Genomic DNA, 72,089 nt, shown 5'->3' on the forward strand with positions numbered 1-72,089 from the left:
CGTGAGGTAAACTGCGTACCTCGATCTGAGATGATAGACTCGGGCACACCATGAAGACGAACAATCTTCCGGATATTGATCTTAGCTAACCTCTCGGAAGAGTAGGAGACTGCCACAGGAATGAAATGCGTTGACTTGGTCAGCCTATCAACAATAACTCACACTGCATCGAACTTCCTCTGAGTCCGTGGGAGTCCAACAACAAAGGTCATAGTGATCCGCTCCCCACTTCCACTCAGGAATCTCAATCCTCTGGAACAAACCACCAGGCCTCTAATGCTCATATTTGACCTGCTAACAATTCAAACACCGAGCTACATATGCAACGATGTCCTTCTTCATTCTTCGCCACCAATAATGCTGCCGCAAATCCTGATACATCTTAGCGGCGCCCGGATGAATAGAGTACCTGGAACTATGGGCCTCCTCTAAAATCAACTCTCAGAGCCCATCCACATTAGGCACACAAACTCTACCCTGCAATCTCAAAACTCTATCATCACCTAAGGTAACCTGCTTGGAACCTCCGTGCTACACCATGTCTCTAAGGACACACAAATGGGGATCATCATATTGCCGATCGCAGATACGCTCCAATAAAGAAGAACGAGTGCTCGTGCAAGCTAACACACGACTTGGCTTAGAAGTATCCAACCTCACAAACTGATTGGCCAAAGCAAGCGGTCTGTCACCGACCAGAATATAAGCAAGACTGCCCATATTGGCTGACTTCCTACTCAAAGCATCGACCACCACATTGGCCTTTCCTATATGATATAAGATGGTGATATCATAATCTTTTAGCAACTCTAACCACCTCCTCTGTCTCACATTCAACTCTTTTTGTTTGAGAAAATACTGAAGACTCTTGTGATCCGTGAATACCTCATATGCCACGCCATACAAATAATGCCTCCAAATCTTCAACGCATGAACAATGGCTGCCAACTCCAAATCATGAGCCGAATAATTCTTCTTATGAATCTTTAACTGCCGCGAAGCATAGGCAATGACCTTGCCATCCTGCATCAACACTGCACCAACTCCAATACGAGAAGCATCACAATAAACTATATAAGGCCCTGAACATGTGGGCAAAACCAACACAGGTGCTGTAGTCAGAGCTGTCTTGAGCTTCTGAAAGCTCGCCTCACTCATCCGGCCACCTGAACGGGGGACGCTTTTGGGTAAACCTGGTCATCGGGGCTGCGATAGATGAAAACCCCTCCACGAACCGACAATAGTAGCCTGCCAATCCCAAGAAACTCCGAATCTTTGTAGCTGATGCTGGTCTAGGCCTGTTCTTGACTACCTTAATCTTCTTCGGATCAACCTAAATACCCTCTGCTAATACAACATGACCCAGAAATGTAACTGAACTCAACCAGAATTCACACTTCGAGAACTTAGCATATTACTGACTATCCCTCAAGGTCTGAAGAACCACTCTAAGATGCTGCTCGTGCTCCTCCCGGCTGCAGGAATATATCAAAATCTCATCAATGAAGACTATCGCGAACGAATCCAAATAAGGCACTACCGGAAATTTGATCTACGGCAACGTTTTTCTCGGCAACGGTTCCGTAACCATTACAATATATTGTCTATAGCAACGGTTTTAACTGTTGCATAAAGATCTTCCACCTGTTGTAAAACTTTTGCAAATAAACTGTTGCACTAGTGTATTAAGCGTTGCTATAGATGAATCTATTACATAGGTTGTTATAACCGCTGCAATAGGTTTATCTAGGGCAACGATTACATAAATTTTTTTGTTATTGCAACGTTTTCAATCCCCTCCTTATTTTCCCTCTTTTAATTTTTCTCAAAACAGAGCCTCTTTTTAATTGTTTCATTTTTTAATTTTCTATTTTGTTAAGTATACTAAATCACTTTTATGTGGAGTAATATTTATCTGGAGAACATATCTAGCCCTCTAAAAAAAATCAAACCTCTCCCAGAAGCCCTCCTTCGAGAAAAGTCATATCGTCGACCTAGATCTCTTCGAGCCAAGGGAGATCTCAGATCCTTATTTAATCGAGCAAAGTAGAACTTCGACCATATTGTTTTTAAGCTTCTTCAGCCAAGACCTCATATCCCATCTTCTGCTCATATTTGTCTTCCATCCTCGGTTTAAAACGAGAACCAATAATTATCCTTTTACGCTGAAATTATTATAGAAATCCGATTCTAAAATCCCCAAATTCATCTTAAAACAACTCTTCAGAAACATTAGTCTGAATTCTTCATTGATTCAGAGAGGTTTTATCAAATCTAGGGTTTGCATATTTCTCAAGGTTGTCAGCCGGTCAAATTATTTTGGTAATATATTTTCTCAATTCTATATACTTCTTGTTTTCCTGTTTGGTTTTTATATGTGATAATGCAATGAATGGGTATGAATTCTTTCAGGTTCAATGAGTAAAATTAGGACTTTATGTTCTATTAAATTATTTCTACTATCTTAATTTTACTTATAGTTTTTGCTGTATATGCTCACTCTCTACTCTGTTTTGAACTTAGACCAGTGAGTGGTTTTCTCAAGAACTTTTTTCTTGAGCCTCTGAAATAGATTTAAATGAGTTCCTTAAGATTTTTTTAGTATTCCTCGGCTTTATTTGCTTTTGGATGGTAGTTTCTCATGTTTATACATTTACAAAGATATCTATACTTGATAATACAAGAATAAAGTGAAGAAACTGAACTAAGAGAACAATTATAGAGTTCTAAAGTGATTTTAGCTTCAGAATTAAGTTGTGGTTACATGTCGGCGATGCTTTTACTATTATTAAAACATCCACAAAAGGACTTTGGTCATTGTGTTCTTAAGGGTTAACTTTCTTTGACAGTTTGAAATATGTTTACTAACATGGATATTCTGTATTTAGAGTTTGTTGTTACCCAAACTTACTGGTAAATATTATGAGCGCTTAATGAAAATAAATTAACTTATTATGGAAGCTAGTTTAATTGTGATAGTGATTTTACTGTCCCGAGTCTTCTTTTCCCTTGAGCCTTAAGCTGAGACATCCTTCCTAAATTTTTTTAAAGAAATTCTAATAAGTTGTATCAAAACTTGTGTGAGCAGAAGAAAAAAAAATAGAATGAATAATTTCTCTACTTATTTTATGAGGGATGGTTCGCAGCCAGAAAGGATGAGTTTTTAAATACTTTGATTCTTTATTATGTTCAGTTCTTTTGTAGAGGTTGCGCTAATAATACTTTTCTTGCTTTACGCCTGTAGGGAAAAATAGAAATCTGAATTAGAAGTGCTTGAAGTAAGATTAGATCACTTTTTATTTATTTGAAGTTTGAAGGAGGGATTTTTATGGTATAAATTTGCTGAATTTATACGAGTAACAGCACTAAGGATCCACGCCAACAACCTTTCTATTTCAAGATTAGGCACGACAAAGTTATCAAAGGTAGTTAATTCTAACTCATGTGTATGTATCTCGATATACGTTTTTCTTTTTCTAGTTTATACATTAGAATATAGTGTTTGTTGTAAATAATTACTTGAGATTATTTTTCCATTGCTAAATTCATATGAAAAACTTAGTACTCTTATTTTTCTAACCTGGCATATTCATGTGAAGGTTATGTTTCAAAAGTTGGTTGTTGAATCAAATAAGAAAAGCTTGCAATTCTGGTGTTCAAAGAGGTCCTTATAGATATGTTGGCAATGATGGAGAGGTCCTAAATTTAAGATAACTAGCTTGCTACTGTACTAAAAAGGACTTAATTGCAGGAGCACATGTATGTTTAGTATGAAGGAATTTTTTTTTACGGAAGTGGGTTTCTTATTTATTTTTTGTGTCCGATTAGTAAGCATAAAATATTGTCCCATGAGCATTTATATATTATCTAGGCAAACACTATGGGGATGGAAATTGCAGGGTCGAAGTAGGGTTGGGTGTGGGCTGTGGTGTGGCGATGTGTATCCATAGTTGGCAAAAAAGATTATAAGATATAAATTGATGAAATTATAGTTCCTCAGTCCCTTGACTAACTTAAGAGCTGAAACGTAGATATTGAGGTTTTCTTAAGAGTTAGATTAATTTTTAGGATTCATCTTGTTTAAACTTTCTGAATATAAACTTTTGGCAATTGAAAAATTGGCTTTGCCATGGTGATTCTTTCTCAGTAGTCTTTCGAATATTGCATTCGGCTGCCCAGCCTAGAAAAAAATATTTGTTGATTATTTTTATTGATTCTTTCTGAGTCAATAAGCTAATTCCTATGAAGTTTTATTGTTTGACAATGAACTGGACATATTTGAGTTAGCTGCTTAACAATGAAGAATCATAGTTGCCAATATAAGTGCTTTCCTTACCCTCTCTTAACAATGTGATCCTTGTTTTATGTGGTTCATGGTGATCAGATTATCAGAATTGTTTGTTTATATTTCATCAAGATTGAACTTTTAAACTGGTTAGGTTTTGAAAGTAGAAAAAGTATTGTGTGATTTGATGAAATGAATGGAAGGCGTGGGCGGTTATTTCAGTTTTCAACATTCAGTAGCTTCTATTTGTATTATTATGAGTTGTTGAAGATGCTTTAAAGTGATGTTCGCTTGTGCATGTTAGTTGGAAGTTGTCTTACTGCCTGCTGGTGCTTTGTGTATTTGACTTGAGTAAAATATGAAGTTACTGTCTTATGAAGTTTGGTGAATTTCTATGACTGGTATTTCTCAATGATGAAGTTGCAGCCTTTTTCTTATGATATTTTTCCTCTGTAGTTACTATTGTCACAAGCAACTTATACTACTTAAATCAAACTTAGTTGGAAATTACTGGATAGTAGTCCCTAATTGTATTCGTATCTTCTGGCTTCATACTGTATTGTTAAATTGATTAAATCAAATTCTAAGTTAAGCTAGTTTATATTGCTTTCCTTTCCATATGAGTTCTTTTTTTTATTAGTTGCTATGTAATCAAATCTGATATATTTTGGGGTTTTGATTATTTTATAGGTGAAATTAATGAAGAAGAGGTAGACGAAAACAATGGATACCTCACTTAAGAGTATTGGTTTATTGTTGCAAGGCCTTTAGATGTTCTAGGAAACTTTTATTTTAGAAGTTTTTATAAACATAGGTATGCTTACTCTTAAATTTGTCAAACATTATTGTATACTTTGCTTTATGTATGGATAATATTAGTTGGATAAATTGAATGATTTTGCAGTTTAATAGTTTCTTTTATGATTTATATAAAATTGAATATATCATATTTTATTATATAGGTAACATAATTATTGTAATAGGCCACCATATCGTTGCAACAACTAGACAAACCGTCAAAATAATTCATAATAACCGTTGTAATAGCTTTTGAGAATTGTTGCAATAACCTCTAATAACCGTTGCAATAGCTTTTGAGAATTGTTGCAATAACCTCTAATAACCATTGCTATAGATAATAATATCGTTGGTATAGCATAAAAAGGCATTGCAGTAGCCCAATTTCCGTTATACAAAATGATATTGCAACACGTTTCAACCGTTCCATTTGGCACGATAACCGCTGCAATAGATAGGGCTATGGGCACAGTTCCAAACCGTTGCAATAGATGACCTATTGTAACGGTTTTTTAACCGTTGCAAAACACCGTTGCAGTAGATCTATTGGCACGTGACTTGATGTGACGGACGTTAAACCCTTGTAATATGTCTATGGCAACGGTTTTGCTGTCTATGGCAACGGTTTTAGAGCCGTTGCCGTAGGCCTATTTTCTAGTAGTGAGGCCTGAACACTTGGTTCATCAAATCCATGAAAGCTGCTGGGGCATTTGTCAGCCCGAATGACATAACCAAGAACTCATAATGCCCATACCGAGTGCGAAAAGCTATCTTAGGGACATCGGATTGTCACGGTCCGGATTTCCCACCCTCGGGAGTCGTGATGGCGCCTACTAATGAGAGCTAGGCAAGCCAATCCTTAACTGCTTACATCGTTAACAATTACTTCTTTTAACAATTATTGGCGATAGCAGGAAAACAACAGAATAAAATAAATATGCGGAAGACTTAAATTTAAAGAAAACTGAACAATAATGCGAGAATCAACATATGCCTCTACCCAAGAACTGGTGTCACATTACTCACGAACTTCTAAGAGTTCTAAATACAACCGTTTGAAAGAAAATATAAATTGTTTGTCTCGAATATATGAGATAACAGACGGAAATAAAAGATAGAGGAAACGTCGGGCCTGCGAACGCCTGCAAGGCTACCTCAGTGTCTCACTGGACTGAAGGCTGGCTCCCGCGCTACTGCTGCTGTCCAAAACCTGGATCTTTGCAAAAGAGCACAGAGCGTAGTATCAGCACAACCGGCCCCATGTGCTGGTAAGTGTCTGTCCTAACCCTGGCGAGGTAGTGACGAGGCTAGGTCCAGACTCTAGATAAACCTGTATAGTTATATAATATATGGCGGAAAAGTAAACAAGTAATAAGTAGTTAAAGCTGGGGAAGGGGAACATGCTTCGAGGGATAGCAGTTAAAAGAAATAACAGGGAATAATAAGGAAGCTAGCACTATAACTTCTATCATAAATGAAGAAAATAAAAGCAACTTTCACTTTCAGTTTCCTCTTGTTGCAGGCGTGCAACCCGATCCCATTTCTCATATCTCGTGGTAGGCGTACCACCCGCTCCCATTTCATTCTATCTCGTGGTAGGCATACCACCCGCTCCCATTTCGTTATATCTTGTGGTAGGCGTACCACCCGCTCCCATTTCATAATATCTTGTGGTAGGCATACCACCCGCTCCCATTTCATCAATCTTGTGGTAAGCGTACCACCCGCTCCCATTTCATTCTACCTCGTGGTAGGCATACCACCCGCTCCCATTTCATTATATCTTGTGGTAGGCGTACCACCCGCTCCCATTTCATTCTATCTCGTGGTAGGCGTACCACCCGCTCCCATTCCATCAATCTTGTGGTAGGCGTACCACCCGCTCCCATTTCATAATATCTTGTAGTAGTCGTACCACCCGCTCCCATTTCATAATATCTTATGGTAGGCGTACCACCCGCTCCCATTTCAGTTCATCACACAATCACAAGAAATCCCTACAGGGGAACATAAGTGTGAGCACGTGATTTTTGCCCTACATGAATTACTCCCATAAATTCAAAACGAAATAATTTCTTTCAGTGTTTGCAATTTTGAGGATTTTTGTGGCATTTTCTGATAATTATTTGCATTTTTGTTGGTGCATTTTAGTCTAAAATATGTTGCATTGGCATTTAGGTTTAATTTTATATTTTAGGATTAATTAGAAAATTAATTGTTGCATAAAATGGAAAATCACAAAAAAATAGTCATGTTGCAGCTTTTAATTTTAATTTTGGGTAGTTTTCCTTTAATTTACTAATTTTGGTAATTATTTAGGATTAGTTAGTATTTTTATAATGTTAATTTGGTTTTATAATTTAATTTAGGATTTTAGTTTCAAAGTTGAAAAAAAGAGAAAAAAAGAAAAGAAGGGAAAGTTTTGGGAAAAATGAAAAGAAATGAAAATATAAAAAATGGAAAGCCAATTTGGGTTGATTGCTTAGCAGATTACCCAAGCCCAAACAGATTTTTCCCAAACCCGGTCCAAGCCCCCACTATAACCCAAACGACGTCGTTTAGAGTCTACTATTTTAATTTAATATCAGCCCTTCGTTCGTCAAATCTGATGGCTCAGATTACTCCTCCCATCCTCAATTTATATGTTCGAACTCTTCAGTTTAACTAGACCAAAGCCCTTGTCTCTCACCCTCCCCAAATTCTAAGAGGTCGAACCCTAACGCCGCCTCTGAACGAACCTCCATTATCACAGGTGAAATGGCTCCCATCACCACCAAAATTTGGCCATGCAACCATCACCCCTCCTTGCATCCTAATCCATCACCGTTTTCCCAAAGTCCTCGCCAAATCGGACCTGTTTCAAATCGGAAATCAAAGGAGAAGAAAATCTCTCAAGTCCTCGAGTTCTGATGAGCGATTAGGTTTGAAACGAGTATTGCTCGTTTGTTGTCAAAAAGAACATACGGATAATACTAGTTTCGAGTCAAGTTGGAATCGTTTGAAGTTATCAAGCGTTGGGGCCATCGAGGTATTCATTCTTTGTTCTTGCTCTTTTGTCTCCATCGTCTGCTTCATGTTTGAACCAACTTCCCTCCGTTTCTTCTCTTCCTATTCTTGTTGATGTTTTGGCCCTGAGCTTAATCCCTCTTTAGTTTGAGTTTAATTTGAAGTTCAATTAGCATATCAATATCTTGGTATAATAGTCGTTTAATTACTAAATAACTGCTTTCCGAGCTTCTCTAAGTGAACTGAAATGCAAGGGGTTGGTCTGTTGGAAGATTTCTATTAGGGTTAGAGTTTGAAAACTCAAAAGTGGGCTATTAGCACAGGCTCGGGGTGTGGGCTGGGTTTTGAATTAATTAAACCTTGGGTCAACTGTGACCCATATTGGGTCTGGTTTCCAGGGGCAATAACAGGGTGTTGAGGGGTAATTTGGGGTAATTAGGTTGGGGAATCTCTTTGTAACTGAAATGGAAGCTTCTAAGAAGCTGGAGAGGGGACTACTTTGCAAGAACTAAATTTAAACTAGGGGTGTTTAAGCTAAAATAGAAATTAAAAAAGGACTGAATGGCAAAAACGTATCTCCTTGGGTCTGCTCTATTTGCTTGCCTATAAAGGCATCTCTTCCTTGCCATTCAAGGCAGAATTAGAGGGTCCTAGAAAACTAAAATGGTTGTTTCTCTTCGAAAACTTCTGAAATAATCTGAAATTTCCTTCGGTTCTTTGGGAAAATTATTGAAAATTTTGCTTGGTTCTGTCCCTCTGATCCTCATATTCTAGCTCAAAACCACTGAAATTTCACAGTTTTTATATTCTAGTTTGAAAATGGACTGAATGTTTTGGTTTGAGTTTCTGCTGGTTGATTTACTATTCCATTGCTGGGTTGGATCTGATTTCTGCTGATTGCTTTTCACTGCTAGTTTACTGCTGCTGTTCGTCTATTCTTGATCACAAACCGAGTTTCTGGTTCTGTCTTGTTATATTCAGGTACATGTCTTTGAATCCCTGTTGATATGAGACTCGAATTGAGAGATGAAATGGAAACGACATTTTCAAAGCATAGCATCAAACTATTCACTTGTAGTTTAGTCTTATTTTCTTCCCTTCTCCCTGAATCCCTCTGTTTTTACTTGTTTTGAGTGTATCATATTCTTCTAGTTGTGTGTTGCACTCTTCTAAGGGTTGAGTTGGGTTTGTACTTAGCAGGGGATTCAATTTTCTCGCAAAGTTCTATAGCTGAATGATGATTTGGATAATCTGAGATCCCATTATCCTCCTTGATCATGAATTGTCGTGAGAATTGGGTTGACAACCTGACTAATCAAATCAAATTGCTAGGTTTGCATGCAATCTTGTCAAATAGTGTGATGAGGATTACATTGGAGTTGTCTTCCTATTATATGATTCATATGATGTGTCGTGGCATGATTGTTGTGTTTAAGCAACCTTAGGATTCACAGGCTAACTAATTGAACAGGTTTCAAGTTATGGTTAGTTTTTCTTTACAAGTTATTTTTGGGCATGCTTTAGTAGTATTCGAAGTTTTTTGGGTGTATCAGATATTGGGTAGCAATGCAATTGGTCAGTTTGTGTTGATTTTTAAAGGCTGCCTCGCGTCAGTGTGGACTCGATGCTGAATCTAGAATCATCAGCTTAATCCCTTACGGGTGTTGAGTCCATTGAACCTTGGATACAATGGTTATTGGCAAGAGAATGTGGCCTATTATTGCTATTTGGGCTTGTTTGCTTGAGCCCATTAGTCCTTTCGTTTGGCTGCTGGACTGTTTTGATAGCAGAGTTAACCCCCAAGATGCGTGAAAGATAAAAATTGGAACTATAGTCCAGTTGATTTGTATTTGATGGTTTTAAAATCAGAATTAAAGCTTGACTTCACGCACTGTGTTGGTGCCAGTAGATTTGCGTTATCTGATCTGGGTGTAGACCAGTTGGACCATAAGAGCTGGGCCTAAGACCAGCCCAACTGAAGAGCAGCCGAATTCAAATTTAATTTCACACCCCCGCGAGGTGCTCGTTGTTTTACTGACTCGGGCTCATTTGGCCCAGACCTGAGGGCGTCTATTAACAACTTATTCCTTTTATTACTTGGGCCTGTTGTTGGTTGAATTCGCTACAATGTTATATCTTTTTTAAATTGTGATGAACATTGGATTGGATCCTATTTAGATCTTAATGTTTGTAAGCATCTGGCATCTTATTAATCGAACTGGGCGCAACCTGACTATTGTGGTTATTCGTGCAATCAAATTGAGGAAATCAATAGCGTAACGTTGCATTACCTACAAAATTTATGGCCCTCACGAGTCAATCTAGAAAACTTTGTTTAGAATCGAGGCGCGCCATTTAGTGAATTTTCCATGGCCCTCGCAAATTCAAAACACGTAATTGCTTTAGGCGCGTCATTTAATAAATATTACCTTCCTGAACTCGGGTGTGCATTTCATGTGACCCAAATCAAATCTTAAAAAATGTTGAATAAAATATGTTTAGGATTGCGAGCGCATTTCATGTGGCGCGATCCAAAGACATGTTTTAAACAACGTGCAATCTCCTTTGAATTAATTAAAAGTGGTTAAGGGTTTAAAATTTGCACATAGGTTCATAATTGATTAAAATCAGATTTTTTAATTAGGCCGATTATAACATTTGAGCGACCGTGCTAGAACCACGGAACTCGGGAATGCCTAATACCTTCTCCCGGGTTAACAGAATTCCTTACTCGGATTTCTAGTTCGCGGACTGTTAAACAGAGTCATATTTTCCTCGATTCGGGATTCAACCGGTGACTTGGGACACCATAAACCTCCCAAGTGGCGACTATGAATCTTTTAACAATAAATCCCGTTTCGATTGTCCTTTAATTGGAAAAGCTCCCTTATATACATTCCTTATGGGTGTAGGTGAAAAGGGAGGTATGATAATAAGTAATATAATAACTTCCCGGCAAAGGGAACAAGGATATCGAAATAGTCATCCCGGCAAGGGAGAATCAGCTATAACCAATATCACTTTGCTAGTACTCAATTCAATTAATGGAAATACTTAATCATAGAGGATCATTAAATAAAGTATACAAGGTGTCATTCAAAAACACAACAACTTTCAAGTTAAGACTCACAGTCATGCTTGACACCAACGTATAGATACTCATCACCATGCCTATGCGTCGTACTCAACAAGAAGCAAGTAGCAAATATGACTCAACTCCTAATCCCTCAAGCTAGGGTTAAACCAAACACTTACCTCGATGCCTTGAACACCACTCAAGTCTCAATTATAGCTTTACCTCTTGATTCCACCACCAATCCGCTCGAATCTAGTCATAAGTTACATAATCACATTAATAAATGATAAATGAATCAACCCCAATGCATGAAAATGAGTTTTCCAAAGTTTTACCCAAAAGTCAAAATTCACCCCCGGGCCCACGTGGTCGCAACCCGAGGTTTGGACCAAAACCCGATTACCAATTCCCCCACAAATTCAAATATATGGTTTGTTTTGAAATCAGACCTCAAATTGAGGTCCAAATCCCTAATTTTAGAAAAACCTAGGTTCTACCCACATCACCCAATTTTCCCATGAATATCTTTCATTTGAAGTTGAAATCAAGTTAAAAGATGTTAAGAAGTGAAGAAAATAAGTTAAAAATCACTTACCAATCGTTTCGGAGAAGAAAAGTTGTTTGGAAAATCGCCTCTTATGTTTTGGGGTTTTGAAAAGTGTAACATAACTGAAATTCACGTGTATTTATACCCCTCTGAAGTTCCCACCGCGGACCGCGGCCGCGCAGGCTCCCTGAAGACCTGCAGATCATTGCCCCGTGCGGACCGCACCAAGCCGACCGCGGCCGCACATCACCCACCGCGGACCACTCAAGGCGACCGTGGCTGCGCTGGCCCCTCCGCGGCCGCACGTGATTACTTGCGGACCGCGCAAAAGGTTTCAGAGACCTGTCAAAATTCCTGAACCTGCAATATCTGATCTTCTAAAGCCTAAGGCATCCCGGAACCTACTAGAAACTCACCCGAGCCCTCGAAACTCTAAACCAAGCATGCACACTACCTCAAAAACACCCTACGAACATATTCGTGTGATCACATCACCAATATAACATCATGAACATCGAATTGAGCCTCAAGACTTATGAAATTTCTCAGATTTCCTTTTAAACATCAATTTTCCCAATTTGGGTCCTGATCACGTCAAACGACGTCCGTTTGTGACCAAACTTTATAGGAGTGATTCAAAACATATATAAGACTCGTACCGGGCTCCAGAACTAAAATACATGCCCAATACCATTGCTTTCTAATCAGATTTCATTTTCATTTTCTTTAAACGTTTTCAGAGAACAATTTCACTTAAAAATTCATAACTCGGGCGGGGACCTCGGAATTCGATTCCGGGCATACGCCCGAGTCCCATATTTTCCTACGGACCCTGCGGGATCGTCAAATCACGGGTCGGGTCCGTTTACCTAAAATATTGACCGAAGTCAAATTTATTCATTTCAAGGTCAAAACTTAGCAATTTTCACAAGATTTCACATTTAAGCTTTCCGGCTACGCGCCCGAACTGCGTACACAAATCGAGGCGACTCTAAATAAGGTTTTCAGGGCCTCGGAGACACAGATTTTAATTAGAAACAGGTGATGACCCTTTTGGGTCGTCACATTCTCCACCTCTAACACAATCGTTTGTCCTCGAACGGACAGAAGAAGGAAGTACCTGAGTCGGGGAAAAGATGAGGATACCGGTCTCGCATATCGGACTCGGACTGCCAGGTCGATGCTTAGGGGGCTGACCTCTCCACTGAACACAAACCGAAGGAAAACTCTTCGACCTCAGCTGGCGAACCTATCGGTCTAGAATAGCCATCGGCTCCTCCTCATACGACAAATCCTTGTCCAACTGGACAGTGCTGAAATCTAACACGTGGGATGGATCGCCGTGATATTTCCGAAGCATGGACACATGAAACACTGGATGCACGGTTGATAAGCTAGGCGGCAATGCAAGTCTATAGGTCACCTCTCTCACTCGATCAAGGATCTCAAATGGACTAATGAACCTAGGGCTAAGCTCTCCCTTCTTCCCAAATCTCATCACGCCCTTCATAGGCGACACTCGAAGCAACACCCGCTCACTAACCGTGAATGCCAAATCTCGAACCTTACGGTCGACATAACTCTTTTTCCTGGACTGAGTTGTACGAAGCATATCCTGAATGATCCTGACCTTGTCCAAGGCCTCCTGAACCAAATCTGTACCCAACAATCGAGCCTCTCCCGGCTCAAACCATCCAACCAGAGATCGGCACCGCCTACCATATAAAGCCTCATAAGGAGCCATCTGGATACTCGACTGGTGGCTGTTGTTATAGGCAAACTCTACTAAAGGCAAGAACTAATCCCACGAACCTCCAAAGTAAATAACACAAGCTCAGAGCATATCCTCCAATATCTGAACAGTCCGCTCGGACTGTCCATCCGTCTAAGGATGAAATGTTGTACTTAACTCAACCTGGGTGCCTAATCCTCGCTGAACTGCTCTCCAGAAACGCGAGGTGAGCTGCGTACCTCGGTCCAAAATGATAGATATCGGCACACCATGAAGATGAACAATCTCCCGGATATAGATCTCAGCTAACCTCTCGGACGAATATGAGACTGCCACAGGAATGAAATGTGCTAACGTGGTCAGCCTATCAACAATGACCCAAACTGCATCGAACTTCTTCCGGGTCAACGGAAGTCCAGTAACGAAGTCCATAGTGATTCTCTCCCACTTCCACTCGGGAAGCTCAATCCTCTGAAATAAACCACCAGGCCTCTGATGCTCATACTTAACCTGGTGACAATTCAAACACCGAGCCACATAGGCAACGATATCCTTCTTCATTCTACGCTACCAATAATGCTACCACAAATCCTGATACATCTTCGCGGAGCCCGGATGAATAGAGTACCCGGAACTATGGGCCTCCTCTAAAATCAACTCTCGAAGCCCATCTACATTAGGCACACAAACTCGACCCTGCAATCTCAGAACTCCATCATCACCCAAGGTAACCTGCTTGGCACCCCCACACTACACCATGTCTCTAAGGACACACAAATGGGGATCATCAAACTACCAATCACGGATACGCTCCAATAACGGAGAACGAGCAACCGTGCAAGCTAATACTCAACTAGGCTCAGAAATATCCAACCTCACAAATTGATTGGCCAAATCCTGAACATCCAAAGCAAGCGGCCTCTCACCGATTGGAATATAAGCAAGACTGCCCATACTGGCTGACTTTCTACTCAAAGCATCGGTCACCACGTCGGCCTTTCCCAGGTGATATAGGATAGTAATGTCATAAACTTTCAACAACTCCAACCACCTCCTCTGCCTCAAATTCAACTCCTTTTGCTTGAACAAATACTGAAGACTCTTATGATCCGTGAACACCTCACATGCCACGCCATACAGGTAATGCCTCCAAATCTTCAATGCATGAACAATGGCTGCCAACTCCAAATCATGCACTGGATAGTTCTTTTCATGAACCTTCAACTGCCTCGAAGCATTGGCAATGACCTTGCCATCCTGAATCAACACTGAACCAAGTCCAATGCGAGATGCATTACAATAAACGGTGTAAGACCCTAAATCTGTGGGCAAAACTAACACCGGCGCCGTAGTCAGGGCTGTCTTGAGCCTCTGAAAGCTCGCCTCACACTCGTACGACCATCTGAACTGGGCACCTTTCTGGGTCAACCTGGTCATCGGGGCTGCAACAGATAAGAACCCCTCTACGAACCGATGATAGTAGCCTACCAATCCCAAGAAACTCCGAATTTCTGTAGCTGATGCTGGTCTAGGCCAGTTCTTGACTGCCTCAATCTTTTTTTTGGATCAACTTGAATACCCTCTACTGATACAACGTGACCCAGGAATGCCACTGAACTCAACTAGAACTCACACTTCGAGAACTTAGCATGTAACTGACTATCCTTCAGAGTCTGAAGAACCACTCTGAGGTGTTGCTCGTGTTTCTCCTGGCTGCAGGAATATATCAGGATATCATCAATAAATACTATCACAAACAAGTCCAAATAAGGCCTGAACACTCGGTTCATCAACTCCATAAACGTTGCTGGGGCATTAGTCAACCCGAATGACATAACCAAGAACTCATAACACCCGTACCGAGTGCGGAAAGCTATTTTTGGGACATCGGATGCCCTAATTCTCAATTGGTGATAGCCAGATCTCAAGTCAATCTTTGAAAATACCTTGGAACCCTGAAGCTGATCGAATAAATCATCAATCCTCGGCAATGGATACTTATTCTTAATTGTGACCTTGTTCAATTGCCAGTAATCAATGCACATTCTCATCGAACCATCCTTTTTCTTTACAAACAAAACCAGTGCACCCCAAGGCGAAATGCTGAGTCTAATGAAACCCTTCTCAAGCAAATCCTACAACTGTTCCTTTAACTCTTTCAACTCCGGTGGGGGCATACGATATGGCAGAATAGAAATGGGCTGAGTGCCCGGAGCCAGATCAATGTAGAAATCAATGCCCTGGTCAGGTGGCATCCCCGGCAGGTCTGAAGGGAAAACCTCAGGAAACTCATGAACCACAGGCACAGAATCAATATAGGGAACCTCAGCACCGGAGACACGAACATAAGCCAAATATGTCAAACACCCCTTCTCGACCATACGTCGAGCCTTCACATATGAAATAATACTTCGGGTAGAATGACCAGGAGTCCCTCTCCACTCTAAACGGGGCAAACACGGTAAGGCTAAGGTTACAGTCTTGGCATGGCAATCCAAGATAGCATGGTATGGGGATAACCAATCCATTCCTAATATAACATCGAAGTCGACCATGTCTAAAAGCAACAAATCAACACGGGTCTCAAGACCCCCAAACACTACAATACAAGAACGATGAACTCGGTCGACCATAATAGAATCACCCACCGCTGTAGACACATAAACAAGAATACTCAATGAATCACTAGGTATGACCAGGTACGGGGCAAAATAAGATGACATGTACGAATACGTAGACCCTGGATCAAATAGCACTGAAGCATCTCTATCATAAACTAGTATAGTACCTGTAATGCCTACATCTGAAGACTCAGCCTCGGGCCTGGCTGGAAGTGCGTAACATCGGGGCTGGGCCCCACCACCCTGAACTGCCTCTCTGGGACGGCCTGTTGCTGGTTGGCCTCCACCTCTGGCGGCTTGAGATCCACCTTTAGGACCTCAACCTCCACCTCTAACACCTCTGCCCCCGCCTCTAGCTGACTGGGCAAGCTGTGGGACATCTGGTGCCTGTACCATAGCACGAGAACCCTGATGCGAAGAACTGCTCGAAGCTCGAGGGCAATACCTAGCAATGTGCCTCGTGTTGCCACAAGTAAAATAAGCCCTCGGTTGCTGGGGCTGACGATCTTGGAAACTCTGAAGTGGCAGTGCACTGATAGGTGCTGATGGTGCACTGTAAGGCTGCTGATCATAATAGTGCGTCTGAGAACCACGACCACCTGAAGTACCATGGGAGACCTGAAGAGCTGACTGAAAGGGCTTAAGAGGATGACCTCTACCATATGAATCTCTACCTCTAAACTAGGTACCACTGAATCTACCTGAATGACGGGGCCGCTTATTCGACCCATGACCACCTCCCTGTGACAGAACCATATCAACTCTGCGGGCCACATTGGCCGCCTCCTGAAATGTAATCTCACTCCCGGCCTCCTTGGCCATCTGAAGATGAATCAACTGAATAAGACCATCAATAAACCTCCTCACCCTCTCTCTCTCTCGGTGGGAAGTATGACAAGAGCATGGAGAGCTAGATCGATGAACCTAGTCTCATACTGAGTGACCGTCATGGAACCCTACTGAAAGCACTCAAACTGCCTCCGATAGGCTTCTCTCTACATCACGGGGAGAAACTTCTCCAGAAACAACACTGAAAACTGCTCCCATGTCAAAGATGGCGATCCGGCTGGTCTCGCTAAGTAATAATCCCTCCACCAAGTCTTGGCGGATCTAGATAAGCGAAATGCAGCAAAATCGACCCCACTAGTCTCAACAATGCCCATGTTCCTGAGAACCTCGTGGCAGTTATATAGGAAATCCTGGGGATCCTCAGAAAGAGCTCCGCTGAAAGTAGTAGTGAAGAGCTTGGTGAATCTGTCCAGTCTCCACAAAGCATCGGCGGACATAGCCGCTCCATCGCCGGTCTGAGCCACTACACCCGGCTGAACTGCCACTACTGGCTGAACCGCTGGAACCTGAATCTGGGGAGCTACCTACTCCGGAGCGCATGTAGCAGGAGTCTGAGCCCCTCCTCCAGCCTGAGAAGTGGCTGGTGCTACAGAAAGTAAACCTGCTCGGGTGAAACTCTCCATAAGGCCCACCAATCAAACCAGAGCGTCCTGAAGAACTAGGGTAGCGAAAACCCCTCTAGGACCTGAGCTGGGCCCACCGGAACTGTTGGGGCTGGAACCTCCTCCTCAAAACCAACTTGAGGCTCCACCACTGGTGCCGCTGCTCGGGGCTGAGCTCTGCCCCTACCTCAGCCTCTAGCACGGCCTCGGCCTCGCCCTCTGCCCCTAATGGGAGCTGCAATAGGGGGCTCGGTCTGCTGAGTAGTAGATGAGGAAGTGCGTGTTCTCGCCATCTGCGAAGAACAGAGTAGAAGTTCAATTAGCATTTGAGGAACAAATCCACACAACAAGAAAGAACAAAAGTGAAGTTTTCCTAACTCGGTAGCCCCTGGGGGATAAATACAGACGTCTCCGTACCGATCCCTCAGACTCTACTGAGCTTGTCCGTGAGTTATGAGACCTATGAAACCTAGAGCTCTGATACCAACTTGTCACGACCCGGATTTCCCACCCTCGGGAGTCGTAATGGTGTCTACTAATGAGAGCTAGACAAGCCAATCCTTAACTGCTTACATCGTTAACAATTACTTCTTTTAACAATTATTGGCGATAGCAGGAAAGCAACGGAATTAAATAAATATGCGGAAGACTTAAATTTAAAGAAAACTGAATAATAATGCAAGAATCAACATATGCCTCTACCCAAGAACTGGTGTCACATTACTCACGAACATCTAAGAGTGCTAAATACAACCGTTTGAAAGAAAATATAAACTATTTGTCTCGAATATATGAGATAACAGACGAAAATAAAAGATAGAGGAGACGTCGGGCCTGCGAACGCCTGCAAGGCTACCTCAGTGTCTCACTGGACTGAAGGCTGGCTCCCGCACTACTGCTGCTATCCAAAACTTGGATCTGTGCAAAAGAGCACAGAGCGTAGTATCAGCACAACCGGCCCCATGTGCTGGTAAGTGTCTGGCCTAACCCCGGCGAGGTAGTGATGAGGCTAGGACCAGACACCAGATAAACCTGTACAGTTATATAATATATGACGGAAAAGTAAACAAGTAATAAGCAGTTAAAGCTAGGGAAGGGGAACATGCTTCGGGGGATAGCAGTTAAAAGAAATAACAGGGAATAATAAGGAAGCTAGCACTATAACTTCTATCACAAATGAAGAAAATAAAGGCAACTTTCACTTTCAGTTTCCTCTTGTTGCAGGCGTGCAACCCGATCCCATTTCTCATATCTCGTGGTAGGCGTACCACCCGCTCCCATTTCATCAATCTTGTGGTAGGCGTACCACCCGCTCCCATTTCATAATATCTTGTGGTAGGCGTACCACCCGCTCCCATTTCATCAATCTTGTGGTAGGCGTACCACCCGCTCCCATTTCATTCTATCTCGTGGTAGGCGTACCACCCGCTCCCATTTCATTATATCTTGTGGTAGGCGTACCACCCGCTCCCATTTCATTCTATCTCGTGGTAGGCATACCACCCGCTCCCATTTCATCAATCTTGTGGTAGGCGTACCACCCGCTCCCATTTCATAATATCTTGTGGTAGGCGTACCACCCGCTCCCATTTCAGTTCATCACACAATCACAAGAAATCCCGGCAAGGGAACATAAGTAATATAATAACTTCCCGGCAAGGGAACAAGGATATCGAAATAGTCATCCCGGCAAGGGAGAATCAGCTATAACCAATCTCACTTTGCTAGTACTCAGTTCAATTAATGGAAATACTTAATCATAGAGGATCTTTAATTAAAGTATACAAGGTGTCATTCAAAAACACAACAACTTTCAAGTTAAGACCCACGGTCATGCTTGACACCAACGTATAGATACTCGTCACCATGCCTATATGTCGTACTCAACAAGAAGCAAGTAGCAAATATGACTCAACTCCTAATCCCTCAAGCTAGGGTTAAACTAAACACTTACATCGATGCCTTGAACACCACTCAAGTCTCAATTATAGCTTTACCTCTTGATTCCACCATCAATTCGCTCGAATCTAGTCATAAGTTACTATGCACGAAAATGAGTTTTCCTAAGTTTTACCCAAAAGTCAAAATTCACCACCGGGCCCACGTGGTCGCAACCCGAGGTTCGGACCAAAACCCGATTACCCATTCCCCCACAAATTCAAATATATGGTTTGTTTTGAAATCGAACCTCAAATTGAGGTCCAAATCCCTAATTTTAGAAAAACCTAGGTTCTACCCACATCACCCAATTTCCCCATGAAAATCTTTGATTTGAAGTTGAAATCATGTTAAAAGATGTTAAGAAGTGAAGAAAATAAGTTAAAAATCACTTACCAATCGTTTCGGAGAAGAAAAGTTGTTTGGAAAATCGCCTCTTATGTTTTGGGGTTTTGAAAAGTGTAAAATAACTGAAATTCACGTGTATTTATACCCCTCTGAAGTTCCCACTGCAGACCGCGGCCGCGCAGGCTCCCTGAAGACCTGCGGATCATTGCCCCGTGCGGACCGCACCAAGCCGACCGTGGCCGCACAACACCCACCGCAGACCGCTCAAGGCGACCGCGGCCGCACGTGATTGCTCGCGGACCGCGCAAGAGGGTTTAGAGACATGTCAAAATTCCTGAACCAGCAACATCTGATCTTCTAAAGCCTAAGGCATCCTGGAACCTATTAGAAACTCACCCGAGCCCTCGAAACTCTTAAACAAGCATGCACACTACCTCAAAAATACCCTATGAACATATTCATGTGATCACATCACCAATATAATATCATGAACATCGAATTGAGCCTCAAGACCCATGAAATTTCTCAGATTTCCTTTTAAACATCAATTTTCCCAATTTGGGTCCGGATCACGTCAAACGACGTCCGTTTTTGACCAAACTTTACAGGAGTGATTCAAAACATATATAAGACTCGTACCGGGCGCCAGAACCAAAATATGGGCCCGATACCATTGCTTTCTAATCAGATTTCATTTTCATTTTCTTTAAACATTTTCAGAGAACAATTTCACTTAAAAATTCATAACTCGGGCTGGGGACCTCGGAATTCGATTCCGGGCATACGACCGAGTCCCATATTTTCCTACGGACCCTCCGGGATCAACAAATCATGGGTTGAGGTCCGTTTATCTAAAATGTTGATCGAAGTCAAATTTATTCATTTCGAGGTCAAAACATAGCAATTTTCACAAGATTTCACATTTAAGCTTTTCGGCTACGCGTATGGATTGCGCACACAAATCGAGGCAACTCTAAATGAGGTTTTCAAGGCCTCGGAGACACAGATTTCAATTAGAAACAAGTGATGACCCTTTTGGTTCATCACATTCGGATGCCCTAATCCTCAACTGATGGTAGCCAGATCTCAAGTCAATCTTCGAAAATACCTTGGCACCTTGAAGCTGATCAAACAAATCATCAATCCTAGGCAATGGATACTTATTCTTGATTGTAACTTTGTTCAACTGCCGGTAATTAATACACATTCTCATCGATCTATCCTTCTTCTTAACAAACAACACCGGCGCACCCCAAGGCAAAACACTCGGCCTAATGAAACCCTTCTCAAGCAAGTCTTGCAACTGCTCCTTCAACTCTTTCAACTCAGGCGGGGCCATACGATACGGCGGGATAAAAAATGGGCTGAGTGCTCGGAGCGAAATCAATGCAAAAGTCAATGTCCCTGTCGGGTGGCATACCCGACAGGTCTGAAGGAAAAACCTCAGGAAACTCACGAACAATGGGTACAGAATCAATAGAAGGAACCTCAGCACTAAAATCACGAACATATGCCAAATAGGCTAAACACCCATTCTCGACCATACGCCAAGCCTTCACATAAGAGAAAACACTACGGGTAGGATGACTAGGAGTCCCTCTCAACTTTAAACGAGGTAAACCCGGTAAGGCTAAGGTCACAGTCTTGGCATAACAGTCCAAGATAGCGTGGTAAGGTGATAACCAGTCCATTCCCAATATAACATCGAAGTCAACCATGTCCAGAAGCAACAAATATACACGAGTCTCAAGACCCCCAATCATAACTATATATGAACGATAGACTCTATCTACCACAATAGAATCACCCACCGGCGTAGACACATAAACATGATCACTTAAAGAATCACTAGGCATGACCAGATATGGTGCAAAATAAAAGGACACATACGAGTACGTAGACCCTAGATCAAATAACACTGAAGCATCTCTATCACAAACCAGAACCGTACCTATAATAACTGCATCGGAAGCCTCAGCCTCGGGCCTGGCTGGAAGAGCATAACATCGGGGCTAGGCCCCATTGCCTTGAACTACATCTCTGGGATGGCCCGCTGCTGGCTGGCCTCCACCTCTAGTGGTCTGAGCTCCACCTCTGGCACCTCTACCTCCACCTCTAGCACCTCTTCCCCCCACCTCTGGCTAGCTGGGCAGCCTGTGGAACACCTGGTGCCTGAACCATAGCACAGGAACCCTGATGCGGAAAACTGCTCGAAGCTCGAGGGCAATACCTAGCAATGTGCCTTGTGTCGCCACAAGTAAAACAAGACCTCGGCTGTTGGGGCCGATGACCTTGGAAACTCTGAAGTGGCAGTGCACTGATAGGAGCTGGTGATGCACTGTAGGACTGCTGATCAGAATACTACATTTGAGAACCACGACAACCTGAAGCACCGTGAGAAACCTAAAGTGCAGACTGGAAAGGCCTGGGAGGATGGCCCCTACCATATGAATCCCTACCTCCAGACGAGGTACCACTGAATCTACCTGAATGACAAGGCCTCTTGTCCGACCCATGACTACCTCCCTGTGACAGAACCATCTCAACTCTGGGCCACATTGGCAGCCTCCTAGAAAGATATCTCACTCCAAGTTTCTCTAGCCATCTGAAGACAAACCGGCTGAATGAGATAATCAATAAACCTCCTCACCCTCTCTCTCTCTCTCAGTGGGAAGTATGACAAGAGCATGACGATCCAAGTCAATGAATCTGGTCTCGTACTGGGTAACAGTCATAGAACCCTGCTGGAGACGCTTAGACTGCCTCCGATAGGCCTCTCTCTGAGTGATGGGGAGAAACTTCTCCAGAAATAGCTGAGTAAACTGCTCCCAAGTCAAGGCTGGCGATCCGACTGATCTAGCCAAACAGAAATCCCTCCACCAAGTCTTGGCGGATCCAGACAAGCGAAAAATGGCAAAATCAACCCCATTGGTCTCATCTATCCCCATGTTCCTGAGAACTTCGTGACAGCTATCTAGATAATCCTGGGGATCTTTAGTAGATGCACCCTGAAAGTAGTAGTGAAGAGCTTGGTAAACCTATCCAACCTCCACAAAGCATCGGCAGACATAGCTGCTCCATCACCGGTCTGAGCTACCATACCCGGCTGAACTGCTCCAATTGGCTTAACAGCTGGAGTCTGAATTTGGGGAGCTACATGCTCCGAAGTGCGAGTAGCAGTAGTCTGGGCTCCTCCTCCAGCCTGAGAGACGGCTGGTTCTATAGGAAGCAAGCCTACTCGGGTGACACTCTCCATGAGGCCCACTAAACGGACCAGAGCATCCTGAAGAACTAGGGTAGCAATAAACCCCTCTGGGACCTGAGCGGGGCCCACTGGAACTGGTGGGGCTGGAACCTCATCATCAAAGTCAACCTGGGGCTCCGCCGCTGGTGCTGCTGCTTGGGGCTGAACTCTGCCTCTACCTCGGCCTCTAGAATGGCCTCGGCCTCGCCCTCTACCCCTCGTGGAAGCTATTGTTGGGGGCTCGGGCTGCTGGTCAGTGGATGAGGAAGTGCGTGTTCTCACCACCTGCAAAAGAACTAAAAGTTCAATTAGCATTGAGAAACCAAACCGCGCGACTAGAGAGAATAAATGTGAAGTTGTTCCTAACTCTGTAGCCTCTAGGGGATAAATACAGACGTCTCCGTACCGATCCTTCAGACTCTACTAAGCTTGTTTGTGAACTGTGAGACCCATGTAACCTAGAGCTCTGATAGCAACTTGTCACGACCCGGATTTTCCACCCTCGGGAGTCGTGATGGCGCCTACTAGTGTGAGCTAGGCAAGCTAAACCTTTAATCTAATTACTTTATTAACCAATTATTTCTTTTTAACAAATATAAGACGATAACATGAAAACATCAGAACTTTAAATATTTAAGCGGAAGATAACAATTAAATATCTGGAATCTGCATCTATTACAACTCTTAAAACCTAAAACACCCAAAACCTGGTGTCACAGTGTAACAGACGGTCTAAGAGATTACTACATACAAAGTCTGAAGAAAATGACAATACACTGTTTCTGAACAAAAGGAAAATGAAACAAGAAATAGGAATAGAAGAGACGTCAGGGCCTGCAAATGCCTGTAGGTCTACATTGGATCTCCGCGTGGACTGGAGGTAGCCTCCACACTATAGTCCGAAAGATGCTCCGAGATCTGCACATAGTGCAGATTGTAGTATCAGCATAACCGATCCCATTTGCTGGTAAGTGTCTAGCCTAACCTCAGAGAAGTAGTGACGAGGCAAGGACCAGACTACCAAATAAACCTGTGCAGTTATATAATATACAACGGAAAGTAAAACAGAATAAACAAATAAAGATGGGAAGGGAAAACATGCTTCGGGGAAAACAGATAAAACAGAATATCAAGAGAATTATAAAGGAATCAAAATCCAACCACTAACAAGAATAAGGAAGACAAAGGCAGATTTCACTTTCTTTTCACATTTTGTTGCAGGCGTGCAACCCGATCCCATTTTCTGTATCTCGTGGCAGGCGTGCCACCCGCTCCCATTTCATTTATCTCGTGGCAGGCATGCCACCTACTCCCATTTCATTTATCTCGTGGTAGGCGTACCACCCGCTCCCATTTCATTTATCTTGTGGTAGGCGTACCACCCGCTCTCATTTCATTATATCTTGTGGTAGGCATACCACCCGCTCCCATTTTATCATATCTTGTGGTAGGCATACTACCCTCTCCCATTTCATTATATCTTGTGGTAGGCGTACCACCCGCTCCCATTTACAAGCCAACAATAATCACAAGGGATCCCAGCAAGGGAACAAGAGTAATATAACAACTTCCCGGTAAGGGAACAATGATATTTCAACAACATCCCGGCAATGGAACAATACAATCAAAACAAACATCTCGGCAAGGGATCATTAATATCAAACAAACATCTCGGCAAGGGAACAATGGTGATAATAACATATGAAGCACAATAAACCACAACGGAGTCATAACAATTATAATACAAGACTCACGGGCATGCTTGACACCAACGTATAGATACTCGTCACCATGCCTATACGTCGTACTCCACAATTAACATGTAGCAAATAAGACACAACTCCTAATCTCTCAAGCTAAGGTTATACCAAACACTTACCTCGATGCCAGGAACACAATTCACGATTCAACTATAGCTTTACCCCTTGATTCCACTACCAATTCGCTCGTATCTAGTCACAAGTTACTTAATTACGTCAATAAACGCTAAATGAATCAACCCCAATGCATGAAAATGAATTTGCTAAAGTTTTACCTAAAAAGTCAAAAAACGCCCTAGGCCCACATGGTCAAAACCGGAGGTTCGAACCAAAACCCGATTACCATTCCCCCACGAATCCAAATATATAATTTGTTTTGAAATCAGACCGAAAATCGAGTTCCAAATCCCTAATTTTTGAAAAACCTAGGTTCTACCCAAAACACCTAATTTCCCCCATGAAAATCATTGATTTTGAGTTGAAATCATATTAAAAGATGTTAATGATTGAAGAAAACGAATTAGAAATCACTTACCAATGCTTTGGAGAAGAAAGGTTATTTGAAAAATTGCCTCATATGTTTTTGGGGTTTTGAAAAATGAAAAATAACTGAAAATCCCGTTTTAATATACCCCTCTCAGACCCCATGTGCGGACCGCACAATATGGAGTGCGGCTGCGCAGCTCACCAGGTTGATTGCAGTGACATGTTCTAGTATTTTGGCCATAACGTTTTCTACAAATATCCAAATTATGATTTCTTTACATTTCTGGAAACTATACACGAAGGACTACAAATTTCGTTTTTGAATCATCTAAAAATTTCTAGTATATCAAACTATATAGGCTTTCGAAGTTGGACCAGTGAAATATTATTCATCGCGGACCGCACAGAATCTAGTGCGGTCGCAAAGACCTTATCGCGGTCCGCACAAAATCCAGTGCGGCCGCACAAGCCCCTCCACGGTAGCATTCCTTTATGTGCGGACTGTACTAGTCTGTTCAGAGGCTTTCCACTTCTCTGAACCTGCAACAACTATGATTTTAAGCCTAAGACATCCCGGAACTTACCCGAAACTCACCCGAACCCTTGGAACTCCAAACCAAGTGTGCATACTAACTCAAAAACATCATATGGAACTGCTCGTGTGATCACATTATCAAAATAACATGTAAAATCATGAATTAAAACTCAAAACTCAATATTTTCATCAAGAACTCTCAAAGTTTATAACTCTTCAACCGTAAGTCCAACTCACGTCAAATAAACTCCGTGTTTCACCAAACTTCACAGTTATCTTTCAAATACTATAACAAGTTTGTACAGCGGCTCCAAAACCAAAATACGGGCCCGATAACAATGGTTTCACACATTAATTCTTTTCTTTATTTCTTAGATAATTCAGTAAAATAATTTCTTTCAAAAATTGATTTCTAAGGCTTGGGACCTCGGAATTCATTTTCGGGCACACGCCCAAGTTTCATATTTTACTGCGGTCCTCCCGAGATGGTCAGAAAATGGATCCGGATCCGTTTGCTCAAAATATTGACCAAAGTCAACCATAATCAAATTTTAACTCTAAAATTTTTATTTCTCTTATTTTCACATAGAAGGCTTTCCGGATATAGATCCGGACCATGCACGCAAATCAAGGTAGGATAAAAGGAAGGTTTTTAGGCCTCGAAACACTAAATGCACTTGCAACACAAGTGATGACCTTTTGGGTCATCACAATTATATCTCAATCGGATATGTCTACTCTGCCCATTAAAGGATTTATTTTTGGCAATGGCTATTGTAGCTTGGCAATCACAATTCATCGACAGGGAAGGTGTCGGTTTAATTCCTAGTGGAATACTTGCCAAAAGATTCTTTAGCCACTCTGCCTCATTGTCAGCCAATTCCAATGCCACAAACTCAAATTCCATGGTAGATCTAGCTATTATTGTTTGTTTAGCAGATTTCCATTCCACAACACCCCCACCGAGGGTGAACACATAATCACTAGTAGATTTTGTCTCATCTGAATCAGAGATCCAGTTAGCATCAGTGTATCCTTCTAGTACGGTGGGAAATCCACTATATTTAATACCATAGTTCATGGTACCTCTCAAATATTTCATTACTCTTACTAATGCATTCCAATGATCATGACTCGAGTTTTGAGTATATCTACTCAATCTACACACAACATATGCAATATCAGATCTAGTAAAATTCATCAAATGCATTAGGCTACCAATAATTTGAGCATATTTATTTTGATCTACAACATCTCCTTTATTCTTTTTTAATTGACTACTAGCATCAAGGAGTGCTTACAGGTACCACATCAAAATTATCACATTTTTTAAAGAATTCTTTCAACATAATATTTTTGAGTCAACATCAAACTATTGTCATCTCTTATAACTTTCATGCCTAAAATAACACTAGCTTCTCCCATGTCTTTCATCTCAAAATTAGAAGACAAGAAAATTTTGGTTTTATGTACCAAATCAAGACTAGAACTAAAAATAAGCATGTCATCCACATAAAGGCAAATAATAACACCCGTACCATCTACACATTTTGTATAAACATATTTATCTACTTCAATTGATGAAAAACCATCATTAATTAATACTTGATCAAATTTTTCATGCCACTGTTCAGGTTCTTGCTTTAGACCATATAAAGATTTTAGCAATTTACATACTTTATTTTCTTGGCTAGACACTATACAACCCTCAGGTTGCTCCATGTAAATTTTCTCTTCCAAATCACCATTTAAAATGCAGTTTTAACATCCATTTGGTGAATAAAAAGTTTATAAATAGAAGCCAATGCAAGTAAAACACGAATTGAGGAAATTCTTTTTGGCATTGAATGACGTATTGCATGTTCCTAGTATCCGAGCTAATTTGGTCTCTATGGGATTATTAGGAAAAAAAGGGGTGAAAGTTTCTTTTGAATCTAATAAGGTCGTGTTGACAAAGAATAATAATTTTGTTGGCAAGGGTTATTATAACCATGACTTGTTTGTACTCAATGCTATCAATGAAAATGCTAGTACTTCTGCTTACTTGATTGATTCTTTTAATTTATGACATGTTAGATTTGGACATATTAGTTTATCTTATTTTAAAAAAATGCATTCTGAAGGTCTTATTTCAAATATTAATTTTTTAAATATTGATAAGTGTGAAATTTGTGCAGAAGCTAAACAAACAAAGAAATCATGTACTTCAGTATTTAGAGAATCTGAATTATTAAATTTATTTCATACTGATTTAGGAGACTTGAAACAAACTATGACAAGAGGAGGGAAAAATATTATGTGACTTTTATAGACGATTTTCTAGATATACAAAAGTTTATTTGTTGAGAAATAAAGATGAAACTTTTGATAAGTTTTTAATTTATAAATATGAAGTAGAAAATCAATTAGATAAGAAAATCAAAAGAGTTAGATCCGATAGAGGTGGTGAATTTATTTTGTTGAATGATTATTCTGAGAAAGAAGGCATAATTCACGAGATAACTCCGCCATATTCTCCACAATCAAATGGTGTAGCCGAAAGGAGAAATAGGACCTTAAAGGAAATGATGAATAGCATGATTGTTAGTTCTGGTGCTCCGGATAATCTTTGAGGTGAAGCCATTTTATCTGCTTGTCATTTAAAAAATAGAATTCCTTATAAGAAATCAGGTAAAACTCCTTATGAGTTGTGAAAAGGGTATCCACCTAATTTGAAATATTTGAAAGTGTGGGGGTGTCTTGCTAAAGTTATGTTGCCTGATCCTAAGAAAAGGAAAATAGGATCTAAAACATCTGATTGTATGTTTATTGGGTATGCTAAAAATAGTGCAGCATACAGATTTTTAGTAGTCAAATGTGATGTACTTAAAAACAATACTATTATTGAAACAAAAAATGCTGAATTTTTTGAAAATATTTTTCCTTTAAAATTTGAGAAAATTTTTGATGCTCCTATTATTCCAAGTGATAATATTTCACATGTTCCAATTATTCAAAGTGATTTTGAAAGTGAGGATTTAAGAAGAAGCAAAAGATCAAGGAAAGAAAAATCTTTTGGTAATGATTTTTATACTTATCTTGTGGATAATGATCCTTTAACATATTCTGAAGCTATTTCTTCGTCTGATGCCTCATTTTGGAAAGAAACTATTAATGTAGAATTAAATTCAATTTTACAAAATAAAACTTGGATTTTAGTTGATTTACCTCCGGGAGCTAAACTCATTGGTTGTAAATGGATTTTTAAGAAGAAACTCAATCAGGATAGTTCCGTTGATAAATACAAAGGTAGACTTGTTGCAAAAGGTTTTACCCAAAAGGAAAATGTTGATTATTTTGATACTTATGCTCCTGTAACTAGAATTTCCTCAATTCGTGTTTTACTTGCCTTGGCTTCTATTTATAAACTTTTTATTCACCAAATGGATGTTAAAACTGCTTTTTTAAATGGTGATTTGAAAGAGGAAATTTACATGGAGCAACCTGAGGGTTGTGTAGTGTCTGACCAAGAAAAATGCTAAAATCTTTATATGGTTTAAAGCAAGTACCTAAACAGTGGCATGAAAAATTTGATCAAGTATTGATTAATGATGGTTTTTCATCAATTGAAGTAGATAAATGTGGTTATACAAAATGTGTAGATGGTACATGTGTTATTATTTGCCTTTAGGTGGATGACATGCTTATTTTTAGTTCTAGCCTTGATTTGGTACATAAAACCAAAATTTTCTTGTCTTCTAATTTTGAGATGAAAGACATGTGAGAAGCTAGTGTTATTTTAGGCATGAAAATTATAAGAGATGACAATAGTTTGATGTTGAATCAAGAACATTATGTTGAAAGAATTCTTAAAAAATTTGATAATTTTGATGTGGTACCTGTAAGCACTCCTTATGATGCTAGTAGTCAGTTAAAAAAGAATAAGGGAGATGCTGTAGATCAAAATAAATATGCTCAAGTTATTGGCAGTCTAATGCATTTGATGAATTTTACTAGACCTAATATTGCATATGTTGTGTGTAGATTGAGTAGATATACTCAAAACTCAAGTCATGATCATTGGAATGCATTAGTAAGAGTAATGAAATATTTGAGAGGTACCATGAACTATGGTATTAAATATAATGGATTTCCCACTGTACTAGAAGGATACAGTGATGTTGACTGGATCTCTGATTCAGATGAGACAAAAATCCACTAGTGGTTATGTGTTCACCCTCGGTGGGGGTGCTGTGGTATGGAAATCAGCTAAAGAAACAATAATAGCTAGATCTACCATGGAATCTGAGTTTGTGGCATTGGAATTAGCTGGCAATGAGGCCGAGTGGTTAAACAACCTTTTGGAGAGTATTCCACTAGGAATTAAACCGACACCTTCTGTGTCAATGTATTGTGATTGCCAAGCTGCAATAGCCATTGCCAAAAACAAATCCTTTAATGGGAAGAGTAGACATATCCGATTGAGACATAGTGTGATAAAGCGACTGCTAAAAGATGGAATTATTTCCATAAATTATGTGAAGTCAGAAGTGAATTAGGCCGATCCTCTGACTAAACCTTTGGGAAGAAAATTATTATCTGAAACATCGAGGGGAATGAGACTTTTGCCAATTTGAGTTATATCAACTATGATGGTAACCCAATCTATGTGATTGGAGATCCCATGAAGTAGGTTCATATGGGTAATAACAAGTCATTAGTTGATCAAATGTGTACTATTAAATTATATCCCTTCCTATGGTGTATGTGTGTATATAGTGCAAGTCTGCAAGGAATGAGAGGCTGAGTTATTAAACTCTTAATCTATTAATCCATAGCCTTTTATAGGTGGTGTATTGTGCTGCAGAATACACTTGATGGATGGACCTATATGAGTGTGGAGTAGAGTCGCTCCTATAAAAATTTTGGCGAAATTTCTAGAGCACTCATGAAAACAAGGCACGTGCATGGTCTATTAGTGCAAAACCGCGTCAAACAACAAAGTGTGTGTGGGTATAATGTGATAGATAAGACACTAAACTTACAAAAGAATTCTTGGTTCATAGAAGTTTAAACTTCACCGATTATTCTGTAAGTTTAATCTTATTTTATCTAGGTCTGGTTCATAGTCCAAGAGATACCAGATTCGACGCATTATGCTCATTTGTGAAACCCAGCAAAATATTTTATTATTTTATTATTATTATTTTTATATTCTTTTTGAGATATGTGGGGGTTTGATAGAAAAATACTTTTAATATCTCAAAAAGAAATATTCTAAAATTATGTCTGGATTTATTTTCTTGCTATTATATTAATGGGTCTTTATAATAGTAATTATTTTAAATATATTTGTAAATGAAATCAGTTTAATGTTAAATTCAGTTTGGGACAAATAATCTGACCAATGAATACTCATTAGTGTGAAACGTTTCAATCTGACCTTTAAATTCAATCGAGTGTTTCTTTCAATTCTTTAAGAGTCTTAATGGCCTTAAGTTTATAATGGTTGCCAACAATCTGATTTCATAGTTATAACGTTTTGAAGCTTACGTTTTTGAAAAGTTAAAAAGCCTTTATGGCTTGGACATGATTTTAACGGTTTTTGAAGCATACGTTTCTGAAGTTTTTAAAAAGCCTTTATGGCTTGGACAGTTTCATATCAGAGTGTGCATTTTCTTTGCACTATATATAGTTCTTCGGTTTTACATAGAAGAATAGTGCGAAAATAGTAAGAAAAAAACTTTTCTTCTTCTTTCCTTTATGTTGGGTTTTTTTCTTATAAATCTTTATTGTTTCTGCTCCTAGTTATACTAGAAGAGCTTGTTGAATCCTGGGGGATACGCCTAATATTATTTATCTCGGTGTGGACGAAATATCCTTAAGGACAGTGTCTTTGACACGCCTCAAGCTAAACCTTTTATTCTCCATAACCATCCAACTTTTTACAACAATAAGTATTTTTCTATCACCCGACAGATAATATTATCCATGACTTCTTGCATATAATCCCTTTTGGGAGAACTCTTAGTCTCCCTAACTTGAGGAACGCCCAATCTGAGACTTTGCAAATGTAAAAGTTAGACCAATTGGTTATCCATTTTCTAAATGGATAATATAGTTCTTATCTATATTTGACCCGTTTTTAAATAACTCATTATCCAACCCATTTTTTGGTGGATAATATGGGTGGTTAACTATTTTTTTAACCATTTTTAGTGGATAATATGGGTGGTTAATTGTTTTCTTTTAATCATTTTTTAGTGGATAACATGGTTCTTATTCATATTTTCTTTTAACCATTTTGCAACCCCACCAGCAATTAATGTACTATTTTTTCTTCTTTTCTTTTTTTATTTTCAAACTAGGATTATATTTGTAGTTCATAGAGGTGGATCCAGGATTCGGAGGTTACGAGTGCCACTATTTTATACATACAGTATATCCAGGAGCAGATATATATAACACCAAGCGGTGTGTTATGGGACACCACTTCGCCAAAATATTTTACTACTAATAAATAAAAAATATATATAATTAATAATAAAATAAAAATATTTGGTATAAATACAAAACTTGACATTGTTTGTCACACTATAGTAATCACTTCTTCAAATGTTAGACACCACTTATGAAAATTTATGCGTACAAAATATACCTACAACTAGTTATAAAAGACAGAAAGGAAGGATGGCCGGTTTAGTTAGTTTATGTAAACTCGAATAGGTCTTTCATTTACAAGGAAAATAAGTTCGATTTAGGTTCTGTACTTTTATGCTTCTTAAAGAAATTGCCAAAAAGAGAAAATTCATGAAAGAGTGCCTCCAATTGAAAATTTTGCTTAAGTAATAACTTAATTATATATAGTCTTTGTTTGACTAGATTAATTAAGAGAAACTTTCAGAAACCACTATATTTTAGTGGTTATTAGTGTGATGACCTATTTTAAAATAAAATTTTGCGTTCTGAGGTCTTAAAAAACCTCTTTTAGCATCACCATATTTGCGTGCGCAGTTCGAGCGCGTAGCCGGAAAGCCTAAATGTGAAAATCTGTGAAAAATAATAAATTTTGACTATAAAATGAATTAATTTGACTTCGATCAACGTTTTGGGTAAACGGATCCAGACCTATGATTTGACAGTCCCGGAGGGTCCGTAGGGAAATATGGGACATGGGCGATGCCCGGAATCGAATTCCAAGGTCCTAAGCCCGAGAAATGAGTTTTTGAAAGAAATTATTTTCTGAAAAATATAAAGGTTTTTGAAACTGAAATGTTATGTGAAACCTATGGTATCAGACCCGTATTATGGTTCCGGAGCCCGGTACACGTTTGATATGATTTACATATGTTGTCGGTAAAGTTTGGTAAGAAACGGAATCTATTTGGCGTGATTCAGACCATAAATGCAAAATGTGATGTTTAAAAAGTTTTGATAAATTTCATTGATATTTAGGTTTAATTCGATGTTTCTGATGTTATTTTGGCGATATGAGTACATGAATAAGTCCGTGGAATATTTTTGAGGTTGTGTGTATATTTGGTTTGGAGCCTCGAGTGCTCGGGTGAATTTCGAATAGGTTCCGGGGTGTCTTAGGCTTAAACATGGCTATTGCAGGTTCAGAAAAACTACAGCTCTCTGAACTTGCTAGTGCGGTCCGCACTGGTGGCTGTGCAACCGCAGTGGATCTTGTACGGTCCGCACAGTTTCACTGGTGACTGTGCAGCTACAGTTGATTTTGTGCAATCCACACAGGGAGTCTGAGGAGGTATATTAAGACGGGATTTTCAGTTATTTCTCATTTATCAAAATTCCAAAAACATAAGAGACGATTTTTCAAACAACATTTCTTCTCCAAAATATTGGTAAGTGGTTTATAACTCATTTTCTTCAATCATTAACATCTTTCCACATGATTTTAACTCAAAATCAATGATTTTCATGGGGGAAATTGGGTGTTTTGGGTAGAACCTAGGTTTTTCAAAAAAATTGGGAATTTGGACCTCGATTTGAGGTCCGATTTCAAAACAAATTATATATTTGAGTTCGTGGGGGAATGGGTAATCGGGTTTTGGTTCGAACCTCGGGTTTTGACCATGTGGGCCCGGGGCGATTTTTGACTTTTTGGGTAAAACTTTAGAAAACTCATTTTCATGCATTCAAATTGATTCATTTAGCATTTATTGATGTAATTAAGTAATTTGTGATTAGATACGAGCGAATTGATGGTGGAATCAAGGGGTAAAGCTAAATTGAATCGTGAATTGTGTTCGTGCCATCGAGGTAAGTGTTTGGTCTAACCTTAGCTTGAGGTATTAAGGGTTGAGTCTTATTTGCTATGTAGTAATTGTTAAGTACGATGTATAGGCATGGTGATGAGTATCTATACATTGGTGTCTAGCATGCCTGTGAGTCTTTATATTGTGATTATCATGACTTTGTTGTATCTTTCATACCTTGGTGATGTTTTCTATTTATTGTATAAAGTTTGTGGAAAGAATTGTGACCTATGAACATTGAGGAGCGTTGGCTCAAGTTGTATGACGAATTGTGAAAGTATAAGTGACAATTGAACTTTTAGAGCATTGGTTCGAGTTGTGAAATGAGTTGTGAAGGTATAAGTGATAATTGAACCTCTAGAGCATTGGCTCGAGTTGTGAAGTGATTCGTCAAATAAAAATGAGAAAGAGAAGAGATCATTATATTGTCACCCTTGCCAGGCTATTGTTGATTTAATTGTTATCTCCCTTGCCGGGATGTTGATGTTATTGATGTTGTTCCCTTGCCGGGATTTAATCGTTGACTTGTTGCTCCCTTGCCGGGATTCTTATTACAATTTCCTTTATTTCCTTGCCCTATTGTTTGTGATTGTTGTTTGGGTGAGGAAGAGAGTTAAAGCACGAAAGGTGATCCGTGTATTATTTGTTTTGTGAGGAAAAAGTGTAAAGCACGAAGGGTGATGCCGTGCCGCACAATGTACCATTTTGTGCCTATTATATTGATTTCATAGAGAGGAAAGAGTGTAAAGCACGAAGGGTGATGCCGTGCACTGGTCCTTGATTTTCCCTGATTCTTGTTGATAATTGAGTTATGTTATCCTTTACGTTTATTTACTGATTTTCTGTTGTTACTAGATTTTATTTCGAGGTTATAGATTCCCTTACTCTATTTGTCTTGTGATTGTTGTTTGGGTGAGGAAGAGCGTAAAACACGAAGGGTGATGCCATGTATTATTTTGGTGAGAGAGTGTTAAAGAACGAAGGGTGATGCCATGTATTGTTTTGGTGAGAGAGAGTAAAAGCACGAAGGGTGATGTCGTGCACTTGTCTTTAATTTCCTAATTTTTATTGATAATTATGTTACGGTTTCTCTACACTAAATTGTTGATTTCCTGTTGATACATGTTGTACCCCGCAACATGATTTCCCCTTCCTATTTTCAATTGAACGGTGGTGAACCTCATACTTATTTGTTGCACTTCTGTTACTATTCGATGTTTCCCCGAAGCATGTTTTTCCCCTCCCATACTTGACTGTATATGACTGTTTCTTTCCGTACTTCTTTTCCCGCTGTATATAGTTAAATTGCACAGGGTTATTTGGTAGTCTGGTCCTAGCCTCGTCACTACTTTGCCGAGGTTAGGCTAGGTACTTACCAGCACATGGGGTCGGTTGTGCTGATAATACACTCTGCACTCTTTTGTGCAGACCCCAGTGTTGTAGACTTTGGACCGCAGAGGGATTGTTGATTCTTGCTCATCAGGCGACCCGAGGTAGTCCTGCAGGCTTCCGCAGGCCTTGGCGTCTCCTTCTATCTACTATTCCTATTTCTTTCATGCATTTCTAGAGACAATGTTATATTTAATTCTTTCAGACTCTTTATTTGTAGCATTCTTAGACCGTCTGTGAAACTGTGACAGCAGTTCTGGGTAGTCGAGACTCAAACAGTTGTACTAGATATTCATGTTCAGATAGCTTATTATTTTTCTTCCGCTTATGTTAAATTCCGCTGTTTAAATGTTATTACTTCGAAATTGTTAATGGATATAAAATGGGTAAAAAGGCAAATTGTTCAGGTAATTGGCTTGCTTAGCTCACAGTAGTAGGCGCCATTACGACTCCCGAGGGTGAAAAATCCGGGTCGTGACAATTAGCTAGTTGTAGCTACCATTTACTATATTACTTCCTATAGCTATGTTTTCAAATTTTTAGAGTGTATTCGATGTATTTAAGCTACCGTATTCATGAATACAGTAGCATTTCTAAGCGTGAATCATGGGATTATAGCTAGACAGATTTTTGTATTCGAGTGTATTCGATTGTATTCATAGTGTGAAACATGGGATTTTAGCTGGACAGATTATTGTATTCGACTGTATTCACGACGCGAAACAGGAGATTATATTGTTTTTAAACGAAAAGTGAATCAATTAACATAATAGACTCCTAATATAATTCAACAAACTCAATTATAACACACAAATTTTGTATTTCCAGTTATAAAAAAATTCTCAACCCAAAAACTCCCCAAAAATATAGCAATATTCAGAGAAATTGTATAATACATCTGAATACATAAATTAAATTAATTAAAAAACATATGAATACATTCATGGAATATAGCGAGAGAGTGAATACAATGAAATACATAGAATACAGCGGGATACATTGAAATACAATGAATACAATGAAATACATAGAATACAACGAGATACATTGAAATACAATGAAATATATTAACAGAAAATTCAAGCTGCTAAGCCCCAAACTCTGTCGTCTTTGTTCAAGAGCAACCCTAATGTCGTCTCGCCGTCACCGTTGCCTCCGGTTGCCATTGTTACGCTGGAGAAAATTTCTATATCGGATGATTTCTCGGCAGCCCAAAAGTCTTCGCCGGAAAAGATGAAGTGCTGCTGAAGTAATCACCTCCCGAAAATCGTACCAAGGATTCCATTGGAGTTGCTGTCGCAGGCGGTGTTTCTCTTCCGTTTGAAATTTCAATAGCAGTTTATTTTCTGGAAATCATAGATTACAGAATTAGAAGCCCAAAGTTGAGTAAATCAATCAAATGCAGTAACAATTATTTTCTCAAATGCTAACAGAAGACTTTTACCCTCTTTTTTGTGTTTTCTGGAATGGGGGAAGGGGATGAAGTGTATCAAATTAGAGAGAGAGAACGTGGAGTGAGAAATTTACATCAAATACGGTAATTATGTGAGAGAGAAATCTGAAAAAGGAGAGAGAAAAAAAAATAGCGTATATAGTGGCTTAAGGGGAGGAGGTAACCAAAAATAGATATTTTGCTATAAACATTAAAAGATATCTATAGAATATAATATTTTAAAATGATATTTATTTAAAATAAATAAGGTGTTAACATTTGGTATAGGAGGTAAAAATTACATTAATTAACCTTTATCATTTTTGGGTTAATTTTTTCATGTTAATTGTCGAGTTATATGACAATTATTTTTAAAGCAAAACCTTCAACTTTCAACCCATGGTAATCAACTCAAAATAACTATTAATCAAGTTATTTCTTTTTTCAAAAGCCAATAGAAAACACACTTCATCATATAAATTAATATTGTGTCATGAAAAAGAGAGTCATCATATTATATTATATGATAACTAGATCAATTCAAATTACCTATCGAAAAAAGTTACTCATGAGGATGGTAAAATGATAGAAAGTAGAAACAAAATGAGAATTGATATACAAAAGTTTAAAAAACAAAGAAGAAGGGAGAAATTAGCAAATAAAAGGAAGAAATAAAGAAGGGAAAACGAAGCCCAAAAAAGGAAAAGGGGTGAGGCCCTAGGGCCCAACTGACAAAACCCGAAAAAAAAAGTAGAGCAAAGATAATGCTCTTACAGGGAATCGAACTCGCATGCATGAGGCCAACTATAACCTTTAGAAGAGACACTAAACCACAGGCACCCGCATATACTTTGTCTGGTTTAGGTGCCACTAGATTTATATATCGGGTTTTTCATAAATTCAGTGAAGCGAGTGGGTGGCGTGCCCTACCTGATAAGGTAGATCTGCTCCCTCGTAGTTCTAGTCAAACTAGGATTGTTAGTTGATGTCTCATTCCTACTAGAATTCTTTTTCCTAAATAGCTAGTATAGGTTTTCTTATTCTAGTTTAATTATGATTAGTTTTTCTTAACCTTACCAATTTTGCTCATTGTAAGGCCTATTTAAAGGGCTTAATATACTGAAAATAAACATGAGTGATTAGTTTCTTTGAGCATTAGCTTCAAAAAACGTGATTGATTTTTTATTTCATTCTTTTTCCTTTCTTGCAATCTTGCAGGAATGAAGAACGAGTGGGTAAGGTTATTTTCATCTTACATTCTTCTAACGTGAGTTTGAATAACACTTTCGCTGGTTTTGTGAAAAAGTTTAGCGGGGTGCTTTTGTTTTTCTCTCTTCTTTGTACTTGAGATGTGCAAAACCTTGAAAGTACATCAGTAGATTCCCAGAAAAAATTAGCAAAGTTTTTTTCCATAAGGTTAACAATAGCTTTTGGGGTGGGGGGGGGGGGGAGTTCATAGCCGAAAGAATATATGTGGGAAGAGACTGTAGAACATACTTGATAAGAGTGATTTTCGCACCTGGAGATAGAATCTTGCCTTGCCATCCGTTGAGCCTTTGACAATTTTAGCTAACATGCCATCAAATAGACTAGCGTTCTTCCTCCCATAGTAGATAGAGCAGCTAAGGTATGTGAAAGGAAAATTTTTATCCATAAATCCAGATGCTTGTCTAATTCTATTGATCCTGAAGGCAGAGGTATTAGGGGAAGTAATGAAGTAACTCTTATCGTTGTTGACTTTTTGCCCAGAAGCCCTTTCATACCTCTTGATATATTTCTTAATAAGGTCGATAAAATGATTGTTTCCTCCACAAAAGATGACAGTGTCATCTGCATAAACTAAGTGGTTGGTGTTGGGTCCTTTGTTATCCATGCTAAATGGTGTGAAATTATCATGCTCAAACAACTTATTCAAATATCTGGAGAATACTTCAGCACCAATGATGAACAAAGAAGGGGAAAGAGGATCCCCTACTTAAGACCATGGAAAGAAGTAAAGAAACCTTTCCGAAACAATTTGGTTACCCAAATGGCCCCAAAAAGACATCTTGAAAGGAAGAATATTAACCAGATTATCCATACATTTTGACTAGGAGGACCATCTCTAAATAATATCACAAAGCCTTATCTCCATAAGATCAAATGCACCTATGTCAAGATCGACCGAGACAAATTTTTCATGACAAAACTAGAAATAAACAATATGTATTTATTCTCTGAATCCTTCCTTTAATACATAAAACATAGTAAAAAATAAACACCAATAGGAGCAAGCTAAAACAAGATCATAAGCCTAGAGCAAAATGCAATCCGATTTTCAATAGGCTAAGAAGCACACACGGTAGATCCAATTCTAATTTTCTTGCCCAAGTCCCACTGCTAATTCTTGTTTAATGTATTGCCAACGTCAAGTACAAAACGGTACTTAACATCCGATTTCAAAAGACGGTCTAAAGCTGTATTCACATAGTCCATTGGCACGACTTCAACATCTGGTGTAATGTTATGCTTTGCCGCGAAATCTACCATCTCTTGTGTCTCCTTTATCCCTCCTATGGCACTCCCTGCTACTAGCTTCCTTCCTGTTTATCAAATTATATAACTTTTTGATGATGTCCATCTCATTGAAGAAGTATTAGGCATGTGCCTAATAAGAGTTTTCTTTGGTTTGGTAGCCAACCTTGTTGACTTGGTTTGGTTGGTAGCCAACCTTGTTGACTTGGTTTGGTTGGTAGCCAACTTTGTTGAATTGTGAAAAATGTGTGTAAATTGTCAAATATTGTAGGCTTTAGAGGGTGAAGCTTTGGCTATAAAAGGAGAGCTTCAACTCTCATTTCTACATACCAACAAAGAGAGAAAGAAAGAGTGAGGTTTCACAGACAAGGTATAAGAAAATAGTCTGTGAGGAAAATAGAGAGTGAGCGATATTGTAGTGAGGTGGGAATATCAAAAGAGGGTTATTTCTTTTGAGTGTTGTAGTGGTCTTTGGAGTATTTACCTCCGACCTACAAAGTGTAAAATTCCTTACTATAGTGATATCAGTTGCTCCTCTCGGGGTCGTGGTTTTTTTTTCCCTTATTCAGAAGGGTTTTCCACGTAAAAATTTTGGTGTCATTGTTACTCTTTTATTCTTGTTAATTACCGTATCTCGGTGCTACATTATTATTCCGCTTTATTACCGTGAATATTATTTTGGTAAGGGGTTTATTCCCAACAACTGGTATCAGAGCACAGGTTCTGCTCGTTCACTGAAATACTATTCACTGTCGGTAGTACTATACTTGGTGAAAAATAAAAATGTCCGGAGTAAAGTACGAGGTAGCAAAATTCAATGGAGATAACGGTTTCTCAACATGGCAAAGAAGGATGAGAGATCTGCTCATCCAACAAGGATTACACAAGGTTCTAGATGTTGATTCCAAAAAGCCTGATACCATGAAAGCTGAGGATTGGGCTGACTTGGATGAAAGAGCTGCTAGTGCAATCAGGTTGCACTTATCAGATGATGTGGTAAATAACATCATTGATGAAGACACTGCACGTGGAATTTGGACAAGGTTGGAAAGCCTATACATGTCCAAAACGCTGACAAATAAATTGTACCTGAAGAAGCAGTTATACGCCCTACACATGAGTGAAGGTACGAATTTTTTGTCACATTTAAATGTGTTTAACGGACTAATCACACAGCTTGCCAACCTCGGAGTGAAAATCGAGGAAGAAGATAAAGCCATCTTGCTATTGAACTCGTTGCCATCTTCGTACGATAATTTGGCAACAACTATCCTGCATGGTAAGACTACTATTGAGTTGAAAGATGTCACATCGGCTCTTCTACTCAATGAGAAGATGAGAAAGAAGCCTGAAAATCAAGGACAGGCTCTCATCACAGAAGGTAGAGGCAGGAGTTATCAAAGGAGTTCGAACAACTATGGTAGATCCGGAGCTCGTGGGAAGTCAAAGAACCGATCCAAATCAAGAGTCAGAAATTGCTACAACTGTAATCAACCAGGTCACTTCAAAAGAGATTGCCCAAATCCAAGGAAGGGCAAAGGTGAAACCAGTGGCCAGAAGAATGACGACAACACAGCCGCCATGGTGCAAAATAATGATAATGTTGTCCTCTTTATAAATGAGGAAGAGGAATGCATGCACCTGTCAGGTTCAGAGTCGGAATGGGTGGTTGACACAGCGGCATCTCACCATGCCACACCGGTAAGAGATCTTTTTTGCAGATATGTAGCAGGTGATTTCGGCACAGTGAAAATGGGTAACACAAGTTACTCAAAGATTGCAGGGATTGGTGACATTTGTATCAAGACAAATGTCGGATGCACATTGGTTCTAAAGGATGTGCGGCATGTACCTGATTTACGGATGAACTTGATCTCGGGAATTGCTTTAGACCGAGATGGATACGAGAGCTATTTTGCAAATCAAAAGTGGAGACTCACTAAGGGATCATTGGTGATTGCAAAGGGAGTTGCTCGTGGCACGTTGTACAGGACAAATGCAGAAATATGCCAAGGTGAATTGAACGCGGCACAAGATGAGATTTCTGTAGATTTGTGGCACAAAAGAATGGGTCATATGAGCGAGAAGGGATTGCAGATTCTTGCCAAGAAATCACTCATTTCTTATGCCAAAGGTACAACGGTAAAACCTTGTGACTACTGTTTATTTGGTAAGCAGCATAGAGTCTCATTTCAGACATCGTCTGAAAGAAAATTGAATATACTTGATTTAGTATATTCTGATGTTTGCGGCCCAATGGAAATTGAATCAATGGGCGGTAACAAATATTTTGTTACTTTTATTGATGATGCTTCACGAAAATTATGGGTTTATATTTTGAAAACCAAAGATCAGGTGTTTCAAGTTTTCCAGAAGTTTCATGCTCTAGTAGAAAGGGAGACGGGTCGAAAGCTAAAGCGTCTCCGAAGTGACAATGGAGGTGAGTACACTTCAAGGGAATTTGAAGAGTATTGTTCAAGTCATGGGATCAGACATGAAAAGACAGTTCCTGGAACCCCACAGCACAATGGCGTAGCCGAGAGGATGAACCGCACCATTGTGGAGAAGGTGAGAAGCATGCTCAGAATGGCTAAACTGCCTAAGTCATTCTGGGGTGAAGCAGTTCAGACAGCCTGTTACCTGATCAATAGGAGTCCATCAGTTCCGTTGGCGTTTGAAATCCCAGAGAGAGTCTGGACCAACAAGGAGGTGTCCTACTCGCATCTGAAGGTGTTCGGTTGCAGAGCTTTTGCACATGTACCAAAAGAGCAGAGAACAAAGCTGGATGATAAATCTGTTCCCTGCATATTTATCGGATATGGAGATGAAGAGTTCGGGTACAGACTGTGGGATCCTGTAAAGAAGAAGGTCATCAGAAGCAGAGATGTAGTCTTCCGAGAAAGTGAAGTTGGAACTGCTGCTGATATGTCAGAAAAGGCGAAGAATGGTATAATTCCTAACTTTGTTACTATTCCTTCTACTTCTAACAATCCCACAAGTGCAGAAAGTACGACCGACGAGGTTGCCGAGCAGGGGGAGCAACCTGGTGAGGTTATTGAGCAGGGGGAGCAACTTGATGAAGGTGTCGAGGAAGTGGAGCACCCCACTCAGGGAGAAGAACAACCTCAACCTCTGAGGAGATCAGAGAGGCCAAGGGTAGAGTCACGCAGGTACCCTTCCACAGAGTATGTCCTCATCAGTGATGAGGGGGAGCCAGAAAGTCTTAAGGAGGTGTTGTCCCATCCAGAAAAGAACCAGTGGATGAAAGCTATGCAAGAAGAGATGGAATCTCTACAGAAAAATGGCACATACAAGCTGGTTGAACTTCCAAAGGGTAAAAGACCACTCAAATGCAAATGGGTCTTTAAACTCAAGAAAGATGGAGATGGCAAGCTGGTCAGATACAAAGCTCGATTGGTGGTTAAAGGCTTCGAACAGAAGAAAGGTATTGATTTTGACGAAATTTTCTCCCCCGTTGTTAAAATGACTTCTATTCGAACAATTTTGAGCTTAGCAGCTAGCCTAGATCTTGAAGTGGAGCAGTTGGATGTGAAAACTGCATTTCTTCATGGAGATTTGGAAGAGGAGATTTATATGGAGCAACCAGAAGGATTTGAAGTAGCTGGAAAGAAACACATGGTGTGCAAATTGAATAAGAGTCTTTATGGATTGAAGCAGGCACCAAGGCAGTGGTACATGAAGTTTGATTCATTCATGAAAAGTCAAACATACCTAAAGACCTATTCTGATCCATGTGTATACTTCAAAAGATTTTCTGAGAATAACTTTATTATATTGTTGTTGTATGTGGATGACATGCTAATTGTAGGAAAAGACAAGGGGTTGATAGCAAAGTTGAAAGGAGATCTGTCCAAGTCATTTGATATGAAGGACTTGGGCCCAGCACAACAAATTCTAGGGATGAAGATAGTTCGAGAGAGAACAAGTAGAAAGTTGTGGCTATCTCAGGAGAAGTACATTGAACGTGTACTAGAACGCTTCAACATGAAGAATGCTAAGCCAGTCAGCACACCTCTTGCTGGTCATCTAAAGTTGAGTAAAAAGATGTGTCCTACAACAGTGGAAGAGAAAGGGAACATGGCTAAAGTTCCTTATTCTTCAGCAGTCGGAAGCTTGATGTATGCAATGGTATGTACTAGACCTGATATTGCTCACGCAGTTGGTGTTGTCAGCAGGTTTCTTGAAAATCCTGGAAAGGAACATTGGGAAGCAGTCAAGTGGATACTCAGGTACCTGAGAGGTACCACGGGAGATTGTTTGTGCTTTGGAGGATCTGATCCAATCTTGAAGGGCTATACAGATGCTGATATGGCAGGTGACATTGACAACAGAAAATCCAGTACTGGATATTTGTTTACATTTTCAGGGGGAGCTATATCATGGCAGTCTAAGTTGCAAAAGTGCGTTGCACTTTCAACAACTGAAGCAGAGTACATTGCTGCTACAGAAACTGGCAAGGAGATGATATGGCTCAAGCGATTCCTTCAAGAGCTTGGATTGCATCAGAAGGAGTATGTCGTCTATTGTGACAGTCAAAGTGCAATAGACCTTAGCAAGAACTCTATGTACCATGCAAGGACCAAACACATTGATGTGAGATATCATTGGATTCGAGAAATGGTAGATGATGAATCTCTAAAAGTCTTGAAGATTTCTACAAATGAGAATCCCGCAGATATGCTGACCAAGGTGGTACCAAGGAACAAGTTCGAGCTATGCAAAGAACTTGTCGGCATGCATTCAAACTAGAAGACAGTGCTACCTCCTCTGGATGAATGAGACTGGAGGGGGAGATTGATGATGTCCATCTCATTGAAGAAGTATTAGGCATGTGCCTAATAAGAGTTTTCTTTGGTTTGGTAGCCAACCTTGTTGACTTGGTTTGGTTGGTAGCCAACCTTGTTGACTTGGTTTGGTTGGTAGCCAACTTTGTTGAATTGTGAAAAATGTGTGTAAATTGTCAAATATTGTAGGCTTTAGAGGGTGAAGCTTTGGCTATAAAAGGAGAGCTTCAACTCTCATTTCTACATACCAACAAAGAGAGAAAGAAAGAGTGAGGTTTCACAGACAAGGTATAAGAAAATAGTCTGTGAGGAAAATAGAGAGTGAGCGATATTGTAGTGAGGTGGGAATATCAAAAGAGGGTTATTTCTTTTGAGTGTTGTAGTGGTCTTTGGAGTATTTACCTCCGACCTACAAAGTGTAAAATTCCTTACTATAGTGATATCAGTTGCTCCTCTCGGGGTCGTGGTTTTTTTTCCCCTTATTCAGAAGGGTTTTCCACGTAAAAATTTTGGTGTCATTGTTACTCTTTTATTCTTGTTAATTACCGTATCTCGGTGCTACATTATTATTCCGCTTTATTACCGTGAATATTATTTTGGTAAGGGGTTTATTCCCAACACTTTTGTATCAATATCAAATTTTGTTGGTTCTAAAAAGAATGCATGGATATATAGAAACAGTTGATTCAAGAAACATACCTAAAAGCAAGGGAAATACGGGCAACTCTAATGGTTTTTCTGGTGCGCCAACCATTACAAGCTTCCCATGAGTTTTCAACAAATTAATCAATGGAAGAAGAGGGTGAATTGCAGAGACAGTGTCAATGATGCCATCAAGCGAGCCTGCTGCAGCCTGCTCATATTACATGTATATATGAAAATTAGTATTCTTATGTCAAACTCCCGTTTAAAATTGAAGCATAGTTGATTGATTGGTCGAGGTATAAAGTCAAAAGTCATAATATTCACCTGCATTTGGTCAGGGTCACGACTAACCAAAAATGAGTCCGCACCCAAACGCCCAATTGCTTCTTGTTTCTTACTAGCAGATGTACTAATAACAGTCACTTTTGTTCCGAATGCCTTAGCAAATTTCACAGCCATATGACCAAGACCACCAAGACCAACAACACCAATGTGCATTCCAGGTTTATCGAGTCCAAAATATTTCAAAGGACTATATGTTGTAATTCCAGCACATAACAATGGAGCCGCTTCCATTGGCAAGTTCTCAGGCCAGTGAACCACGTAGTGCTCGTCCGTTACCATAATATTGGAGTATCCTCCATACGTGGTGGTTCCATCGATGTAAATACCGTTGTATGTCATTATCTGACCGGGACAATAATTCTCGAGATTATTGTCACAGTTTTCACATTTGCGACATGATCCTACCAAACATCCAACTCCTACTTTGTCACCAACCTTAAATTTCTCAACCTTGCTACCAACATCAGTTACCACACCAGCAACCTCATGCCTGTAACAAGTGACAATTAATGACAAAAATCGATGTATTAGCATCCAAAACATAACATGTGATTAAGTTTCAATTTACAGTTGCTAGAATAAGGTATAAATGAATGGCTCCCCATCGCTATTAGCTAGAAAAGACCAACACAAAGAAAAATGAGATAGTACCAGTTTTTGGTTTCTACCATCCTAGCGTGTCAATTTGTTGGTAAAAGTATTAGAATGCCCTGTTACGTTTCTTGCTATAAAATATATTATCTTGCAATTTCATCTCTTGAAAAAGATATCTGCATATTTAATTATAACCCAATCTTTCTCATTCCATTAAAGAACTCTTAACATGGAACCATTTGCCAAGACAGAAACTTTAATTTCTCGTAAATCCTAAATTTGGTTAATTTTATGTAGAACCTTTCATATATCAATCATAAAAACATATGACAAAAGGAAAAGTACATATTTGCAAGAGTTTAATTTCAATTAATCGACGGCGGAAGCTTTTTAGTGAAGAAAAGTCTATGTCGCCCGATATGGCACCTATCTTAAATCTATATTGTGACGCACTTGATTACCTTTTGTGGCGAGCTTAGTCGCCGCCAAAAGCTAATAATAAGAAAATTAGATTTTGTGGCGGCTTAGTTTGCCTCAAAAGGTAAATGATGTGCCACAAATAAATTTAGGACAGGATGCAACCTGCGATATACACGTTTGGTGGCGACTAACCGACGTCGCCGCAGAGGGTCGTCACTAAAATCCTTTTAGCTAAATGTATACGGTAAATATTAGAAACCTGGTAAAAAAAAGTTAGTAATTCACATGTTACCACAAGTTAGATTACACAACTTTATACGTCAGCATGTACCACTTAAATTCATATTCAAATAAATAAATGAAAAGTAAGAAAATGGAAACTAACCCAGGTACCATTGGATATATGCTAGTGCTCCATTCATTCTTGAGCTGATGAAGATCAGAATGACAAATTCCACAATACATAACTTTAAACTGCACATCCTTTTCACCCGTGGCTCTGCACCCATTCCAAAACCCAAACAGAGAATCAAGAACAATTTTTTTAAAAAGAAAACCAAAATTTTGGAAATGGAATCAAATAATACCTTCTTGAAAAGTTAAAAGGAGAAAGAACACCAGAAGTATCTCTAGCTGCCCATCCAAAGGCCTTTACTGGGTGTTCATTCTCATATAATTTTGCCATTTTCTTAACTTTTGGTTTTTTTAGAGATATCACAACAAATTGAGTAGTAATTAATTGCAGTAGGAAATTAAATAGATAGATAGTGAAGTGGTTGGCTTTCGATATTATGTATATATAGGCCTTTGAGTTCATGCCTTATGACGTAGTCGATGAGGTTGAAGCAATGGCTTTCGTCATGGCTTCTCTGTACAATCTGTTTTCTCTGAATTTTTTATTTGATATCACCTACTAAGTGACAATCTTTCTTCAATCTGTGTGGCGTAATATATACTCCGGGCAAATGCTACGTGTATATATATATATACATATGCATGGAGTCCACAAGTTCTCATGATACATGTGTTTAGGCTTGACGCTGGCGAAGCACGAGGGACAAGTCCGTGAGATCTGTTGGATCAAATTGACAATACGTGCCATAAACTTGAATTGTAATATAAGTGGTCATAAAATCTTTTTTTTATAGGATTCCAATATCAAAAAGGAAAAAAATATGAGGTGATTCCTCGATATATAGAGGTTAATTTGGGTTGTCAATTATAAATTCTACACAACTCTTGGAAGTCAAAGTTGTGCGATATGAAACCAATTACTATTTTATTTGCATGATTCTTTTGATGGAAAGTCTCAACTCTTTGGACTGATCACTCTATTTTGTCAGGTATCCCACGAACAGCTGCTTAGATTAACTGTTAACTTCACTTCCCATTTTTGGCAAATTGCTTAGAAAACTGTTAACTTCACTTCCCATTTTTGGCACATTATATTCTGAAAGTACATGGGGTGAATTGTGATCTACTAAAAATTAATCGACTAACTATGATTTTAGTTGACTAGATTAAGAGCAGAATGAAAGATAACAGGAAATGGAAAGAAAATGACACACATCGATTATACTGGTTCGGTACTAGTGTGATACTTACATCCAGTTTCCCTTGGGTCACAAAGGTTTCCCTTAGATCTTGAAAGAATTACGGTACAAATGGTTTTGACTCGTTCACCACCAACGAAGTATTACAGCAATGAATCTTGAATAATGACACAACTCTCTTTTGTGTTCTAATTCTTTCTATATTTTGAGACACCGGTAAACAAAGGATTATAGTGTTTAAACTAAGAAGTAGAGAGACTTAGAAAACAATGTGTGTAGTTGTGCAAAATTTTCCATTTGATCTTAGCTTTCTTATAGGAGAGAAAGGATTCATTGAGCCTTGACTGAAAATAGAGGCACGAGATCTTTAAAAGGATTTGACCCAATGGGTGTCTCTTCGAATCCTGCTCTTGGGAAGGGCCAGATTCGATCGTGACTTTCCTTGTCACAGGTTCCCATTTACGAGACAATCAAGCCTTTGATTGAGCTTAATTAAGAATCTGAATATTTGCTTGCGATAGCTCCTTGATTTGTAATCTGATTTCCTTTGATTGAGGCTGAATGGATATGCTAATTTTTTATTCCTTCTTCTTGTCCATTAATTCAACAATCACATCTTTGAACAGTTTTTCATTTGTTTTCTTTCCTTTTAATGATTCCTGCAAAACAAGGTGAGTGAACATTGTCATCATTAAAACTTTGGAATTTAACTTAACAATCTCCCCCTTTTTGATGATGACAATTAAGAGAGGGTAAACATTAATTATGAGACTTCCCTTTTTATTTCACTTCCTAAATTGCTCCCCCTGAGTTGATGCCATCTCCCCTTTTATGAGTGTTGTCTCCTCCTGAGTAGTTGTTTTACTTCTCTACTGTTCTCCCCCTTTGACATCAATCAAAAAGGAAAGGAAAGTATACAACACAAGTGATATAGGAAGTAATGTACATAATAACTAGTGAGGTAGTGCAGTAAAAGTAATACCTTCAGCAGAGGCATAATTTGTACAGACAAAAACAAAAGAAAGTTTGTTTAAAATCACTAGCAAGCAAGCAAAAGCAAAAAATATTGTTTGTAACACCATCACACAGATGCGCATTAACTTCTTCCTAGGAAATACTTGAGAGTTTTTATCACTTTGGTGCAGTAGGAGTCATAGGAGTTTTCGACATCTTTGATAAGCTTGTTCATCTTTTCACTCATGGAATTGAATCCCCAGGTTCCTTGCCTCCTCGTAGCTCCAAAATCCATTCTGATCTTAGCCACATATGTACCTGTCTCCTTAGTAACTTCCCTGATTTTGTCTACCTATTCCTTCATCTCAACCAGTAGCAGCTTTACTTCATTTAGATAGTGCGAAAATTGCTGAAGATTTTGAGAGGTAGTCAACTGAGATGCTGGCTGTGCAACTTGAACTTCTACTGGCACTGGAATGCTTTCAAATTTGGCGCGCTTAACCCATCCATCATCAACCAAAATGTACCCCATCATTGAAAAAGTTTTCTTATCACAAGTGTTGGTTATGTGCTTTGGGTGTAAAGGGTGCCAAATCTACCTTCATGACTTCGAGAATGTGTGAGATGAGAAGACCATATGGTAAACAGGCAGAAGAAGAAGATATGTCCCTGATACTTTCAAGCATGTATTGGCGAATCCACACGAACCAATCTAGTCTTTTATTGTTAACAAGACAATGAAAAACAAAAACATCTCTAGTGGACACAGAGCTAAGGGACCCAGTTCTGGGAAAAAGAGTAGTACCAATCATGTGGGCCAAGACACGATGTTCAAACTTAAGGTTCTTGGGACCGATATTAGAAGGATTATCAGATAAAAAGATATTTGCTTCTTCAAAGGAAACTTCAAAATCTGTTGGCCACGAATTTTGCACAAAAATATCAAACCCACTAAACTTAGCAGAGAAAATCTTTTCAAATTGATAAGAGTCCAAAACAATTCTAGTGCCTAACACCATAGATTCCAAGTCATCTTTGTCATTCACAAATAGGTTTGCATAAAACATCCTTACTGATTCCTCATAAACAAAGTTTCCAATAGTATCAAACAAAGAAGTAAGATTCTGAAAATCAAATATAGCAGTTTACAGTGTAGATTTTGAATGAGAGAGAGACTTACAGAGCGTCTATAAGCCATAGATTTTGACTTGTAGGACTCAAACCTTGCTTTTTCACTTGGGCCGTAAAAGATCAATTTGTCTTCAAGACCAAATTCAGTGTTCTCCACTTTTCCTTTCTTGCATGCAGCCTTTTTGGGGGTTTGCTCCATAGATCTTTTGCCTGCCCTTTTTTGGCTAATGGGAGAATTTTCGGAAGACTCATTACTCTCATTATCCGTTTTAAAGAAATCTGAGTCAATGGAGGACTCTAAGTCTACAGGTTCTTCAAGATTGAGGGGTTTTTGAAATCTTCGGTTGTGTTTGGTTGCAGTGGAAGAAGAGGGATTTATTTTGGCCATGGTAAAAAGGTTGGCTTTGATGAGAATAGAGAGGGTAACAGGGATGGAAGAGTTTTTATCGGTCTTGATCAAAGGAAAAGGCAGGTTCAGAAGAAAGTCATGCTTCTGAAGTGATTGATCGACGGTTCTGATGAAGAAGTAATTATTACACTTATAAGAAAAATTAATTAAACCATATATACTTAAGGAAATAAATATCTTAGAATACGATAAAAGATTTGTTTTACAAATTTGGCACAATTCCAATCTTTTTTCGGAGGAAACAAAATCTTTCTTCCAAAAGTGGTTTTGTAAGAATATCAGCAAGTTGAGAATCAGTACTAATAAATTCTAAAACAATATCACTTATAGGGACATGATCACGGATAAAATGATGCTTAATTTCTATATGCTTTGCTCTAGAGTAATGCACAATTTTTTTTGATAAATAAATAACACTAGTATTATCACAAAATATAGGAGTAGAGGTAAGAGATAAATTATAGTCAAGAAGTTGATGCATAATCCATAGAACTTGTGTACAACAGCTGCCAATGGCTAAATATTCTGCTTCAGTCGTTGATAGGGCAACACAATTTTGTTTCTTGCTATGCCAATATACTAATGCATTTCCCAAGAGTTGACACGTGCCACTTGTGCTTTTTCTATCAGTCTTGTCACTTGCAAAATCTGCATCTGAAAAGCCTCTTAAAGCAAAATTGTTAGAACAATCATACCATAATCCTAGCTCAGAAGTACCAATTAGATATCTAATAATTCGTTTGACAGCAGTGAGATGGGATTCCTTGGAAGCCAACTGAAATCTTACACACTTGCATACACTAAACATAATATCTGGTCGACTAGCAGTGAGATACAATAAGGATCCAATTATCCCTCTATACATGGTTTCATCAACCTTTTTTCCATTGCTGTCTTCATCGAGTATTGTTGTTGGACTTATTGGAGTGTCGATTGACTTAGCATTTTCCATGCCAAACTTTTTGATAAGCTCCTTAGTGTACTTGGTTTAGCTAATGAAAATTCCTTTAGGAGACTATTTGATTTGAAGTCTGAGAAAGAATGTCAGTTCTCCTATCATGCTCATCTCGAATTCTCCTTTTATAGAAAGAGCAAATTCTTTACATAGAATAGATTTAGGACTACCAAAAATAATGTCATCAAAATTAATTTGAGTAATAAGATTACCTGAACTAGAATGCTTAATAAATAGTGTTGTATCGATATTACCTCTTTTGAACCCTTAATTAAGAAAAGAACTTAACCTTTCATACCAGGCACGCGGAGCTTGTTTGAGATCATACAAAGCTTTAGTTAGCTTGTATACATGATCATGAAAGATGAAGTTTGCAAATCCCGGTGGTTGCTTCACATATACTTCTTCGGAGATATAGCCATTTAGGAACGCACTTTCAACATCCATTTGAAATAGCTTGAATCCTTTGTGAGTAACAAAAGCAAGTAATATTCGTATGGATTCGAGTCTTGCTATAGGAACCAATCTTGCTTTATTTCGAACCACTTGACCAGATTCATTCAATTTGTTTCTAAATACCCATTTAGTTCCAATGATGGAGGAGTTTGCTAGTCTTGGAACCAATTCCCATACTTTATTTCTTGCAAAATTGATCAAGTTCCTTTTTCATAGCACTTATCCAGTAAGTGTCTTTTAGAGCTTCATCCACTTTCTTTGGCTCAAGTTGAGAAATAAGAGCCACGTGAGATTTGTTCTTCTGAGATCTTCTTATAGTGATTCCTTCATGTGGATCTCCTATAATGAATTTGTGAGGGTAGCTAGGTTCGCTTTTCTATTCATTTAGAGTGTTTGAGGAAGGTTCTCTTTCTACATTAGTCGACTCATCTGCTTATGGTTCGTGAATTTCTGCAGACTCTTAAGATGGTTGAGTTTGCTGATCAACTAACTCACTTTGATGATCTTTTCCTACAACGAAAGATTTAGGGACAAAAGGAACTTTCTCATCTTCAGGAAGTTTTTCATTCCTTGGGCGAGGGTTAGTACCAACAAAAACAACATGAATTGATTTTTCAATGCATAAAATTCTTTTATTATAAACTCTATATGCTCTAATTGAAGGAGAGTAGTCAAGAAATATACCTTCATCACTTTTAGGATCGAACTTACCCAAATTGTCCTTTCTATTGTAGTGAATAAAGCATTTGCACCCAGACGGGTGAAAATAGCTAATATTGGATTTCTTACCATTCCACAGTTCATACGGGGTCTTTTTGAGAATTGGTCGAATCAGACACCTATTGATGATATGGTATGATATGCTTACCACTTCTACCCAGAAATGGTGAGGTAGAGAGTTTTCCACAATCGTAGCTCTTGCCATATCCTGTAAAGTTCTATTTTTACATTCTACCACTCCATTTTATTGCGGATATCTCGGTGAAGAGAAGTTGTGAGAGATTCCTTGATCATTGCAAAGTTTTCAAAGGCTATGCTTTCAAATTATCCTCCATAATCACTTTTGATATAAGAGATGCAGTATCCCTTTTCTCGTTGAACCTTCTTACAGAAAACTTCTAAATTCTTTAGAGCATCATCTTTATGACTTAAAAACATAACCCCAAGTAAATCTAGAGAAATCATCCACAATGACAAAAGCATATTTCCTACCACCTATGCTAGCAATTCTAGTTGGGCAAAATAAATCCATATGCAATAGTTGGAGAGGTTTGGAGGTGGAAACAAAGTTCTTGATTTTGAAAGATGAGCGAGTTTGTGTCACGACCCTAAATCCGGACCCGGTCATGATAGCGCCTCTCGTGAAGACAAGGCTAGCCAATTAAACCCAATTCACTTTTTAAACAGTTAAACAACATAAAAGTTGTCCAAAACATGATTTAGCAATACTAAGTAGCAGATAATATCAATAAAGTGCGGAAGTACAATCCAACACAGCCCTAACCGGGGTGTCACAAGTCATGAGCATATAACAACACTGAATACTCAAATGTAACTGCAGAGTTTAACACTGAACTAATGATATAAGGAAAAGAGATAGGGAGGAGCTCCGGGATGCGAACGCCAACAGCTACCTAAAGACTCCTCGAGATCCGCCTGAAGCTGGAATGAATCAGCACTCGTGAGCGGGACCAGCTACGCCTGAGTCTGCACACAGGGTGCATGGAGTAAAGTGAGTACTCCAACTTAGTGAGTAACAAATGTAAATACCGACTGAAAGTAAGAAAACACGTAAGGCACAAGACATTCTATAATGAAGCAGTAAAATCATTTAAAAGCAATAAACCAGTGAAAGTTAAGTAAAATCCTTTTTCAACAAGAAAACAGGTAATTGACGAGCAGTTAAGGTAAAGAAACAAATAGAAGTTCTCCCCTCGGGCACAGTATCAACAAATCCGCCCCTCGGGTAACATCTTAGAACAGTATTGGCCTCTCGGGCTCAATATCACATCACAATGGGTACCCGCGCTCACTGAGGGTGTGCAGACTCCTAGAGGGGCCCTTTACGGCCCAAGCGCAATATCAACCCACCTCGTGGCATCATCACTAGGCCCTCGGCCTCATATCAAACAAGCCACCTTATGGCGTACATATCTCAGGCCCTCGGCCTCATAATCAGTGTCAAATGTTTCCTCACAACATAGGACCCCGGCCTTACTCAGTCAAAATCCTCAAAAGCCACTCGGGCAATAGTAAAACATGATTCTCAGCCCAAAAATGTCATTTAAAAGATCATGTAAGGGTTAAAACAGAGTAAACATGGCTGAGTATGAAAATAGTATAATATAATATGACTGAGTTCAAGTATAAAGTCAAAATAGTGAGGAAAATACTAGTAAAAATCCCCGAAGGGTTCAAATAATTGGCACAAGCCCCAAATATGGCATTCAGCCCAAATCATGATAATAGCAAATAGATTTCAGTCAAATACGCGGTAAAATAGACATTTTGGACGGACCAAGTCATAATCCCCAACAGTGCACGACCCCACGCTCGTCATCAAGAGTGTGCCTCAACTCAATATAGCACTACGATGTGCATCCGGGGTTTCAAACCCTCAGAACATCATTTATAATCATTACTCACGTCGAACCGGCTAAATCTCTTGCTCGCGACGCCTTTGCCCCTCGAATCGGCCTCCACGCGCATCAAATCAATCCAAAATCAGAACGAGGATGCCAAAATATGCTAAGGGAACAAAGCCCAAGCGAAAACAATCAATAAATGGCACAAATCCCGAAATTACCAAAACCCGACCCCCGGGTCCACGTCTCAAAATTCAGAAATTTTTATACCAACAGATTCCTTATCTCCCCACGAGTTCATACATATCAAAAACATCAAAATCCATCTACAAATGACCCTTCAAATCCCAAATGTTTGGTCTCCAATCACAAGCCCTATTTCTTCAATTTTAGGCATAGATTCCATGATTTTCTAGGTGGAATTCACATAATAATCGAGTTTTTAGTCCAAAATTTTTACCTCCAAACGTTTCCTCCTTGAATCCCTCTTCAATCTCCTTCAAAAATTTCCAAAAATGACCAACTATGGAGGAAATAAGCCCCAAAATCGTGGGCAAGACGAGTTTAAAAACCTTCTGCCCAGGCCCAATTTCGTTCTTCGAGAACGTGGTCAAACCCTCGCTTTCGCGAAGCACAAATTTACTTTGACCAACTTCTCCTCTTACGCGAATGCGACATGACCATCGCAAACGTGATGGTTCCTCAGACTTACTCTTCGCGAACGCACTACCTCTCCCGCGAACGCGATGAACAACTTGACCTCAACCTAGCTGACCCAAATTTCTCTACGCGAACGCGAAGCCATTCTCGCGAACGCGATGCTTCACTTTCCAGCCCTCCGCGAACGCGAAGGCCAAAATTCCACTAACTTCCATTGGCTCTTCGCGAACGTGAGGGTCCACTCGCGAACGCGGAGAGTAATAACCTGTAACTTCTGCAATTTTCTTAACTCCAAAATGATCCGTTTATCCCCTCGAAACTCACCCGAGGTGCTCGGGACCTCAACCAAAGGCATGAACACATCCTAATACCTTATTCAAACTTGTTCCAATTATCAAAATACCTCAAATAACATCAAATCACCCAAAACACATCGGATTCAAGCCAAACTTTCTAAAATCTTCCAAATTCCGCTTTTGATAAAAAACCCAACCAAATCATGTCCGAATGACCTGAAATTTTGCACGCACATCCCAAGTGACACAACGGAACTACTACAACTCTCAAAATTCCATTCTGATCCTCATATCAAAATCTCGCCTACCAACCGAAAATTGCCAAACTATCAACTTCGTCAATTCAAGCCTAAATCTACTACGAACCTCCAAAATTATTCTGATCACGCTCCTAAGTCACAAATCACCTCCCAAAGCTAATATAATCATCGGAACTCACATCCGAGCCCTCTAACATATAAGTCAACATCCAGTTAACTTTTCCAACTTAAGCTCCCTCAAAAGAGACTAAGTGTCTCAAACCTTACCAAATTCCTTCCGGATTCGATCCGACCAACCCGATATCACATAACACGGATAAATAAAGCATAAAGAAGCAGAAATGGGGAAAATAGAGCGGTAACTCATGAGACGACTGGCCGAGTCGTCACATCCTCCCCAACTCAAACAAACGTTCGTCCGCGAACGAATCAAGAAACATACCTGAAGCCTCAAACAGGTGAGGATATTTGCTCCGCATCTCCCGCTCAGTCTCTTAGGTAGCCTCCTCCATGGGTCGACCTCTCCACTGCACTTTCAATGAAGCTATATCCTTTGACCTCAACTTTCGAACCCGACGACCCAAAATAGCTACTGGCTCCACATCATAAGTTAAATCATCATCCAGCTGAACCGTGCTGAAATCCAAAACATGAGACGGATCTCCAATATATTTCCGGAGCATAGAAACATGAAATACCAGATGCACACTCGACAAGCTGGGTGGCAAAGAAAGTTCATAAGCACCTCCCAAATCCTCTGAAGCACCTCAAAAGGCCCAATGAACCGAGGACTCAACTTCCCTTTCTTCCCAAATCTCATAACACCCTTCATGGGTGAAACCTTTAACAAAACCTTCTCACCAACCATGTAGGACACATATCGAACCTTCCGGTCAGCATAACTCTTTTGTCTCGACTGCACTGTACGCCTTTCCTGAATCACCTTCACCTTTTCTAAAACATCCTGCACCAAATCAGTCCCTAGTAACCTAGCCTCACCGGGCTCGAACCAACCAACTGGAGATATACATCGCCTCCCATACAAAGCCTCATATGGAGCCATCTGAATAATCGACTGGAAGTTGTTGTTATAAGCAAACTCTACAAGCGGAAGTAACTCATCCCATGATCCTCCGAAATCAATGATACAAGCACGCAACATGTCCTCCAATATCTGAATAGTGGGCTCGAACTGCCCGTCCGTCTGAGGGTGAAAAGCTGTGCTCAACTCCACCTAAGTACCTAACTCTCTCTATATGGCCCTCCATAACTGTAAAGTAAACTAAGTACCTCTATTTGAAATGATGGAAACCGGAACACCATGCAAGCGAACAATCTCTCGGATATATATCCCTGCCAACCGCTCTGAAGAATAGGTAGTACACACAGGAATGAAGTGCGCGGACTTGGTCAGCCGATCCATAATAACCCAAATAGCATTGAACTTCTTCAAAGTCTGTGGAAGTCCAACAACAAAGTCCATAGTGATCCTCTCCCACTTCCACTCTGGAATATCCATCTACTGAAGCAAGCCACCCGGTCTCTGTGCTCATATTTCACCTGCTGACAATTGAGACACTAAGCTACAAATCCCATAATATCTTCCTTCATTCTTCTCCACCAATAATGCTGCCTCAAATCCTGATACATCTTTGCGGCACCCGGATTAATGGAATACCGCGAGCTATAGGCCTCCTCCAAAATCAACTCCCGAAGCCCATCCATATTGGGCACGCAAATCCGGCCCTGCATCCTCAACACCCCATCATCTCCAATGGTCACATCTCTAGCATCATCATGATGAACTTTGTCCTTAAGGACAAGCAGGTGCGGATCATCATACTGGCACTCTCTGATACGATCATATAAGGAAGATCGAGAAACCACACAAGCCAATACCCGACTAGGCTCCAAAATATCTAACCTCACGAACCGATTGGCCAAGGCCTGAACATCAACTGCAAGAGGTCTCTCCCCAACTATAACATATGCTAGACTCTCCATACTCACTGCCTTTCGGCTCAAGGCATCGACCACCACATTGGCCTTTCCCGGATGGTACAATATAGTGATATCATAATCCTTAAGCAACTCCAACCATCTCCGTTGTCTTAAATTAAGATCCTTCTGTTTGAACAAGTGTTGGAGGCTACGATGATCAGAAAATACCTCACAAGACACACCATACAAGTAATTCCTCCAAATCTTCAACGCGTGAACTATGGCATCCAACTCCAGATCATGAATGGGGTAGTTCTTCCCGTGGGGTTTCAACTGACGAGAAGCATAAGCAATAATTCCACCCTCCTGCATCAACACACAACTAATGCCAACTCTCGAAGCATCACAATACACGGTGTATGAACCTGAAGCTGATGGCAAAACTAACACTGGAGCTGTGGTCAAAGTTGTCTTGAGCTTCTAAAGGCTCTCCTCACACTCATCTGACCATACAAATGAAGCACCCTTCTGTGTCAACTTGGTCAAGGGCGATGCAATTGTTCAGAATCCCTGAACAAACCGGTGATAATAGCCTACCAAACCAAGAAAGCTCCGAATCTCTGTGGCTGAGGACGGTCTGGGCTAACACTGAACTACCTCTATCTTCTTTGGATCAACTTGGATACCTTTGTTGGACACCACGTGCCCTAAGAAAGCCATTGAACCGAGCCAAAACTCACACTTGGAGAATTTTGCATAAAGCTTCTCCTCCCTCAATCTTTGCAACACAACTCTCAAATGCTCTGCGTGCTCCTCTTGACTACGCGAGTACACTAGAATATCATCAATGAAGACTGACAAACGAATTGAGATAAAGCCGAAACATGTTGTTCATCAAATACATGAACGTTGCTGGGGCATTGGTCAGTCCACAAGACATCACCAAGAACTCATAATGACCATATCGGGTCTTGAAAGTTGTCTTAAGAATATCTGAATCCCTTATGTTCAACTGGTGATAGCCTAAACAGAGATCAATCTTGGAGAATACCCTCGCTCCCTGAAGCTGGTCGAATAAATCATCAATGCGAGGCAAGGGATACTTGTTCTTAATTGTTACTTTGTTCGATTGCCTATAATCAATGCACATTCTCATAGTGCCATCCTTCTTCTTCACAAATAGAACCACCGCACCCCAAGGTGACACACTAGGCCGAATAAACCCTTTATCAAGGAGTTCCTGAAGCTGTTCTTTTAATTCCTTCAACTTAGCTAGTGCCATACGATACGTCGTAATAGAATGGGTTGAGTGCCTGGCACTAGGTCAATACCAAAATCAATATCCCTATCCGGAGGCATGCCCGACAGGTCTACAGGAAACACATCGGGAAAATCCCTCACAATTAGAATTGAATCAGTACTGGGAATCTCAGCCCCGACATCCCGCACAAAGGGTAGATACGAAAGACAACCCTTCCCAACCATACGTTGGGCTTTCAAGAATGAGATTACCCTACTAGGAACATAATTAGTCAACCCCCCTAACGCAACCACTCAAACTGCTACGCAGATCCTCTCTGCGAAACTGAGGCACATACTTCTCTAGAAAGAGAATAGAGAACTGCTGCCAGGAAAGGGGTGCTGCACCAACAGGCCTACACCTCTCAAAATCCTCCCACCAAGTGAAAACAGTTCCTGAAAATTGATAGGTGGTAAAAGAAACCCCGCTGGTATCCAGAATACCCACTGCACGAAGCATCCTCAGACACTTGTCCAAAAAGCCCTGGGCATCCTCTACATCTGCACCGCTGAAGGTCGGAGGCTGAAGTCTACCAAATCTCTCCAACCTACACTGCTCATCCTCCGACATGGCGAGAAATACGTAGTCCTGAGCAGCTGCAACCGACTGGGCTGGATGCGCTCCCGGTGTCTGGAGTCCCTGCACGACCTGCTCAAGTGTGCGAGTTGTGAGAGTCTAATTGCCTCCCCCGGCCCGAGAAGTAGCTGCGGCTATAGTAGCTGAAACCACCTGAGCTAGGCCCGTGCAAACTAATAATATCTAAGCAAAAGGCTCATAAAGACCCGGAATCACGATGGGGACAACTGGTGCCTGAGTTGGTGCTGCTGAAGCGTCTATAGATGGAACCTGGTCCTGAGCTGGGGCAGCTGGTAGATCTGCACGTGCTGCCCTAGCAGCTCTGCCTCTACTATGACCACGACCACGTCCTCGGCCTCTGGTGGCCACAACTGGTGGCACTGGTGGTCGTCCATCCTGTCCTGTAGCACGTGTCCTCACCATCTGTGAGAGAAGAGAATAACAGAAGTTTAGTACTCGGATCGACAAGTTCGCATGACAAGAATTTCAAGAATATGAAGTTTTTCCTAAAGGTTCTGCAGCCTCTCGAGGATAAATACAAGCATCTCCGTACCGATCCGCGAGACACTACTAATCCTTCTCATGACTCGTGAGACCTATGTAACCTAGGCTCTGATACCAATTTGTCACAACCCTAAACCTGGACCCGGTCATGATGGCACCTCTCATGAAGATAAGGCCAGCCAATTAAACCCAATTCACTTTTTAAATAGCTAAACAACATAAAAGCAGTCCAAAACATGATTTAGCAATACTAAGTAGTGGATAATATCAATAAAGTGCGGAAGTACAACCCAACACAGCCCTAATCGGGGTGTCACAAGTCACGAGCGTCTAACAACACTGAATACTCAAATGTAACTGCAGAGTTTATCACTAAACTAAGGACATAAGGAAAAGTGATAGGGAGGAGCTTCGAGCTGAGAACGCCAACAGCTACCTAAAGACTCCTCGAGATCCGCCTGAAGAAGGAATGAATCAGCACTGGTGAGCAGGACCAGCTACGCCTGAGTGTGCACACAGGGTGCAGGGAGTAAAATGAGTACTCCAACTCAGTGAGTAACAAATGTAAATAACAACTGAAAGTAAGAAAACACGTAAGGCACAAGGCATTCTATAATGAAGCAGTAAAATTATTTAAAAGAAATAAACTAGTGAAAGTTAAGTAGAATCCTTTTTCAATAAGAAAACATGTAATTGACGAACAATTAAGGTAAAGTAAACAAATAGAAGTTCGCCCCTCGGGCACAATATCAACAAATCCGCCCCTAGGGCAATATATCAGAACAGTACTAGCCCCTCGGGGTCAATCTCACATCACAATAGGTACCCGCACTCACTGGGGTGTGCAAACTCCTGGTGGGTCCCCTTACGGCCCAAGAGCAATATCAAGCCACCTCGTGGCATCATCACTAGGCCCTCGGCCTCATATCAAATAAGCCACCTCGTGGTGTACATATCTCAGGCCCTCGACCTTATATCAAACAAGCCACCTCGTGGCATACATATCTCAGGCCCTCGGCCTCATAATCAGTGTCAAATGTTTCCTCAAAACATAGTCCCTCGACCTTAGTCAGTAAAAAATTCTCACAAGCCACTCGGGCAATAGTAAAACATGATTCTCAGCCCAAAAATGTCATTTAAAAGATCATGTAAGTGTTAAAACAAAGTAAACATGGCCGAGTATGAAAACAATGAAATATAACATGACTGAGTTCAAGTATAAAGTCAAAACAGTGAGGAAAATACCTGTAAAAATCCCCGAATGGTTCAAATAGTTGGCACAAGGCCCAAATATGGCATTCAGCCCAAATCATGATGATAGCAAATAGATTTCAGTCAAATACGCAGTAAAATAGTCATTCGGGACGGACCAAGTCACAATCCCCAAGAGTGCATGACCCCACGGTCGTCATCAAACGTGTGCCTCACCTCAATAGAGCACTACGATGTGCAATCTGGGGTTTCAAACCCTCAAAACATCATTTACAATCATTACTCACTTCGAACCGGCTAAATCTCTACCTCGCGATGCCTTTGCCCCTCGAATCAACCTCCACGCGCGTCGAATCTATCCAAAATTAGAACGAGGACGTCAAAATATGCTAAGGGAACAAAGCCCAAGCGAAAACAATCAATAAATGGCACAAATCCCGAAATTACCAAAACATGACCCCCGGGCCCATGTCTCAAAATTCAGAAATTTTTACAGCAATAGATTCCTTATACATATCAAAAACATCAAAATCCATCCACAAATTACCCTTAATCCCAAATGTTTGGTTTCCAATTTCAAACCCTAGTTCTTTTAGGCTTAGATTCCATGATTTTCTAGGTGGAATTCACATAATAATCGAGTTTTTAGTCCAAAATTCTTACCTCCAAACGTTTCCCCTTTGAATCCCACTTCAATATCCTTCAAAAATCTTCAAGAATGTCAAAGTATGGAGGAAATAAGCCCCAAAATCGCGGGCAAGACGAGTTTAAAAACCTTCTACCTTGGCCCAATTTCCTTCTTCGCGAACGTGGTCAAACCCTCGCGTTCGCGAAGCACAAATATACTTTGACCAACTTTTCCTCTTACGCGAACGCGACATGACCATCGCAAATGCGATGATTCCTCAGACTTACTCTTCGCGAAGGCACTACCTCTCCCGCGAACGTGATGAACAACTTGACCTCAACCTAGCTGACCCAAATTCCTCTATGCGAACGCGAAGCCATTCTCGCGAATGCGATGCTTCACTTCCCAGCCCTCCACGAACGCAAATCCCTTCTCGCGAACGCGAAGGCCAAAATTCCACTGACTTCCACTGACTCTTCGCGAATGCGAGGGTCCATTCAAGAACGCGAAGAGTAATAACCTGCAACTGCTGAACCTGTAACTTATGCAATTTTCCTAACTCTAAAATGATCCGTTCAACCCCTCGAAACTCACCCGAGGCCCCCGGGACCTCAAGTAAAGGCACGAACACATCCTAAAACCTTATTCAAACTTGTTCCATTCATCAAAACACCTCAAATAACATCAAATCACCTAAAACACATCGGATTCAAGCCAAACTTCTAAAATCTTCCAAATTATACTTTTTATCAAAAACCCAACCAAATCATGTCCGAATGACCTGAAATTTTGCACGCACATCCCAAGTGACATAATGGAACTACTGCAAATCTCAAAATTCCATTCCGACTCCCATATCAAAATCTCGCCTACCAACCGGAAATCGTCAAAATATCAACTTCACCAATTTAAGCCTATATCTACTATAAACCTCTAAAACTCATTCCGATCATAAACCTAAGTCACAAATCACCTCCCGAAGCTAACCGACCTATCGGAACTCATATCAGATCCCTCTAACATATAAGTCAACATCTTGTTGACTTTTCTAACTTAAGTTCCCTCAAAAGAGACTAAGTGTCTCAAACCTTACCAAATTCCTTCCAGATTCGATCCGACCAATCTGATATCACATAACACGGATAAACAAAGCATAAAGAAGCAGAAATAGGAAAAACAGAGCGGTAACTCATGAGACGACTGGCCGGGTCGTCACATCCTCCCCAACTTAAACAAACGGTCGTTCGCGAACGAATCAAGAAACATACCTGAAACCTAAAATAGATGAGGATATCAGCTCCGCATCTCCCGCTCGGTCTCCCAGGTAGCCTTCTCCACGGGCCGACCTCTCCACTACACTTTCACTGAAGCTATATCCTTTGACCACAACTTTCGAACCTGACGACTCAATATAGCTACTGGCTCCACATCATAAGTCAAATCATCATCCAGCTGAACCGTGATGAAATCCAAAATATAAGACGGATCTCCAATATATTTTCGGAGCATAGAAACATGAAATACTGGATGCACACTCGACAAGCTGGGTGGCAAATCAAGTTCATAATCCACCTCCACAATCCTCCGAAGCACCTCAAAAGGCCCAATGAACGAAAGACTCAACTTCCCTTTCTTCCCAAATCTCATAACACCCTTCATGGGTGAAACCTGCAATAGAACCTTCTCGCCAACCATGTAGGACACATCTCGAACCTTCCGGTCAGCATAACTCTTTTGTCTCGACTGCACTGTACGCCTCTCCTGAATCACCTTCACCTTTTCTAAAGCATCCTACACCAAATCAGTCCCCAATAACCTAGCCTCACCAGGCTCGAACCAACCAACTGGATATCTACACTGCCTCCCATGCAAAGCTTCATATGGAGCCATCTGAATACTCGACTGGTAGCTATTGTTATAAGCAAACTCTGCAAGCGGTATAAACGCATCCCATGATCCTCCGAAATCAATGACACAAGCACGCAACATGTCCTCCAATATATGAATAGTGCGTTCGGACTGCCCGTCCATCTGAGGGTGAAAAGTTATGCTCAACTCCACCTAAGTACCCAACTCTCTCTGCACGGCCCTCCAAAACTGCAAAGTAAACTAAGTACCTCTATCTGAAATGATGGAAACCGAAACACCATCAAGTAAACAATCTCTCGGATATCTATCCCCGCCAACCACTATGAAGAATAGGTAGTACACACAGGAATGAAGTGCGCGGACTTGGTCAGCCGTTCCACAATTACCCAAATAACATCGAACTTCTTCAAAGTTCGTGGATGTCCAACAACAAAGTCCATAGTGATGCTCTCCCACTTCCACTCTGGAATATCCATCTGCTGAAGCAAGCCACCCGGTCTGTGATGCTCATATTTCACCTGCTGACAATTGAGACACCGAGCTACAAATCCCACAATATATTGCTTCATTCTTCTCCACAAATAATGCTACCTCAAATCCTGATACATCTTCGCGACACCCGGATGAATGGAATACCGCGAGCTATGCCTCCTGCAAAATCAACTCCCGAAGCTCATCCACATTGGGCATGCAAATCTGACCATGTATCCTCAACACCCCCATCAACTCCAATTGTCACATATCTAGCATCATCATGCTGAACTCTGTCCTTAAGTACAAGCAGGTGCGGATCATCATACTGGCGCTCTCTGATGTGATCATATAAGGAATACCGAGAAACCATACAAGCCAATACCCGACGAGGCTCCGAAATATCTAACCTCACAAATCGATTGGCCAAGGCCTAAACATCAACTGCAAGAGGTCTCTCCCTAACTGGAACATATGCCAGACTCCCCATACTTACTGCCTTTCGGCTTAAGGCATCGACCACCATATTGGCCTTTCCCGGATAGTACAATATAGTGATATCATAATCCTTAAGCAACTCTAACCATCTCCGCTATCACAAATTAAGATACTTCTGTTTGAACAAGTGTTGGAGGCTACGATGATCAGTAAACACCTCACAAGACACACCATACAAGTAATTCCTCCAAATCTTCAATGCGTGAACTATGGCAGCCAACTCCAGATCATGAATAGGGTAGTTATTCTCGTGGGGTTTCAACTGACGAGAAGCATAAGCAATAACTCTACCCTCATGCATCAACACACAACTAATGCCAACTCTTGAAGCATCACAATACATGTTTTATGAACCTGAAGCTGATGGCAAAACTAACACTGGTGTTGTGGTCAAGCTGTCTTGAGCTTCTTAAAGCTCTCCTCATACTCGTCTGACCATACAAATGAAGCACCCTTCTGTGTCAACTTGGTCAAGGGCAATGCGATAGATGAGAATCCCTGAACAAACCGGCGATAATAACCTGCCAGACTAAGAAAGTTGTGAATCTCTATGGCTGAGGACGGTCTGGGCCAACATTGAACCACCTCTATCTTCTTCGAATCAACCTGGATAACTTTGCTTGACACCATGTGCCCTAAGAAAGCCACTGAACCGAGCCAAAACTCACACTTGGAGAATTTAGCATAAAGCTTCTCCTTCCTCAATCTCTATAACACAACTCTCAAATGCTCTGCATGCTCCTCCTAACTACGAGAGTACACCAGAATATTATCAATGAAGACTATGACAAACGAATCGAGATAAGGACGGAACACGTTGTTCATCAAATGCATGAACGTTGTTGGGGCATTGGTCAGTCCAAAAGACATCACCAAGAACTCATAATGACCATATCGGGTCCTAAAAGTTGTCTTAAGAATATCGAATCCCTGATCTTCAACTAGTGATAGCCTGAATGGAGATCAATCTTGGAGAACACATTCGCTCCCTGAAGCTGGTCGAATAAATCATCAATGCGAGGCAAGGGATACTTGTTCTTAATAGTGCCATTCTTCTTCTTCACAAAATAGAACCAGCGCACCCTAAGGTGACACACTAGGCCGAATGAACCCTTTATCAAGGAGTTCCTGAAGCTGTTCTTTTAAATCCTTCAACTCCGCTGGTGCCATATGATACGACAGAGTAGAAATGGGCCGAGTGCCCGGCACCAGGTCAATACCAAAATCAATATCCCTGTCCGGAGGCATGCCCGACAAGTCTGCAGGAAACACATCGGGAAAATCCCTCATAACTGGAATAGAATCAATATTGGGAGTCTCAGCGCCGACATCCCGCACAAAGGCTAGATATGAAAGACAACCCTTCCCAACCATACGCTGGGCTTTTAAGAATGAGATCTCCCTACTGGGAACATAATCAGTCATACCTCGCCACTCGAGTCGTGGCACACCTGGTATAGCCAATGTAACTGTCTTAGCATGACAGTCCAAAATAGCACAACACGGAGATAGCCAATCTATGCCCAAAATGACATCAAAATCCACCATGCTCAATAATAACGGATCCACTCGGGTCTCTAGACCCCCAATAGTCACCACACACGACAGGTACACACGGTCTACAACAACAGTATCATCCATCGGGGTAGATACATAAACAGATAATGAAAGAAACTCACGGGGCGTACCTAAATAATGAGAAAAATACGAGGACACATAAGAAAATGTGGAACCGATATCAAATAATATAGAGGCATCTCTATGGCAGACTGAAAAAATACCTGTAATGACAACATCTGAAGCAATAGCATCGGGTCTGCTTGGAAGTGCATAGAAACGGGCCTGATCGCCCCCTAATCGACCTCCTCTTCTAGGGCAACCCCTGGCTTACTGACCCCTACCCCTAGCTGACTGAGCGGGTGGTGGTAAAGAAACTGGCGCTGAAGCCGATGATTGGCCTCTTTGCTAAGATGACCTAGCAAAACAATAAGGACACTGCCTCCACATGTGACCCATCTCACCACACTCATAACAACTCCCAGGTGCTGGAGAAGGGGACTGAAGGGAACCCCTCGCACCGGAGTGACTAGCAGATGCACTCGGCATAGAAGAGCCCTGAATTGATGAAGCACGGGTCGAACTCTGAGGTGGAAGGGCACTAAGTGATGACTGGCCCTGATGAGAACTGTGAGAACCATGACCCCACGATGCCCCACGATAACCTGGGCGAGCTGGCTGAGTAGACCTGAATGGACGGCCTCTACCATGCTGAAACTGACCCCTCAAAGGAGCACCACTATAGCTACCAGATCCTCAAGGCCTCTTGGCCTCCCTCTAGTCTCGCTCCTTTCGACGAACAGACTCAATTTCACCGGTGATATCCACAACCTCCTCAAAAGTAGCACCAAATACCCTCTCCCTAGTCATGAGAATACGGAGCTGATAAGTAAGACCATCCACAAACCTCATGATCCTCTCTCGATCTGTCAGAACCAACCAGATGGTATGACGAGCCAACTCAGAGAACCTCAACTCATACTGTGACACAGTCATCCCCCTCTGACGTAACCACTCAAACTGCCTACGCATCTCCTCTCTGCGAGACTGAAGCACATACTTTTCCAGAAATAAAACGGAGAACTACATCCAGGAAAGGGGTGCTGCACCAACAGGCCTACGCCTCTCAAAATCCTCCCACCAAGTGAAAGCAACTCCTAAAAACTAATAGGTGGTAAAAACGACCCTGCTGGTCTCCAAAATACCCGTTATACGAAGCATCCTCTAACACTTGCCCAAAAAGCCCTGGGCATCCTCGCCCTCTACACCACTGAAGATTGGAGGCTAAAGTCTAACAAATCTCTCCAACCTACACTGCTCATCCTTCGGCATGGCAGAAACTACATATTCCTGAGCAGCTGCAACCGGTTGGGCTAGATGCACCCCAGGTGTCTGGAGTCCCAACACGACCTGCTTAGGTGTGCGAGCGGCGGGAGTCTGATTGCCTCCCCCGGCCTGAGAAGTAGCTGCGGTTGTAGTGGCTGAAACTGCCTGAGCTAGGCCAGTGCAAACTGATAAGATTTGAGCCAAGGCCTCCTGAAGACCCGGAATCACAATGGGCACAGCTGGTGCCTGAGCTGGTGCTGTTGGAGCGTCCATAGCTGGAACCTGGTCCTGAGCTGGGACAGCTGGTGGATCTGCAGGTGCTGCCCTAACTGCTCTACCTCTACCACGACCACGACCGTGTCCTCGGCCTTTGGTGGCCGCAGCGGGTGGCACTGATGGTCGTTTATCCTTTCCAGTAGCACATGTCCTCACCATCTGAGAGAGAATAGAATAACAGAAGTTTAGTACTCGGATCGACAAGTTTGCACGATAAGAATTTCAAGAATATGAAGTTTTTCCTAAAGGTTCTTCAGCCTCTCGAGGATAAATACAGACGTCTTCATATCGATCTGCGAGACTCTACTAAACCTACTCATGACTCGTGAGACCTATGTAACCTAGGCTCTAATACCAACTTGTCATGACCCTAAACCCAGACCCGATCGTGATGGCACCTTTCGTGAAGACAAGGCCAGCTAATTAAACCCAATTCACTTTTTAAACAGTTAAACAACATAAAAGCAGTCCAAAACATGATTTAGCAATTCTAAGTAGCGGATAATATCAATAAAGTATGGAAGTACAACCCAACATAGCCCTAACCGAGGTGTCACAAGTCACGAGCATCTAACAACACTGAATACTCAAATGTAACTATAGAGTTTAACACTGAACTAAGGACATAAGGAAAAGAGATAGGGAGGAGCTCCGGGCTGCGAACGCCAACAGCTACCTAAAGACTCCTCGAGATCCACCTGAAGCAAGAATGATTCAGCACTCATGAGCGGGACCAGCTATGCCTGAGTCTGCACACAGGGTACAGGGAGTAAAGTGAGTACTCCTATTCAGTGAGTAACAAATGTAAATAACGATTGAAAGTAAGAAAACACGTAAGGCACAAGGCATTTTATAATGAAGCAGTAAAATCATTTAAAAGCAATAAATCAGTAAAAGTTAAGTAAAATCCTTTTTCAATAAGAAAATAGGTAATTGACGAGCAGTTAAGGTAAAGTAAACAAATAGAAGTTCACCCCTCGGGCACAATATCAACAAATCGCCCCTCGGGCAATATCTTAGAACAGTACTAGCCCCTCGGGCTCAATGTCACATCACAATGGGTACCCGCACTCATTGGTCACATCACAATGGGTACCCGCACTCATTGGGGGTGTGCAAACTCCTGGAGGGGCCCTTTACGGCCCAAGCGTAATATCAAGCCACCTCATGACATCATCACTAGGCCCTCGGCCTCATATCAAACAAGCCACCTTGTGGCGTACATATCTCAGGCCCTCGGCCTTATACCAAACAAGCCACCTCGTGGCGTACATATCTCAAGCCCTCGGCCTCATAATCAGTGTCAAATGTTTCCTCACAACATAAGCCCTCGGCCTTACTTTGTCAAAACTCCTCACAAGACACTCGGGCAATAGTAAAACATGATTTTCAGCCCAAAAATGTCATTTAAAAGATCATGTAAGTGTTAAAACAGAGTAAACATGGCTGAGTACGAAAACAGTGAAATATAGCATGGCTGAGTTCAATTATAAAGTCAAAACAGTGAGGAAAATACCAGTAAAATTCCCCGAAGGGTTCAAATAGTTGGAACAAGACCCAAATATGGCATTCAACCCAAATCATGATGATAGCAAATAGATTTCAGTCAAATACGCGATAAAATAGTCATTCGGGACGGACCGAATCACAATCCCCAATAGTGCACGATCCAATGCTCGTCATCAAGCGTGTGCCACACCTCAATATAGCACTACGATGTGCAATCTGGGGCTTCAAACCCTCTGAACATCATTTATAATCATTACTCACCTCGAACCGTCTAAATCTCTAGCTCGCGATGCCTTTGCCCCTCGAATCGGCCTCCACGCGCGTCGAATCTATCCAAAATCAGAACGAGGACGTCAAAATATGCTAAGGGAAAAAAGCCCAAGAGAAAACATTCTATAAATGGCACAAATCCCGAAATTACCAAAACCCGACCCCCGGGCCCACGTCTCGAAATTCAAAATTTTTTACATGAATAGATTCCATATCTCCCCACGAGTTCATACATTTCAAAAACATCAAAATTCATCCACAAATGACCCTTCAAATCCCTAATGTTTGGTCTCCAATTTCAAGCCCTAGTTCTTCAATTTTAGGCTTAGATTCCACGATTTCTTAGGTGGAATTCACATAATAATCGTGTTTTTAGCCCAAATTCTTACCTCCAAACGTTTCCCCCTTGAATCCCTCTTCAATCTCCTTCAAAAATCTCCAAAAATGACCAACTATGGAGGAAATAAGCCCCAAAATCGCGGACAAGACGAGTTTAAAAACCTTCTGCCAGGCCCAATTTCCTTCTTCGCGAACGTGGTCAAACCCTCACGTTCGCGAAGCACAAGTTTACTTTGACCAACTTTTCCTCTTACGCGAATGTAACATGACCATCGCGAACATGATGGTTCCTCAGACTTACTCCTCGTGAATGCGCTACCTCTCTCGCGAACGCGATGAACAACTTGACCTCAACATAGCTGACCCAAATTCCTCTACGCGAACACGAAGCCATTCTCGCGAACGCGATGCTTCACTTCCCAGCCCTCCGCGAATGCCAGTCCCTTCTCGCAAATGCGAAGGCCAAAATTCCACTGACTCTTCGCGAACGCGAGGGTCCACTTGCGAACGCGAAGAGTAATAACCTGCAACTACTGAACCTCCAACTTCTGCAATTTTCTTAACTCTAAAATGATCCATTCAACCCCTCGAAACTCACTCGAGGCCCCCAGGACCTCAACCAAAGGCACGAACACATCCTAATACCTTATTCAAACTTGTTCCAATCATCAAAACACCTCAAATAACATCAAATCACCCAAAACACATTGGATTCAAGTCAAACTTTCTAAAATCTTCCAAATTCCGCTTTTGATAAAAAATCCAACCAAATCACGTCCGAATGACATGAAATTTTGCACGCATATCCCAAGTGACACAACGGAACTACTGCAATTCTTACAATTCCATTCCAACCCCCATATCAAAATCTCACCTACTAACCGAAAATCGCCAAAATATCAATTTCGCCAATTCAAGCCTAAATCTACTAAGAACCTCCAAAATTCATTCCGACCACGCTCCTAAGTCACATATCACCTCCCAAAGCTAACCAAACCATTGGAACGCACATCCGAGCCCTCTAAATACATAAGTCAACATCCGGTTGACTTTTCCAACTTAAGCTCCCTCAAAAGAGACTAAGTGTCTCAAACCTTACCAAATTTCTTCCGGATACGATCCAACAAACCCTATATCACATAACACGGATAAACAAAGCATAAAGAAGAAAAAATTGGGAAAACAGAGCGGTAACTCATGAGACAACTGGTCGGGTCGTCACAATTTGTTTTCCTAGTTTACATGCATCACAAATATGATCATTTGAAATATATAGTTTTGGAAGTCCAATAACGAGATCATGTTTAGAAAGCTTTTGAATATTATGCATGCTGACATGAACAAGTTTTCTATGCCAAACTCAGGGATCATCAATTATGGAAGCAAGATAAATTTGATCCCCAAGATTATCTAAGTTGCTAATAGTATAGACATTTCCGTCTCTATTACCTGAAAGAATGACTTTACCTGATTCATCTTCTATAAACCAACCATGCTTCTTAAAACAAACCTCGTAGTCATTGTCACATAGTTAACTAATGCTTAGAAGATTTTAGCTGAGTTCGTCAACCAGGTAAACTTCATCTACATCACATGTTGAGCTCAGATGAACTTTTCCAACACCAATTACATTTCCTTTAGATTTGTCTCCAAAGGTAACTGTTCCTCCATCTAGTTTGGTGACTGTCTTGAACAATTGTTTGAAACCAGTCATATGTCTGGAACACACGCTGTTAAGATACCATTTTCCTTTTCGATTCTTCATGCGGTGTTCCTGCAAAATAAAATTACTTGTTTTTAGGTAACCAAGCTTGATTGGGTCCTAAATGGTTAGAATGCTGAGTATTAGTTTGATTTGAAGATTTGGGTTGCCAGACCCTTCTCCTGTTATACTTCAACCTGCAATGATTTGAGGTGTGATCCCTTTTACCACAATAAAAATAGGATGGACTGTTAGAATTTTCAGAGTCTTTGTTTGCTTTGATTCTGTTCCTGCATTGGTTAGTATTATGGCCATTTTTACCACAAAAGGAACATTCATGAGATTTCTTCTGTTTCTGATGAACAGTCTGATTTGATTTGACTGAACTATGACTAGTGGATTTTTTCAATCCATTCAATTGAAGTTGAAGTTCATTAAATTCTTCCTGTAGCATATCACGCTTGATTTCACAAAATTCTAGCTTCAAAGCCCAATCTTTCTTTTCTCTTTGGATCTTTCTGAGTTCATTTAGAACTCTTTCAATATCTGCAAGAGCAATATCAACAAATTCTTGAAGCTCATAACAATTAGGGCAAGTGCGGGGACGTACCTCACTAGTTCCC

General features: G+C 40.5%; 2 protein-coding genes across 4 annotated transcripts in view; both read right to left on the minus strand.

The window, feature by feature from the left end:
• Positions 1 to 36,367: 36,367 nt before the first annotated feature.
• LOC104218512 (8-hydroxygeraniol dehydrogenase-like) lies at positions 36,368 to 47,000 on the minus strand. 3 transcript variants are annotated; one of them, XM_009769030.2, is made up of 5 exons: positions 46,817 to 47,000; positions 46,615 to 46,728; positions 45,195 to 45,705; positions 44,925 to 45,078; positions 36,368 to 36,820 (listed from the first exon to the last, which is right to left on the minus strand). In XM_009769030.2, the coding sequence occupies exons 1-5, from the start codon at positions 46,912 to 46,914 to the stop codon at positions 36,618 to 36,620; spliced, it is 1,080 nt and encodes a 359-aa protein (XP_009767332.1). In that variant the 5' UTR covers positions 46,915 to 47,000; the 3' UTR covers positions 36,368 to 36,617. The 3 variants fall into 3 exon arrangements, with proteins under 3 accessions (XP_009767332.1, XP_070001784.1, XP_009767330.1); XM_070145683.1 differs by lacking the exon at positions 36,368 to 36,820 and adding an exon at positions 38,426 to 38,528; XM_009769028.2 differs by lacking the exon at positions 36,368 to 36,820 and adding an exon at positions 39,096 to 39,488 and having other exon boundaries at positions 46,817 to 46,999.
• A 24,316-nt stretch (positions 47,001 to 71,316) lies between these two features.
• The window catches only part of LOC138869693 (uncharacterized), a 1,457-nt gene continuing 684 nt past the window's right edge, over positions 71,317 to 72,089 (minus strand). The window contains exons 2-3 of the mRNA XM_070147335.1: positions 71,642 to 72,089; positions 71,317 to 71,538 (exon numbers count right to left, since the gene is read on the minus strand). The exon at positions 71,642 to 72,089 is cut by the window's right edge and continues 100 nt beyond it. Of these exons, the coding sequence (XP_070003436.1) occupies positions 71,317 to 71,538; positions 71,642 to 72,089 (670 nt within the window). The remainder of the gene's footprint in view (positions 71,539 to 71,641) is intronic.

Source organism: Nicotiana sylvestris, chromosome 5 (assembly GCF_000393655.2).
Source record: "Nicotiana sylvestris chromosome 5, ASM39365v2, whole genome shotgun sequence".
NCBI lineage: Eukaryota > Viridiplantae > Streptophyta > Magnoliopsida > Solanales > Solanaceae > Nicotiana > Nicotiana sylvestris.

Bases quoted from the DNA above. Each gene is read 5' to 3' on its own strand.
- LOC104218512 (XM_009769030.2), bottom strand. From the start codon at position 46,914: ATGGCAAAATTATATGAGAATGAACACCCAGTAAAGGCCTTTGGATGG. The intron at 45,706-46,614 runs GTTAGTTTCCAT...CACTTGTTACAG, and splicing joins ATATATCCAATGGTACCTGG to GCATGAGGTTGCTGGTGTGG. The intron at 36,821-44,924 runs GTATGTTTCTTG...TATGATTTCCAG, and splicing joins CGTATTTCCCTTGCTTTTAG to AAAATAAACTGCTATTGAAA.